General features: G+C 41.7%; 1 pseudogene across 1 annotated transcript; it reads right to left on the bottom strand.

Moving 5' to 3' along the window:
• Positions 1-4,149: 4,149 nt before the first annotated feature.
• LOC147885774 (signal peptidase complex subunit 2-like) lies at positions 4,150-35,311 on the bottom strand (annotated as a pseudogene). Its single transcript, XR_015543449.1, has 5 exons — positions 35,003-35,311; positions 34,452-34,603; positions 34,187-34,296; positions 33,940-34,082; positions 4,150-4,575 (listed from the first exon to the last, which is right to left on the bottom strand). The product of XR_015543449.1 is annotated as a signal peptidase complex subunit 2-like (transcript).
• Positions 35,312-72,089: the final 36,778 nt, after the last annotated feature.

The raw sequence follows: 72,089 nt of genomic DNA on the forward strand, positions 1-72,089 counted from the left end.
CAAGAAGTTATGAAGATGTTTATGTAGACCACCTTTGTAAGAGATTTGGTTATGCATTGATGTTCTTAGAACTTAATCATCAAATCTTTTGTTTTGAGTTGTCAAATCTAGTTCCAAAAACAACATTACTAGTATATTCAAAATTTTTGGACTGTTTTTTAGTCCATTTCTCAAATTGGACTTTACACAAGTCCAAAAATTTTGAATAGTGTGTTATATGTGGGTCTCAAATCAAACTCAGCTAACTAAGGTGGCATACTAACTGAGCAACGAGCTAGAGTACATAAGAATAGCTGTCATCCAGCTATTATTCATGGGCGGTGTACCAACCGCATCTGCAGCTAACAAGTCGTGACATAAATGCACAACGGTCACCCTGGCATATCACGAGTGGAGCTCGATATCTCAACACTCCCCCTCGAGCTCAATCCCAATTCTTGCACTCTCTGAACTTGCGCAGCTGGTCTTCGAGTGTAGAAACGATTAAGGAGACCAACGAGCCCAAGGGCTTGGATATAAGTGAGTTGACCTCCAATCTGCTAGATCAACTAGGCCAGCAGTGGAGGATAGGAACCTCCAAGGAGGCTCCGAGCAACCCCTACTTGTTTCCATGAAGAGACAACGTATGGTGTGGGGTATGCAATGGCAACCACCCCTCCAATGAGTGTCCGTGCCTAAGGGCGAGACCGGCACTCTACTGCGCACACTGCCATAGGTAGGGAAACCATGATACCTCCCAATGTCGATTTCTGAGGTCCCTTCCCCAACCCATTTATCAAATGAGACCCCGATTAGCCCTAACGGCCCCGCCTAACCCCCTAAACACAAAGGGTGGTCCTATTACTAGTTCAACCCAATATAGAGCTCAACCAGCTCCGTTACCACCACCCATATTGGGCTCGCAACCACCGCTACCTCGTATAACGCCAGTTAATCAAGTGTTGGTAGAGGAAGTGCCCAATGACTGGGAGGAGACAGATCCAAATCACGGACCTCACGGTTACTAGCCCTTTGAGGAGGGGAAGTGGCACCCTAATCCACTACCTACCGTCAGAGGATCAGTAGGTCCTAGTGTTCCAGACCGCTCCCGTGAACTCAAGGGCTAGGGACCTAAACTCAATCGCTCGAAGGCCCCCGCTCCAATGTTACACCTACCAAGGTGAGTGTGGACTGACCACCACCATGACTGGTAATGAAGTGTAAGGAGATGCATTTTCCCATCAATCAATGGACCGTTCCTAATGGGCACTAGGCCACTTTCTTCTCCATCCCCAAGTACCAATCTTTCACACTCTCCTTACAATCCACCCAGGCTTTTTCACTACTCAGCTGTAATCCAAGAGTAATGCGAGTAGATATCCTTAGGGAACTTCCATAAGTGCTCCATAGTGACCCTTCATAATTCTTGTACTTGGTCCATTCTCTCATCAAGTGGTATCTTAGTCTTCCCACAAGGTCATTACTGCAATCCAAGGGGACCTGTGTCCACATCCTTTTTATATTTAACACCATTACCCTTTCTTTTCACAATGATTGAACCATTGGCAAGACTAAAATCCGTCTTCCCTGGTTATGTTGTCTTCTGAATCATCCAAGCAAAAAGTATCCCAAAAGATAGAAAACTATTAATGTCTCCAATAATCATCACCAAACTAGCAGAAGAGTCCAAATTAGAGACGGGGTCCAAATACACATAATCACATCATGACCAAGGTATGTCCAAGTTCTCTTATCCAAGAGGATCCTTGGTCCCAACTTTGTAACTAAGTATGAGGATATACCAGTTGTAAGCACATCCAAAGGCTTTCAATGGTCCCCAAGGGGATGTGTGTGTGTGTGTGTGTGTGTGTAGATTTAATAATCCCATCAATAAATGAACCATACAATTAATTCTATCATTTAAAATTTTATAAAAATTAGATTTAAATTTTTTAAAAAACTAAATTAAAGTAACTATTGAAAATATTGCAATATGAAACTTTGGCAAGGAAAGCAAGAGGAGAATTTTTATTTATATTGAGTTTGCAAACTTAAGCAAAGAATTAGTACAAAAGTATCAAATCCGTTTAGTCCAAACTCCAAGGTCAGGGTCAACTTACTTGCCACCATCCAAACAAACTAGATGTTAGAACATTATAGTTACATTTAGGTAGACAAGTAATGCATGTTTTCCCTGGCTTGTCATCGCTTTACCTAACAATATAGACAACCATATGGATTAGTAGATAATTTTTCAAAAAAAATAGCCACAAGTGAAGTTTAAGTCCCAAGTGAAGTAAGAAGTGAATGAGTGCATGAATTGAGAAGGGATTAGAGGTATGGGACGATTAGTGAGCTTGGTATGTGGGGTGGTTAAAAAGAAAGTGTAAAGAGAAGATTTCATGGAAATACATAAAAGAATAATTCGTAGTTAGGGAAGTATTCATGTGTGTGTGTGTGTGTGTGTGTGTGTGTGTTTGTGTGTGTGTGTGTGTGTGTGTGTGTGTGTGTGTGTTAAGGCCATCCGCCCTGGGAACGAGTAGTGGTTCTGGACTTGGTATTGTGAGTGAAAAAACTTCTTGCAATTCTTAATATTACATTTAGAATGAAACATGAGATATACAATAAGGTAGAAACCCTTTAGAAGTTAGAATGCCCACCATGAGCAAGCAAAGCAATGAAGATTTGAAGATTTGATCTCATTGACAGCTACATTGAGATGTATTCCAATGTCGGGGACTATTATCTCAAAAGAGACTAAATATGAATATGCAAAGAGGTAAAGTTTGAGGTTGACCTGGGGATCATATGGTGCTCTTAGCAATCTAGGACATTCTTCTCTCGTTACAAGCATTGATACATTCTATCACAACCCAAAAAAGAACAGAATCCACTCAAGTGTACTCTGATCATGCCCTTGATGCAATATACATGAGTCACCTATCACGTGAGCTACCATACTCCCTCAAGGATTATGCAAACCTCGTATGCCTCAGGTACTCAAGTATCAGTGGTTCAGGACGCCGCAATCAGAGCCTTCCCCACAACTTGATCTACATCATGCTCTCCAGTCGAAAAGATGCCCTAGAACCCATGGTTCAATGATTGGGTGTCGAGATATGGGATTCGACCTCATATAGGAGTAGACCCTCGGGCACCTTATGAGAATCGAGGCATATCAAATATCACGCTGCATGATTCGCTGGAAGAGACGAGCTTTCCTCTCACATCGGATGGATGAGGTGATCAAATCTTTTCGAGGGGAAGATCCCATCATTGCATGGGGGCTCCTTTTCGAGGGTAAGTTACCCATCCCCATCATTGGTCCAAGGGTCTGGCACACACATGCGAATTCACTGTACAATGTCCAGTACAAGCACCGCTAGATTTGTCCTTGCCCAGCTAGGCCCACCACGTCCACTTTGTTCATTGCACAGAACGTGCGGGCTGCGCTACACTGGCTCCACAACCGGAAAGCCATGGATCATGAGGGGTTGAGGACGGAATACTTTGCACATGGGTAGGAGATCTTGACTCCACCCATCCTAGCAAATATGTTTAATCATGCTAGCCCTTCGTCGATGGATCCTAGAAATGTGCTTGGAAGCCTTGCCTCTCTGGTTGGGCCAAGGCACCCTGCCCTTGCATGAGTCATGCTGGGTCGTCCTGAAAATTGGCCCTGTGAATATTGCCCCCAGGTATGTGTAGGACTGCACTATCACCTGACAAAACATGAAGATGTGCTTCCTTTGTCAACAGGCTAGAAATCAAAGATAGACCGTCTCAAGCAAAAATTCTCTGTTGCAGATCAATTCAAAGAAATATGGTATTTAGTAGTATTGACTACAAAGCGCAGGCCATCCCAGGATTCACAGTTGCCTTGATCCATTAGACTATTAAGGGTAAGTAACCACCCCCAAGACTAAGATATCTCCAAGATTAAAATATAATACCGCTAGATAACTCGCTAACTACAACATGTAAGCACCTTGTTTAAAATCACTGACCTTGCAGCAAAAAAATCATTTTTATTAAGGAAGAGAATCTCTTGAAAAATATATAGCCCCCAATTCAAATCCTGGCTTCAGTAAATCTATTAAGATTAAGAGAGGATAATGTGAAAACAATCGTCATAAGGATAGATCGTAACATGGAAAAACTAACATAATAAAGCAATCAAAATAGAATTTAATCGCACATAGAATATTAAGCTTGCTTTCTAAAAATTTCAAGTGTTAAAACAACAGGTGAAACGAACTCAAAAGACCCCTTCACAATGTTGGAAATCCAGGTTCTATTAGTCTGCTTTTGCTCACTACCCATTGGCCTGTCCACGTCCAAAACTGAAGGCAGGACCAAGAAATATCCCTTTTCTCTTTACGATGCAAATAATAAGTATCCTGTATGACTCAACTGCTGTAAAAACTCGCTGTGAAAAGGTCATTTCTCAAATGTAAATGCATAAATACATTTCTGTTGCAGTGATGACCTCACAATGGCTACTTTGCCTTACGAGACTCCTCTGTGTAGCTTTCTAGTAATGACTCCACATCCTCACGGAAGGCTTTTTCTACAAGATAACCATCCTTTGTAAACCTATCCAAAAAAGAAAAAAAACAAATTAGTGGATTGACAAGCCAATCAGCATTCCCTTACTTCAACTTCAACATGTGTTCCAACAGATAAGCAACAGGATCCTTTATTATGATCACCAATTTCTTCCCACATTCACATCGAAAAAATGCACTCAGTTTATGACCACATCCAACGATTCGATGGTCTGTAAAATAACCAAGGCAGGCGGGCACACATGCGTGCCTGCATGTGTGTGTGTGTGTGTGTGTGTGTGTGTGTGTGTGTGTGTGTGTGTGAGAGAGAGAGAGAGAGAGAGAGACGATCATTGCAAAAAGAAAGGCAATCCTACATCCTGTGACACAAGAAACTGTAGCACATTAATCCAAAAAAACCCTTACCCACCATAAAGCTGGATATCAAAACTATTGACATTTAAAGCTGTTTAAAAAATAATCTTGCTGTAAGGACAAGGAAGTAGGCTCAAGAGGGGCCATTTCCACTATTGAGTCAACAAACATTGAAAAGGCATGAACAGCCATATATTGCAGAATTGCATATAATACCGACACAAGATGCTTGTGGTGTAACGCACATACAGTTATCTACAGTACATGGCATGAACAGCCATACTGCAGAATTGCATATAATACTGACACAAGACGTTGTGGCATAACGCACACACTATTATTCATAAAACCTTCGAAAAGCACTCTTCATGAAAAATATGGATTCAAAAAAACTTACAAAATTAATCTTATAACAAATCTCCAAACTGTTTAAAACAAACATATTCTAAAATATGTCGCAACAATTTGAAAAGCCACCTTCATAGGATGCATACCACTCCCAAGCATATACTAGAACATGCCCAAACTCACCATATCAAAGCATAACAAAAAATGCAGTTTGTAACCAAAAGGTTGGAAACCATTAACTCCATTACTATCAGCCCCCCAAATGGTAGCTGCAGACACCTGTCAATCATCTGCTGCATGCATGCAGAAATGTCCACTCTCCACCAACAATTGCCCTAACTAAACCTTCACTTTTGTCAGTCTCAAGATATCAGACAAAATAGAGACAAACGTGTTGAATAAGATAATAAAAGTATGGCTCTGTGCACATAATGTCAATGCAACATCAAGAATGCATTGCACCAAAAAATACATGATTAAGATGGACTACAAGAGCAGAGGCGCCTGACACACAGTAGGATTAGCTCTAAGAACTCTCACATCCAAAGTGGAGTGATTGTGGAGTCCCCTCTTACTAGATCAGGACATCCATAGCCCTTACAGTAAATTAGACATCAATGCAGATCATAGTTAGGGGAAACGGAAACGGGGAAACGGGGAACAGAAACGAAAACGTTTCGGGATTTCTTGGAGGGCTGAAGCAGGCTGCAGGAGAGAAAGGAGAGGAAAGGAGTGAATGGGGCTGAAGGACGGCTGGAAAACCTTGAGGATGGAGAGAGTATGAGGCTGAAGGAGTGGAAGGAGGCCAAAATCGAAAGCAAAAAGACAAAAAACGGGGCTGGCGGCGGATTTCACGTGATTTTGGAGACCTAGCAGCCTGTGTTGTCTGAAACAGCACGTTTCAGGGCTCTGCAACGCGTTTCAGACTGGCTGAAACGTTTCAGACCCTGAAACGCGTTTCAGGAAATGGGGCTTCTCTGAAACGGCGTTTCAGGCCTGGCTGGGCTCTGAAACACGTTTCAGCGTAACTGTGATGCAGATAGACATTGTAACCAAACCTTAAGATACTTGAAAATACTTTAGCAATAAAATCACTGCTATTATAACACTTTCAAGCAGTTTGCAACACACAAAACAGCTTCTGGAACAAGTCACAATATGGGCACTTGTATGCGTCAGAGAGTCGAAGATATGATGCTGGAATGAATCGCAACTCAGCCTCGGAGGAGTAGAAGTGAATCGCAGCAATAGAAGAGGGATCTGGGAGAGAGAAAGAATACAAGACACCACACTAGAGCCCAAAAATAAGGGCTCGACCCCCCCGAAGGTCTTTATTGCAATAGAATAATCTTTGTACAACTAGCTCATGAAAGAGCATAAGTCTAAGTACAATCTTGAATCAATCTGGGAGGCCAGGGGCCTTTCTTCTATAGACTAGGCCTAGCTAAAAGCTATGGCCTCCTTTCTAAAAGCTACCTTTACAAAAAGCCAAGCCTTTAGTCTTTTTCCTTCTAAATCTAGTGATCTGGAGCTTTTAGGCACCCTTTAATCTTGTGGGCCCTCCTTTTAATGAGGCGCAGGAGGGCCCCCTTGTCATTACTTTTAGAGCCGTGTGGGACCTGCTTTTTACAATTTTCTCTGCAATCTTGGGTCCTTTATGCATGGCACAAACAAATTCCAACACTTTAATCCATTAAAGGTTAGCGAAATGCATGCATTTCTAGTTCTTGGACTAATCCTAGTCCCTTGTGGGAGTCCCCACAGTTCTCTTTTACAATGCAAAGCAAAAGTGGTAAAACCTATTCTAGTGAACCAAAGTCAGTTTTCTTTGGCCACAGTCAATCTAACAAAGACTCTTCTTTATTTCTTGGGAGAAATACCAATTGGTGACATGCCCTTGGCTTCTGATCAATTGTCCTCAACTAAAAAGCTTCTTGATATAGCTGTAAAACTTGGGGATACCTCCTCTCTTGGCATCAATTGCCTAATAGTTCTGGTACTTGGCAAGATACCCGTAGATAAACTTGCCTCTGGGTGCTTTTCTTATTTGTGAGGTACATAGTCTGTTCTTGTTGGAGGGTCTCCTCCATCTCTTCCATCTAATGTGGATCTTGAAATCTAGTAACTTCTTATCATTGACTTAGATCACTCTTGTAGCATTCTGTGTTTCTTTTGGCCGATTGGCCTTCTAGGGCACTAGGTAGCCACACCCCCCTCTTTCTGCATCTAAAACACTTACTTTCCGCATGGAGATTCTTGCTTTTCTTTGGCATTTCCTGCTCTTTAAGAGCACTGGGTAGCCATAGGCCCTTCTTTTTATTGGTGTTTCTTATTCTTTAAGAGCACTGGTCAGCCATAGGCCCTTCTTTTTCTTGTCATTTCCTGCTCTTTAAGAGCACTTGGCAACCATAGGCTCTTCTTTCTGATTCCGGGATTGATTATTCCATCCACGCATTTTCCTTGCCACTGCTATAGAATAATCCTCTTGCTCTACGATCAACCCACTTGAGTCCTTTTGATCTGGTGCCATTCTCGATCATATCAGTATTCTTGGTCCAAATTCCTTGGAATGACAAAGCTCTTGACATATATGTTTCTAAGAAGTAACATTATATATATACCTTTGTAAGACTAGAATAAGTCCAATCATACAAATTTAGAATTTTTGTTGTTCTAAAGATCAAAAATCTACAAAGAAAATAAAAGAGAAAATGAAAGAGAAGAAAAAACAGGTAAACAAAAACTTTTATGAAAAACAAAAGGAAGACATACTTAGCAAGCAAAGCAACACTTATGTCGTCATCAGTGCCCAAGCATAAGCAGCTATACTGGGTTTCTAAAGACCCGCGGAGTCTCTTGGGCAAACCCAGTGCTTACTAAAAATACGTCAAATAAACAAAAGAGAATGAAAACAAGAAATAAAGAAGAAACGAAGCAGGTGACTTAAGCAAAAATAAACAAGCAAGTCAAGAAACAAAAACTTCCAAAAAACTAGAAACTCTCTCTCTCTCTGTCTCTCTCTGTCTCTCTCTCTCTTATTTAAAACATAAAAAGCTAAATGGCCCTTTACACTTATGTCTCATTTCTACAAAGAGGCAAAAATACATTTCTAACTTAGAAAGCACAAGTATACTCAAACAAACTCTCTTTTGAAACTAAAAGAAAACGGGCTATTCAGCTCCCTGCTTTTTGTTCAGCTTATGTTCAATCATTCTAAACAAACCTAAGGCCGAAACACCATAGATAAAAGACTTCATATCTAAGAATGTGCGAACTTTTTTCATTATTTTCCTTGGATTATACCTCTTGTATAATAGTAACGTGATCAAATTACTACATTGAGTGATAAAAGACTCCTTAGTTGTACAAAGGCGAGAAAATCTAGGGAATTGGGAAGAAATGACTCCATATTTTGCCAAATCAGAAATGTTTGAGTCAATGTGAGGCATTTTTATAATGTGTAAACCACTATATTCAGGTTGTTCACGTTTATTGTATATATCAACCTCTAATCCTATGGTAGATTGAGAAAGTCTAAGATCTAAGAAAACACAAGAATCCCCTCTTGAAGTGCAGTTCAATTCACAAGAGTCACGAGGATAGATTCCTTCTCCAAAAGCTCTAGATACACTCAGAGAAGTTTCCCATCTGGTACTTATTCTTGACAAATCCATGCCCATTTCACTTGGAGTTGACTGGTTCTTCGACTTTCACAAGGACTGGAGATAGTTCTAAAAGGATTACTTATTCTAAGGGCCCTCAGCTTCTTTGGCTGCAACTCTAGCTTTAAATCTGAATAAAAAGGAAGCAATAAATCACATGGCCAATATTTGGACATATCACTCTCATAAACTTCTCATTCATGAGAGGTGTCTTCCCGAAACAAATTCAAGAAAACAGTCCACTTTTCTCCTACACGGGTTAGATATTCATAAGGCAAACTTTATCAACATCAGTGTCACCAAAAAACGCGTTTCAGGGCACCGAAACGCGAAGAAACGTTTCTAGACGAAACGTTTATTAGGAACGTCCGAAGCGGGCAGTTAGGGCAAAACGTCTGGCTATCAAAAAATCCGCCTTTCTGAATTTGGCCGCCGTTTTCGTTTTTTCGCTCCTCTCAAGCGCCACTCCATTGCTTGCCTTGCTCCTAGTGCCTACCATCTACTCTACCTTCTACTCTACCCTCTACTCTCTACTCTACCCTCTACTCTACTCTACCCTCTACTCTAGTCTCTACGGTCTACCCTCTACTTTCCTCTACTTTCCTCTACGGTCTACCCTACCCTACCCTACCCTACCCTACCCTACTCTACTCTACTCTACTCTACTCTACTCTACTCTACTCTACTCTACTCTCTACTCTCTACTCTCTACTCTACCCTCTACTCTAGAGTATACTGTGTACACTGTAGTTGTTAGCAGCTGGCTTGCAGGCGACGGGCTTTGATTATGTATACAGTTTACACCATACAGTTACCAGTATATCATTATGGCATGTTACATATATGATGTAAACTGTAATACATAATACATTTTGTTATATTTTGAATCTTGAATCTTGAATCTTGAATCTTGAAATTTGATTCTGAAATTTGAATTATAAAGTTAAAAGTTTATTGTTTGAACTATGGGCCATGGCATATGCTAGCGCCATATGCACTTGCAACTAATTAGTTGATAGTAATTTGTAAACTGGAAGATCTATGTCTTTGTAAACCTCAATCTATAGGCTGCGTGACGCATCTTTTTACTCTTTTAACCGTGTAATATGTGTGTGCATTGTGTGCACAATATGGATATCTGAGAGCTCTTTTGAGAGAGAGAGAGAGAGAGAATCTGAAGACAATTATTTATGAAGTATATATAACTTCTATAAAATATAGTATTTTTAGGCGTTTCTAGACGAAACGCCTGTAAAAATCTAGAAACGTTTCTTTTGTGACACTGATTAACATAAAAGAGATACTTAGCCTTAATAAAAATGTTTCTTGGAATCTTTCCATATCCTCTTTCTTTAAGAATCCACTCAAATCTTTTTGAATGAAGTCATAAACTCCATACCGATACTCTTCCTAGTATTGTAAAGCTCAACTTGGAAGTTAAGAACTGTGCATTGGAGAATATTTGCAATTTTGTTCATTGATCTGGTGCTTCCTTATACATAAAATATCTTCCTACCAAACACTTACCATGTTGGTCAGATAAACTTGGAAGATTCTTAAACTTTCCAAAAGGATATATAACTTACAAATGAACTGTAAAATTGTGTCATTTTGGACCTAATAAGCCATGAGAAACCATAAGAGTTCTTGTATAAAACAAATCCCAATTGAAACTATTATATGATAAAATCGGGAAGAAAATACTGGGTCAATAATGTCCATAAAATACCGCCATATTGAGGGCTGGTACTCGAGCATGTCATGCTCCATAACAAGAAAACAACAAACTGAATATCATAACTGAAACTCCTCTAGAACTGAGATAATATAACTTGAAACTGAAATACTTGGTCAATAATGACCACATGGAAATCCGCCATAAAGGATCGGATAATCATCTCATCATCCATAAGAACATAACTGGTGATCATGACTAGTTATCATAACTCAATTCTCTAATTGAAGATCATAAAATCAGGCGCATGACTATGAACTTGCCAACTTTGACCATACTACTCTCAAATAGGGTATGATCTTGAATTTGTCATGAATCTAATTCTTCAATTCATAAAAGATATACAAGTAGTCTCTGACACTTTTCCTCTTTGGCATAAGCTGCTCAAAACCATAAACTAGGTGTAATAACTATGAGATTCTTTTATCCTGGTAATATGTATACAAAAGTTTGATGAGACCAAACAAATAGTCCATAGCCTTGACCACAAGCCATAGAAAACTGGTTCCATAATAGAGACTAAATCACTCGTATACAATAACTTGAAATCCTCCAAAAATGAAATATAACTCGGAATAACTAGCTTGTTCCATCAAGGAATACTTTAAAACCACATATGTATGTATAAGCAATCTTGTGTGCTTGGCTTTTGATTCCTGAAACAATCAAGTAAACAACACAGTTCTTTCCTCGTAATAAGATACAAGGGTTAGATCTTTAAATCAGAATAAGGCAAGCTTAATAAACATGAAAGAAATACTTATCTTTAGATGTCTCATAACATCTCTGAAGCCACTTTCTCCAAGGACAAGCTTCAACTAAGAAGTGGTTCTCTCTTGCTTTTGCCAATTCAGCCATTACTTCTCTATAGGAATCCTCATCCTGGGACCTTCTCCCCTTCATCTCGCAATCTTGCTTAGGCGCTTGTACTTATGAGCGCTGAGAGGCCACGTCCATGATGAGAAAAACAAAATAGCAACTACTACTTTTTGCTTCTTTTATGCCACTTTGGAGAAAAGAAGGCGCGTATGCACAAAAAGCAGTTGCTTTTTGTGAAAAGCGGGTACTTTTTTTAAGAGAAGCACATGCTTTTCGTGAAAATCAAGTGCTTCTTACTGTGATAATTTTGAGCAAGAGATTGGAAGCACATAACCAAGGATGACAACAGGATGAACAACTTTCCCACTTGATAGATCACAGAGGAGAGAAGAAAATAGCCCCAAGAGATAGGGCGATAGAGAGAGAACAGACGTCTGGCCGAGACAAATTCGTGAATCCTGAAAGATGTACCTCAACCCCTAGTGCCGAGCCTCCAAACAGGAGTGTCCCACCTCCTTGGGTGTGTATTAGTTCACAAACAGGAGCGCCCCGCCCCACCTTCTCGAGCAAGAATCATGTCACTGTCGGTGCGCCTCACCCTCCAACACTCGAACTGATACAAAAACAAGTGTGCCTCACCTTTATTCACAACTACGTGCTAGCCTTGGACCGATGCTACCAAGGAAAGTGGAAATCATATGCTCTGATACCACTATAACCAAACCTTAAGATACTTGAAAATACTATAGCAATAAACTCACTGCTATTATAACACGTCTGAGCAATTTGCAACACATAAAACAACTTCTGGAACAAATCGTAATATGGCTCTACTCCCTAAAATAGCTTGTAGAGGATGCTGGGCACCCTTAGACCAAATCGCAGCAGTGCTAGGCTCCTTGGAATCAATTCGCAGTAGGTCTCGGTGCTTTGTAGTCAAATCGCAGCATCTCTACAAATCATAATATGGCTCTACTCCCTAGAATAGCTTGTAGAGGATGCTGGTCACCCTTAGACCAAACAGCAGTGCTAGGCTCCTTGGAATCAATTCGCAGTAGGTCTGGGTGCTTTGTAGTCAAATCGCAGCATCTCTGGGCACCAGGTAGGGCTGGAAACCCTAATCGCAACATGATCTTCCAGAAGGGCTGGGAATTGGATCGCTGCAGCTGCACTCTTTCCGAGCACTAGTAGCGTCAGAGAGTCGAAGATATGATGCTGGAATGAATCGCAACTCAGCCTGGGAGGAGTAGAAGTGGATCGCAGCAATAGAAAGAGGGGTCTCGGAGAGAGAGAGAATACAAAACACCACACTAGAGCCCAAAAATAAGGGTTGGACCCCCCCCCCGAAGGTCTTTACTGCAATAGAATAATATTTGTACAACTGGCTCTGTTGGGGATAAAGGCATAATGTGCTATCCCTTGTATAAGTGGTACTTATAATGCCACGTCATCACCTTATCTACTCTTTGTTAAGGGAAGTCACATCTTAGACTCTTGCTTCCGCTCCTTGCTCCCATCAATTGGTATCAAAGCCTCCCAACCCGCTTGCTCCCTAGCCTCCCCTCGCACTGTGTGACCTTTCCATCACGGGAAGCCACTTGTCCTTGCTGCCCACGCAGTCCAGCCACTCTCCCTCGCTGCCCCCAACTGTTTCGTGGAGTTTCATCGCGGGAATCACTTCTATTCTCATGCTCGTCAGTGTACTTGCTCTTTTTCAGCAGTTTCGACTGGTTTTTTGGGCTGTAGCAAGCCAATACAGCAAGAAAGGGGTCAAGGACACTTTCCAGTTGGAGCTTTTGGTATCGCTACACCTCCTACAGCAGGGCGACTTCATTTGGATCACATTTGGTCAGATCTGGTGCTGTTTATGCTGGGTGACAGTTTTCAGCCACACAGGAGCTGAATTTCGTCTGTCATTTTGGGGTTTTTCCTCCAGTTTTTTGCACTAAATCTGGTCGCCTACACCTATAGATGAATCCTGCCAAGTTTGGTTGGATTTTGACTGCCCGTTGCGAAGTTCTTGCTGATTTTCAGTTTCCAGCCACAGGGCAAGTTGCAGATCTGTGGATTTCGCACATTCTACCGCTGATTTGACATCATAAAAGTGGTCGCCTACTTTTAGGGACACTGTCTGCCAAGTTTGGTTGAATTTCGCCTTCGTGGTGCTGAGTTATCATCACTTTTAGGGTTCAGCCTGTCAGAAAGTGACACATGGCAGTGGATAAGGCACAGAAATTTGGGGCTTTTGCAATTTTATGCACTGGAAGGCTTGCTCTTGCACATTGAAGCAATAAATTTTCAGTTTGGGACACATTGGAAGAGGGAATCTCAAAGAATTCAGAATATTCCTTGAGCTTGATGGCAAAGGTTATGCATTTGTGAAATAGTGCTTGGAGCACTTGGATGCATTGACATTGTTGCAAAAGTGGTACTGATTTCCTTTATGCTTGGATTGTGCACATTTGTGGTGGTCAAAGTTTGACTTTTCATCTCAGAAATTGGGGCTTTTGGTGCACAAGTGCTCAGCAATTTTTGTGACACTGGAATAGTGTCTTGGATGCCAATTTTGGATGCCTTTGCGTTGAGAAAAACAAGAATATTGTTTGCTGCAGATTTATGACTGTTTTTACTGTCATTTTGGGACAGTTTCTCTGAGTTTTGGATGCCTCTATCTCTGTCACAAGTTGGGATAGAATTTTGAGTGAGTTACACTCAGTTTTGTAGGCATATTTCACTCAGTTTTGGAGTCATATTGGTGCAGGAAATTAATTACAGTTTTGGTACTGTTTATGCATTCAAGGTTGGAATATATATTGGCTGCAAGTTCTCTTCAGTAGAGGACAGATTTTATAAGCTCTTTTAATTTCCTTTGCTGTTTTTATTTGCTGAGATATGGCTTCAAGTGGGAGTGAAGGTGGTTCACCTCTTAACATCAAGAAGTTGGAAGGAGCACACAATTTTGCCATTTGGCAAAAGCAGTGCTATAATGTGCTTCTTCAAAAGCATCAAGCCCGTCCTATCAAGGAAAAGGGAGTGAAGCCGGCAAATATATCAAATGATGATTGGGAAAGTGTAGATGAATTGGCACGTTCTACAATCATGCTTACTATTTCAGATGTGCTTATATTTAATGTTGAAAATGAGAACACTGCATGGGATATGTGGAAAAGGTTGGAAGATTTGTATGCTCAACAAAGTGCAGCTAGCAAGGTTTTATTGGCTCAAGAAGCTCATGGATCTTAGGATGAAGGAGGGCACAATTATGAGTGTGCACCTCAATGAGTTCAACTCTATCATCATGAAGTTGGCAAATCAGAAATTCAACATTGATGATGAGTTTAAAGCAACATAATTGCTTTGCACTCTTCCTGAGAGTTGGGATATTTTCAGAACAGCTTTGAGCAATTCAAATCCTACTCTTATTTATGTAGATGTTGAGAGTCAACTTCTCATGGAGGAGATGAACAAGAAGAACAATTCTTCAAGTAAGTCTTCCACTTCTCTTAACACAAGAGGAAGACCTCAGAATAGAGGCAATGACAGCCAAAGGAACAGATCCCGCAGTAAGTCACGTCCTAAGAAGGATATTGAATGTTTTCACTCTGGCAAAAAGGGGCACATGAAGAAAGATTGCTTTAAGCTGAAAAGGAAGCAGAAAAAGAGCAACAACAACAATCAGGATGCCAAATATGATAAAGGCAAGCAACAAGTAGAGAGTAGTAATAGTGGTGTGAAGAATGAAGAGGTAAATGCAGTCACTCATGAGAGTGAGGATGACATTTAGTTTGTTTCATCACATGATGCACATGCTTTGGTCACAGAAGAAGACGGTGACAGGACCACTTGGATCATTAATTCACGTGCTTCCTTTCATGTGACACCACACAGGGAGTGGTTTTGCTCATATAATGGTGGTTTACATGGTGTTGTGCATCTTGGAAACAATTATGCATGCTCTATTGCAGGGATTGGAGATGTGAAACTTGCATTTTCTGATGGCACACATTTTATACTTCATGATGTTAGGCATGTGCCAAAGCTGAAAAAGAACTTGGTTAGTACTGGTCAATTGGATGATCAAGGCTACTATACTGTGTTTGGTAATAGTAGGTGGAAGATAACCAAGGGAGCCAGAGTCATTGCAAAGGGGTACAAGTGTGATACTTTGTATACTTTGAATGTTTCTGATGTAAAGAATCATGTGGTTGCCGTAATTGAGCTGCCAAAGGTTTCATTGTGGCATGGCCGGTTAGGACACATGAGTGTTAAAGGAATGCAACTACTATCTCAATTGGGTTATTTACCGTCTCTGAAATTTTCAGAATTTAAGCATTGTGCGCATTGCATTTTTTGTAAGCATTCACAGTCACCACATAAAGTGACATTGCAACAAAGATTGACACCCTTAGATTTGGTACATAGTGATGTATGTCAAATGCCTCAGTCGTCTATGGGTGGTCATGAATACTTTGTTACATTTATAGATGATGCCACAAGGAAAGTGTGGGTCTATTTCATCAAGAGGAAGGATGAAGTTTTTGGTGCATTTCAAAAGTTTGTTGCCTTGGTTGAAAATCAGACAGGTAAGAAGTTGAAATGCTTACGCTCTAGTAATGGAGGAGAATATGTCTCCAAAATATTTCAAGAATTTTGTGACATGAAAGGGATAAAAAGGGAACTCACAAGCCCTTATAATCCTCCACAGAATGGAGTTGCAAAGCGAACAAATCGGACTATTCAAGATAGAGTCCGTAGAATGCTGTCTCATGCTGCCTTACCCCATGGTTTTTGAGCAGAGGCTGTTCAAACAGCCATTCATGTCATCAATGAAGGAAATGGAGAGAGTGAGAGCTAGAGAGAGTGAGAGAGTCGAAAGCTTAGAAGCTGTAGTTGCAAAATAGAGTGTAAAAGAGTACAACACAAAGTAGAGTTGATAAGGTTTTGTCATAGTGACAAAACCTTAGTAGTCACTAACCATAGTTAGTGAACTAACTGCAGTTAGGGGGAAAAACCTCTAAATGAGGGAAAAGTGCCCCTAACTAACTTATTATATTGCATTGGTCACTGCTGAATTATATCTATAATTCCAACACCCCCCTGCAGTGCCAATGTCATGTACAAGGCTGATCAATCACCAAACGGATATAAGTTCAGGGCACTGCGAAATGCCTCGAACTTCTCACGTGGTAGTGCTTTGGTGAAAATATCTGCAACGTTGTCATGTGTGGACACAAAGATCATACTGATCTCTCCTGCATGCAACTTCTCTCTGACGTAGTGATAGTGAACCTCAATGTGCTTCGTGCGAGCATGAAACACTGGATTCTTTGCCACTGCAATGGCACTCTGACTATCAGTGAGAATTGGAAAAGGACCCTCCAAAGACAGATGAAGATCAGCAAATAAACGTCTCAGCCAGACACATTCAACTGTTGCTGTGAAAGCTGCCCTGTACTCAGCTTCACATGATGAGGTAGCCACTGTAGATTGTTTCTTGCTCAGCCATGAAATGCAAGATTTTCCCAAAAAGAAACAATTGCCACTAGTGGACTGCCTAGTGTCATAATCACCAGCCCAATCTGAATCACTGTAGGCATGCATCTGCAAGTCACCCCCCCTGGGAAATAGTAAGCCAAAAGACTTGGTGCCTTGCAAATAACGGAAGATGCGCTTAACTGCCTGCCAATGCATAGTTTTGGGGCTGTGCATGTACCTGCTCACCTGAGATACTGCAAACTGAATATCAGGCCTAGTATTGCAGAGATATATGAGGCATCCAACAGCTTGACTGTAAAGTGTGGCATCAACTGATTCTCCTGCATCATGCATTGTGAGTTTCAGCCCCGGTTCCATAGGAGTAGATATGGGCTTACACTCTTGCATGTTAAATCTGTCCAAAAGTTTCTGAACATACTTGGACTGAGACATAACAGTGCCACGTCTCTCATGAGAGAACTGGATCCCCAAATAAAAGTGAAGCAGCCCCAAATCTGACATATCAAAGTGGGTCTGCAAATCAGTTTTGAAATCTGCAATTTTGTCGTCATTGGACCCTGTGAGCAGTAAGTCATCAACATAAAGAAGGATGACTAATATTTCCCCCCCATCCATCTTGATGTAGAGGGTGGTCTCAGTAGGACTATTGTGCAGCCCCTTGCTGGTCAAAAAGGCATGTATCTTGGCATACCATGCACGAGGGGCCTGTTTCAGCCCATATAAAGCTTTATTAAGCTTGCAGACTTGAAGTGCATTTGCTGTAATTCCAAAACCCGGAGGTGGTTTGACATACACCTCTTCAAAAAGTCCCCATTTAAGAAGGCTGTTTTGATGTCCAACTGATGAACATTCCACTCAAAATGTGCAGCCATTGCAATTACTGATCGGATGGTAGTCATCCGGGATGTAGGAGCAAAAGTCTCCTCATAATCTATGCCCTTTTTCTGAGCATAGCCTTTAGCAACCAGCCTGGCTTTATATCTGTCAATGGAGCCATCTGGCTTCCGTTTGACTTTAAATACCCATCGTGTGCCAATAGCATGTTTACCCTGTGGCAAGTCCACAACATCCCAAGTCTGATTTTTTGCAATGGACTGCAACTCATCGTGCATGGCATTCATCCAATGCACATTACCTTGTGCCTCTTCAAATGTGGCAGGCTCATCTTCATCAAGGAGAGTACCTGCATATGCTGATTCCACTGAATTAGCACCTTCCATGTGCCTTGCTGCACTGCGAGTCCTGCCAGGTAACGGAGCATCAAGTTTACTCTCCCGGAGAGTCTGTAACAGCCAGTTTGGGACTGTTTTTGCTGCATGTATGTCTGCAATTTCTTGCTGTACCACTTGTTCCACTTCCTGTGGAGGAGGCATGACATCCCGTGGCGGAACTGAAGCATTTGAAGGTTGCTGTAAATTCTGATTTGGATCAGAAAAATCAGCAGGGGAACCCAAAGCAATGGGTAGCAACCCTTGAAAGACATCTTCTGAAGGTGAAGGCATTTGAAAATCAGCTTGAGTGTGAGCTGAATTTTCAGAAAATATCACATCTCTACTTACAATGATTTTGCGTGTAGCAGGATTGTAGAGACGATACCCCTTGCTTTCTGCACTATATCCAACAAATATGCATTTGATGGCTTTATCTGACAATTTGTGCCTAAATTCAACTGGCACATGTGCATAGGCAAGGCATCCAAAGACTCGGAAGTGATCTACTGAAGGCTTCCTGTCATTCCAGACCTCAAAAGGAGTTTTTGTTTTTAAAGCCTTAGTGGGAGCCCTGTTCAAAATGTAATTGGCACACATCAAACCCTCTAACCAGAATTTATGAGGCATGTGTTTGCTTTTCAGCATACATCTGTCCATCTCCATGAGGGTTCTATTTTTCCTCTCAGCTTTGCCATTTTGCTGAGGGGTCAGCCTGACTGTGAGCTGATGCACAATACCCTTTTGTTTGAGGAAAGCATCAAATTCTGCAGATAGGTATTCCCCACCTCTATCCGTGCGTAATGTCTGTATCTTGAGCCCGGTTTCATTTTCAACCATGGCTGAAAAGTGTTTAAACACTGTGAACACTTCAGATTTCTTTTTCAGCCCATAAACCCAAGTAAAATTGGAGTAGTCATCAATAAATGTGACAAAGTAGAGATGACCACCCAATGACGGAGTCCTCATGGGACCACAGACATCACTGTGTATAAGCTGTAATTTGCGAACAGCTTTAACTGAACCATCCTTTTTGAAGGGAGATCTATGCATTTTACCTAAAATGCACCCTTCACAGGCATGTGGAGGAGGTATCTCAAGAGGTGGCAATGCATCAACCATTGAAAATTTCTGAAGTGTCATTAGGCTGTTGTAATGCATGTGGCCATATCTGGCATGCCATAATTCTGCATTTTGCATGGCAACTGTAGGGGTAGAAATTGCCAAAGCATGAGCTGCTCTTTTCTGAAAAATATCAAGCTGAAAAAGCCCACGCAGCAGAGTACCAGATAACATTAAGGCATAGTTAGCTTCCCTGTCCCGGACAGCACATTTGTCATCCTCAAAGATGACCTGAAATCTTTCTCTGTTAAGAGTGGACACTGAAAGGAGATTTTTGGTTATGCCAGGCACATATAAGACATCAGAAAGTCTGAAAATTGAGCCATCAATTGCAGTGTACTGAATATGAGGAGTTGTTGGCACAAGTGACTTTCTTACCAACAGGAGGTGGATGCAAGGAAGTAAAGAGACACTTCCTCGAAGTGATGTGCTTGGATGCACCGCTGTCAAAATACCATGTGTTCAGTGTTTCATCAACACTGAAAGCAGATGCATCTGAAGGAGAGTCAAAACTGCAAGTCAAAAATGCATATGTATCATCACTGCAAGAAGCTGTACTATCCCGAGCATCTGGAACAGCCAACCTAGAATCAGAAATGCAAGATAAAAAGGCATAATCTTGACCAACAAAGTTGGCTGCAGCATCCCCGCTGTCAGATGCACAAGGGGCTGAATCTGAAACAGCCATTCCTGAGCTGTTTTTCTTTTCCTTTGCTATCCTTTTCCTGCATTCTGCTATGTGATGACCTGGCTTTTTGCAGTAGTGACAAAAACCCTTCTTTTTGGGCTTGCTTGCATCACTTTTAGCCTTTTGTGAAGGCTGTCCTGACCCACTGGAAGGCTGATTTGCTGCTGTTTTTGCCTGTCCCTTTGTTTTTGATTTGAATTTTGAGAGCATGGCTTGTTCACCTGCACGTGAAGCCAAATTTTTCCTGGTCTGCTCTTCCTGAAGCAGAAGTCCTATCAGCTCATGAAAAGAAAGAGGATTTGCACCCCCCCTCAATGATAAATTCAGCGAAGTGTGAAAGCTGAGATAAGACTCAGGAAGAGAGTTCAGAGTGGTTGTAATCATCTCTGAATCAGGAATAATTTCATCTATATTTAACAACTGCTCTCTGAGATCCTGTAGCTTAGTGAGGTGGGCTGACATGGAGTCACCCTCCTCCATATGTGTATTGCTCAACTCTCTTTTTAAAAAAGATACCCTGGCATCATTCCGTGCTGCATACATGCTTTCCAAAATATCCCACGCTGCCCTGGAGGTCTTACACGACCGGATATGCGGAATGATTGATCTTTTCACTGAAAGAGAGATGCAAGACAAGGCTAAGGCATCCCGTGAATCCCATCTCTTTTGCTCAGGAGTATTGACTGTAGCTGCACCAACAACTTGTCCTGCAGCTGCAACTTGTGCACGACCTCTTCCACCTCCTTGCTGAGGAGGGGTAGCAGGTGCAATATCTGCTGGTCGGATTTCATCCCCATTGACATAATCCCATAAATTGCGAGAAATCAGAATATTACGTACCATGAAACTCCAGAGGGAGTAGTTGGTACCATCCAATTTGTCTTCCTGTGAAAGACCACCGAACTGGAACTCATTCTGATTTTGATGGGCCATATCTGAAAAAGAGATTGAAGCAGATACAAAGCTGAATTCCCTTACTGGGAATAAAATGCACAACTCCCAAAAACACAGCCAAGCACGGGCTGTATATGCAACTTAGATTTCTGCACTTGAGCTGTCAGAAATCTGTCCAAGCATAAAACACTCTCCAAAATCTGCCAAAAGTGTTCCAAACACTCCAAGAAAGGCAGTATGTACTGAATACTCCAAAAAATGCTCTCCAAACACAAAAGCCCCAATTTGTGGCTAGAAATTGCAGCCAGAAAAGGGGTAAAAATGCTAAAAGCCCCAAATCTGCAATTTTAATACAAAAGCCCCAAATTTCAGACTATATCTCCAATTTTTCTCCAGATGTAGCTCCAAAATTGCACAATGATTGCAATGTCTGCAATATGCAAAATGCCCCAAATATACTCGCAGGATACTTAGCCAAACAATGGCTGTCTGCAAAATTAGCCTGCCAAAGATCACCTGCTAGTTCTCTTGTACAAAACCAAGGAGGTACCTGCTGCTGTACTGAAGCAGATTCAGTATAGATTTACTGTACTGAATACAGTACGGAAATGCCGTACAGTTTGTACGGCACTGTACGGCTAGTACGGCGACAGGTACGGAGACTATACGAAAATGATAACCTGTACGAAAAACAGGTACAAATACGGTACGGCGTCGATGTACGGGAGTGGTACGGCGACGGTGTACGGTACTTCACGGAACTGTACGGCCTTCACGATGTACGGCGACGATGTACGGTGAACAAGTATGTACGACGGCGTACGGTGTACGGCACTTCACGGACGACGGTACGGATGTGGTACGTCGATGTACGGAAGCTCGGAGCTGTACGGCAGGCGAAATTGTACGGCGTCAGAATTCCGTACAGTCGTACGGACTGTACGGACAGATTGGCGCAGGCTGAAAGTCGAGGCTGAGGTTGGAACTGAAGGGAGCAAGGAGCACCAGGCTCTTGGACCTGCTCTGATACCAAATGAAGGAAATGGAGAGAGTGAGAGCTAGAGAGAGTGAGAGAGTCGAAAGCTTAGAAGCTGTAGTTGCAAAATAGAGTGTAAAAGAGTACAACACAAAGTAGAGTTGATAAGGTTTTGTCATAGTGACAAAACCTTAGTAGTCACTAACCATAGTTAGTGAACTAACTGCAGTTAGGGGAAAAAACCTCTAAATGAGGGAAAAGTGCCCCTAACTAACTTATTATATTACATTGGTCACTGCTGAATTATATCTATAATTCCAACAATCAATAGGTCACCGAATAATCGGTTGGATGGTAAAGTACCCGATGAACAGTGGTATGGCAAGCCACCTTCATATAAACACTTGAGAGTGTTTGGCTGTGATGCGTATGTGCACGTACGAAAAGAGCAGTGCAACAAACTCCAACCAAAGTCAAATAGATGCATCTTTATTGGATATGGAAAGCATGCACAGGCAGCCCACTCAAAAATCAGAAAATGGGAAGGTTGTCTTTGAAGAAATCATTGTGAATAGACAGCAAAATATGCCCAATAATATGCAGCAAGGTGCTGCTTCAAATGTCCCTAATGCGCAAGGAATAGAGGCTGAGAATCAGCCCAATCAAATTGCCTTTGATATGCCACAGATAGAGCCACATCTGGGTGATGTAGGACAGCCAGAGGAGGTGGTACAGCCACAAAATATGGCTGATATGCAGGCTGAACAGCCAGCCAATCAAGATGATTGGGTAAGAAGATCCACCAAAGTCTCCAAACCTCCTAATAGGTTTGTTCCAGGACAGAACTACGTGGCTGATTTTGTCATGCTGACAAATTGTGGTGAGCCTTCATGCTATTAGGAAGCAATGAGAAGGCATGATAAGAGAAAGTGGGAGAAGGCCATGCATTCAGAAATGGATTCTCTTATCAAAAATAAAACATGGGATTTGGTGAAACTACCAACTGGAAAGAATGCCTTACCATGCAAATGGGTTTATAAGATCAAGGTCACTCCTAATGCTGAGAACAAATACAAGGCAAGATTGGTTGCCAAGGGGTTCAAGCAACAGAAGGGCATTGACTTTGATGAAATTTTTTCTCCTGTGGTGAAAATGACAACACTGAGGGCTGTTTTAGCATTGGTTGCACATGAGGATATGGACTTGTGTCACATGGATGTCAAGACTGCATTTCTCCATGGTGATCTTCATGAGGAGATTTATATGGTACAACCAGAAGGGTTTGTCAGTGAAGGCAAAGAAAAGTTGGTATGCAAGCTGATAAAGAGCTTATATGGATTGAAGCAGGCTCCAAGGGAGTGGTACTTCGAATTCCATACTTTCATGCAATCTCAGGGGTTTAGGAGAAGTGATGTTGATCACTGTCTCTATACCAAGAAAGCAAAGGATGGTAGTCTTATTTTGCTCATCATTTATGTTGATGACATGCTTATTGCAGGCAAATCTTGGTATGAGATCTATGCATTGAAGATGGGACTGCATAAGACATTTGATATGAAGGATCTTAATGATGCAAATCACATTTTAGGGATGCGCATCATACGGGACAGAAATCGAAAATTGCTCTATTTGTCTCGAAAGGAATACTTTGGCAAGGTTTTGCAACGTTTCAATATGGAGGGAGGAAAGATTCTTGGTACTCCATTGCCTCCATATGTGAAACTCAGTCAAAACGATAGCCCACAGTCAAATGATGAGAGGGCTGAAATGAACAAGATTCCTTATGCATCCGCGGTTGGTAGTCTCATGTATGCAATGGTGGCTACACGTCCAGATATTGCCTTTGCATTGAGAGTTGTCAGTAGACACATGGCAACACCTGGCAAGAAGCATTGGGAAGCCGTGAAAGGTATGATGAGATATCTAAAGGGCACAATGCATGTGTGTATTTGCTTTGGGAAGAAAGACTTCGTTCTTCATGGGTTCACGGACTCAGATTTTGCAGGACGTGTAGACCAAAGAAAGTCTACTACAGGATATGTTTTCACCTTAAGTGGTGGTGCTATTTCATGGATCTCTCGGTTGCAGAAATGCATTGCTTTATCTACCACAAAGGCAGAATATGTTGCAGCCACAGAGGCGTGCAAAGAAGCCATATGGTTATCTCATCTAGTGGGAGATATTGGTTTATTAGCTTTAATATATTCACCCTCCGAAACGATAAGTTCGGGACCGGGAGGTACAGTATCAACTACTTCACGACCCCCCGATGTCTCTTGGGTAGTGATTTCGTATCCAACCCCCCTCTCCCTACGTGTTATTCTAGTTATCCTTCCCGTCGCCGAAGCGTTGTAAACCGTATTATTGCTTTTACTTCCATCGGGATAGATCTGTCCCCTTCCCCTATTCCCTCCCACATATAGGGGGTATTTTGCGTTGTGATAGTCAGAGTGCTATTTAGCTAGCACGTAATCCTGTGTTTCATGCTAAAACGAAACACATCGAGGTGAAATATCATTTTATCAAAGAGGTGCTTGAGGATAAGCGTATTCAGCTTGTCAAAGTGCACACTGATGACAATCCTGCAGATCTTTTAACCAAGAGTCTTAACCCACAACGCTTTGCACATTGCAGAGTACAGATGGGTGTTGGCTGAGTTTCTCATGATTGAGATTCTCTTGTATTTAATGTATATGTTTTCTATGTGCACTTCTTCCTCTTTTTGGGCACATTGCCTTTAAGTGGGAGATTGTTGGGGATAAAGGCATAATGTGCTATCCCTTGTATAAGTGGTACTTATAATGCCACGTCATCACCTTATCTATTCTTTGTATAAAAGGCAATAAGGGAAGTCACATCTTAGACTCTTGCTTCCGCTCCTTGCTCCCATCAGGCTCATGAAAGAGCATAAGCCTGAATACAATCTCGAATCAATCTAGGAGATCAGGGGCTTTTCTTTTATAGACTAGGCCTAGCAAAAAGCTATGGCTTGCTTTCTAAAAGCTACTTTTACAAAAAGCCAAGCTTTTAGTCTTTTTCCTTCTAAATCTAGTGCTCTGGAGCTTTTAGGCACCTTTTAATCTTGTGGGGCCTCTTTTTAATGAGGCGCCCCTTGTCTTTACTTGTGGTACCTGCTTTTTGCACTTTTCTCCCGACTCTTGGGTCCTTTTACTCTCTTAGGTCCTCCACACAGCACAAACAAATTCAAATACTTTAACCCATTAAAGGTTAGCGAAATGCATGCATTCCTAGTTCTTGGACTAATCCTAGTCCCTTGTGGGCATCCCCACACTTCTCTTTTACCAATGCAAAGAAAAAGTAGTAAAACTTATTCTAGTGAACCAAAGTTAGTTTTCTTTGACCATAGTTAATCTGATAAAGACTCTTCTTTATTTCTTGGGAGAAATACCAATTGGTGATACACATTCTTCATCCACAAAAAGCAATACTCCTTGATGTGTTTTGGAAAGTTGCACTGACTTTTTTTCCCAAAGGATGGCTAAACACAAGCCACAGAGATATTGAGATTGATGATTGTGAACCCACGAATACTCATACACATGGAGGATCCAATATTTTTTTACTCTCCTTGCTAACAGTTTACATAGGCATAGAGGTCATGATGCTGCCCATGTTGCTTGCACTTGTGCCACATGTCTACCCACATGGCATGTAAGAAATCCTAGATTTACTATATTTAGAAATGTGCTAAGGAACAGAAAGGAGACTGAAACTAGCAGAGAACAAGAAATATTTGTATTGCTCGCGAGTGTCTGTAGTATGTCATCCACACAGTTGGGCCTCTCTTATATAGAGAGTGAAGAGTCACACATGAAAAGGTGTGTACTCCAAAGTGTATTTGCATGAAGAGGTGTGTACCCCTTGTGAAGGATGTGACCCTTGATGAGAGGGTACATTACAATAGGAGTGTCTCTTCCATAGAATGTCTCTTGTGAAAGGTCGTGCCTCTTAAGAAGTGTCCCGTCGAAAGGGCATACCCTTCCACAAGTGTCCATTCATCAAACCATCCATAAGTCTAAGATATAGAGAAAGGAATACGTCACAGATCGTTACATCCCCTCCCACTCAAAATAAGACCTTGGTGGAGATAATGAACTAATGTAGAAAATATCAAGGTAAATTCTGAAAATACTGCTGTAAAATGTCATGGTACTGCTGTAAGTCTTCATCAGATTGCCAAGTAGCGTCGGAGTCATCCAGATCTCGCCAAAGAACAAAAAAATCCGTGATAAGTCGATGTCGAGTCTCTCGCTGTCGATGGTCCAAAATACGCTCAAGAATAAGGAGAACATAATCCTCTTCGATTTCTGGGACATAATCACCTGCAGGAGGAACTGCTTCATCGCCTGGAATGTACGTCTTTAGCCAAGAAATATGAAATGTCGGATGGATTTTACCCCATGATGGTGGTAATTCCAATTTGTAACTTAAAGGTGAATTTTTCTTGACGATCAGAAAGGTCCATAGTATCTTAGTCGCAACTTAGGAAACACAGACTTAACCGTCTTATAGCGATGTGGGTCTACAAATAATAGCACCATGTCACCAGTGTCAAATTCCAGGTGATGTCTATGTTTGTTGGTAGACCGTTGATACCGCTCTTGCGCTTTTGGACAGTCGATCAATAATTACCATAATCTGAGTGTTACCTCGCGAGGATCGTGGTAGTGTTGTAATGAAATCCACAGAAATACTTTCCCACCTTTCAGTTGGAACTGAAAGAGACTAAAGAAGTCCTGCTGGAAGTCATCGGCTTCCTTTCATTTGTTGACAAGATAAGCAAGATGTAACCATTTTGATGATGTCGCGTTTCATCTGAGGCCAGTAGTATGTTGCACTGAGTAACCTATAAGTCTTGTTGATGCCTGGATGGGCAGCATAAGGAACTACATGATGCTCTTTTAACAAAAGACGTCGAACATCCTTGTCATGTGGTACACAGACGCAATCTTGATAATACAGAAGCTCCGTATAAGAATAGGATGAGAAAATCTTATGTTCGAAAGTCGAAGGTTGATCTTTTGAAAGAACTTGTACTGCTGTGCCGAAGTCTTTATCATTGAAATACTTCCCTTTGAATAAATTCAAAACATCCACAGATAATGTAGAGATTACCATAGCTGATGCTAGAGTTAACCTGCTGAGAGCATCTGCAACTACATTGCGTAGTCCTGGAATGTACTCAATGGTCATGTGAAAGTTGGCCAGAAACTCAACCCAGCATGCTTGTCGAGCGTCCATGATTGGCTGAGTAAAGATATACTTTAGAGAGTGATGGTATGTCTTGACCACCGAGTCGGCTCCCATGAGATAATGTTTCCAAGAGCAATAAGCATGTACAATAGCAAGAAACTCCTTATCATAAACCGGGTATCGGGTTTGGATATTGGAATGTTTATGGCTGTCAAAAGCAGTAACTCTGCCTTCTTGCATCAAGACTGCTCCTATAGCGATATCGGAAGCGTCGGTCATGACCTCAAATGGAAGGTTTGGGTCAGCAATAGCCATAACTGGTGTGGTAGTGAGTGCTTGCTTGAGTTGTTGGAAACTATACTCTATTTCGGAAAGCCATTGAAAAACTGCTGCTTTTCAATAATTCGGACATAGGAGCTGCGATTTCGGAAAACTGATAGACCTTTGTATGGTAGAAGTTTGCCAATCCAAAAGAGCGGACATCATGAACATTCTTAGAAGTAGGCCAATTTTGGATTACCTCGACCTTCTTGGGATCCACAGAGATGCCTTGAGCTGAAATAACATGTCCCAAATATTCAAGTTGGGTCTTGAAGAACTCACTCTTCTCAATGTTGATGTAGAGAGAATTTGCGCGGGGAACTTCAAAAACTTAGTGAAGATGTTGTTTGTGCTCATGTAGGGATCTGCTGAAAACGAGAATGTCATCGAGGTAAACGATGACAAACTTATCGAGGAAAGGCCTGAAGATGTCGTTCATTAGTGTCATGAATGTGGCCGGGGCATTGTTTAACCCAAAAGGCATGACCAAACATTCATAGTGTCCATACTTTATTCGAGAAGCTATCTTGTACTCATCGCCTTCTCGTATGCAAATTTGATGATAACCTAAACGAAGATCAATCTTTGAGAATTGTGTTGCGTGTAGAAGTTGATCGAAGAGGTCATCGATGCGAGGCAATGGATACTTGTGTTTTATAGTGAGCTTGTTGAGGGCTCGGTAGTCGATGCAGAGGCGCATTGACTTATTCTTTTTTTTCACAAGTAGTACAGGAGATCCGAAAGGATTGCGACTGGGCCGAATGTGATCTTTGTCGAGTAGTTCGGTCACCTGTCGTTGGATTTCTTCATTTTGAGTGTAAGAAACCCGATGAGGAGGTTTTGACGGTGGATAAGTTCGATTGGGTGATCCGCTGGTCGTCGAGGTGGTAACTGCTTTGGCAATTCCTGTGGAAAAATATCTAGGTAGGGCTGGAAAAAAGGTTGGTTCAGGTATTCAGGAGGATCCTTTGTTGGTGACTCCTCTACTGCCGTAACCAACAGAAGTAAAGTCTTTACTTGATGTTTACGAACCCACTTCTTTACTTGTAGGGTAGAGGCAACTGGGATTGAAGGAGAGTCCCTAGAGCCAGTTAGCTCAATGAGTTTTCCCTGGTGGACAAACTGGATAGTATGGCTGCGAAAACTGATTAATGGATCATAGTTGTAGAGCCACTGTTGTCCAAGTATGACATCGTACCAAGAAAGAGGCATGATGTCGAAGTTCAACTTGTCCGTATAATGTTGGATGCGAAAAGACAAGTTTTTGATCCTAGTGTTGCACAAGAAGGTAGTTCCATTTGCAAGTTTAATCGATAGTCTATGGGACTAGGACTAGTGGTCAACCAAAGTTTGTCGACCATAGAACTAGCTAGGAAGTTATGAGAGCAACCACTGTCGATGAGGATAGTGACCGTTGTTCCACGAATCGATCCTTGAACACAAAGTACTTGAGTGGCCAGGGAAGGTTCGGGGTTGCTGGCAAGGCTCATGTGGATGGTATTTGCCATTCGAACAGCTTTGTCTTTCTTGTCTTGTGCTGGGTAGCATCTTCTGTTTAGGAAGTGCTAGGTTCCATATTGGAATTTTGCTTTGGTCGCTTGGGACAATCAAACCATCTATGGTCGCTTGTACAGATCGTACAAAGTCCTTTTGTGCTGGAGTTATTCTTCTTGTCAGTGGCCGCACCTTTATGTTGGGGATAACGGTGATGACTTTGTGAAGAAGAAGAGGCGCGATCCTTGGAGGAATACTTTGTTGAAATCCAGCATACGATTTCTGAGACTTGTGGGGATCTTGAGACCGCGCTGAGCTTGATTACCTGAGTTTTTTCTAAACTTGGGGTTATCTTGAGGGCGAGCATCTTTGGCCATAGTAGAGTTCCGTGTTCTATTAGCACTCTGCTTCCCTGTGTTTTGGAAATCAGTAATGCGCTCTGCGTAAGCAATAGCACCAGCTGTGGTGGTGATGTTTGCTTTTAGGACATCAATGCGTAACGAGGGATTTAGGCCTGAGACGAAAGCATGAAGGCGATCATCATCAGTTAAACCATCAATCTCCAGCACCAATGTGGTGAACTGAGAGATGTAGGAAGACAGGGAGCCTGTTTGCTCCAACTGTCGGAGTTTTGAACGTGCTTGGAAGTCCGCATTGGCAGGTATGAACTGCTTACGGAGCACGTGTTCAAGGATACAGCCACCATAGGAAAGTTATATCCTTGAGGAGGGAGGCTGCCAAGGCAATCTTTTTGCCTTCAGTGAGGTCAACAATATCAAAGTACATGCGCAGTTTTGCGAGCCATTGGTCAACTGTTCGGCGATTTCGTTGACCAGTGTAGGCTTCCGGAAGTTTAATGTCAAGTCTTTTAGTTTTGGAAGCTTGGAGTAAATGGTAGAGGGCACGAGTTCAGTGTTTTCTACCTCTGGTGGAAATGAGTCCACATAGTCGTTTGGTTGCGTCACGTCATCCTCTGTATGTGCGGTATTGTGAGAATCTTGGAGTTATTGGACTTTCTGGACCAAGTTGGAGATGATGTCTTGAAGCTGGGAAATTTGAAGTTGAAGTAGTGCTTCGCATTGTAAGTTGACTTCAGGGGTCTCTTTTGGACTTGAGTCACTTATCTTCGGAGAGGCTGCACGCGAGCGTTGCAACATATTTGAGATCCCTGTGAGAAAAGCACGAACCTACGCTCTAGTTTGTACCATTCCTGGAAGAAGATTCAGGCTACTCCCTGAGGTTGCTCATGTTGGAGGGGGCAGGAGAAGTAGGATGGAACCAACCGTGGAAGTCTGGTAAAGGAGGTCCTGTCTGAGGTAACACTTGTGATGCCGAAATGGGTGTTACTGCTCGTGAGAGTACAAGGGTAGGTTGCAGAGTCCACGGATCTGAGAAGGGATAAGGAGCTGCTGTCGGGAGTGGAGGATATCCAGAAGGAGGAGTGCCTTCAAAGTGTAAATACTGTCTTCGGGAAGGTACAACCTATGCAGGAGGATATCTGGGAGCTGAAGCAGGTGGAGAGTACCCTGGAGATGCTGAAGCTGAGGGGTAAAAGTCTCTCCAAAGATGGACAGCAAACTCGTGAGGAATATCGGGTTCTGGGTATCTACGTCTCTCGTGGAACACAACCTGGACTGTGCTGAGGAAGTAATGTAATTGAGGTGCCTCACGCAAAAGGTATAGGATGTGGTCCAAGTCACTGGAAGGGCACGTGACACAGAAGACCCACGATGCAAAAGCTCCGAAATGGGCTGGTTGTGCAATCTGAACACGATATTGTGTGGTAGATGATGCCTGAGGTGTCCTTAAAGGACGAGGGAATTACCAAGGGTTTCCATGCTTTAAGGAGGAGGCTTTCATTTGCTGTAATTTGATAATGAGCGTCAAATAACAATATGAAAGAGAATCCTTAGAAATAGAATGGAAAGAATCCACCTGGCATAGATTAGATCTGCCAATTAGTTGCATAGCAAGGCTTGAAAATCTCTTGTCCAAAGGTCCATCGATTAAGAGACGCCTGGAGAGACTTTCAAGGCTGATTGAGGCATGGCAGAGGCGATTAACAGAAGAGGGCAGATTGTGTGGAACCTGGCGCTGTCTTCTGCGTTGAAACTATGCTATTTGCTGCGTACTATGGGAGAGCAGGGCTTGGCCTATTTGAGTGTGACTGGAAAGGCAGCAAAAAGGCCGTAGTTCAATGGTGAGGGTGGCGAGATGAGCAGCAAGAGGCAGGCTGGTCTGAGTCATGAGAGATGGGCAGCAAGGGCTGCTGGTCACAGGTAGGTATGGTGGCGATGCTCTAGCGAGGGCTGGCTGCCAAAAACGATCCAGTAGATTGTAGGATGGAAGCCTGACAAAGGGCGCAGCTTGCTTGCATCTGGCGCTGCTTGTTGCTTGCTTCCAAGGCTGATTTGCAGTAGAAGATGGCAAATTTCTGGCACCTTGGCGAATTTCTAGCACCTTCGCTGTTGCAGAAATCGAAGCAGCAAGATGACGATAGAGGCTGCAAAGGGGGTCTGTTCGATCACTAGGTCTTGTAGGCAGGTATGCAATAGAGCCGGCTGATGCAGGCCATCGAGAACGAAGCAAGATGGAGGCCTGACGAGGGGCACAGCTTGCTGCAGGGATATGACGCAATCACGTACGGCAGAAAAGGCGAAACGTATTGCAAGAATTCGCGTTTTGATTTGTGCACCTATTGCTGGGTGGTGGTTACCAAAAATTAAAACGTGGGTTTGGAGAACCCTTGGGTAGTCTAGGGTTAGGTCTTGGGTATAGGGCTGGTTTTCCTTTTTAGCCCTTTTAGGTACCCTTTTGTAGGGTGCTTGGTGCCAAAAGGTGTGCCTATTCTAAGGGGTGGAACCCTTGGAATAGGTGTACCTTTTCATGAAGGGGTGTGACCCTGTTTTAAAAAGGGTGTCCCCACACGAAAAGGTGTCCCCTTTTTTCCACGATGGGGTGTGTCCCTTGGGTGAGGAGTCAAAACTCTTCATCAAAAGGTGTGTCCAATGGTGGAAAAGGTGCGTCCTTGGTTTTGGGACAGCCCAAGCACATCAAAAGACACGATTTTTGTCGTGTCTCACATCAACTCGTGACGTGGGGGAGATGGAGAGGCCACTGATGACTTGAGGTGGGGTTGGCGCTAAAAATTTTTACGCTCATTCTCTCCATCTCTTCCATGCACAATGTGCGCAGATATCCTTCTAGCGGAAAGAGAGGTATCAGATAGGCGCTAGAAGGTGGGGGGGCATTTCCTACAAGTAGGAGCGAAATTTGCTCTGATACCACTGTAAGAAATCCTAGATTTACTATATTTAGAAATGTGCTAAGGAACAGAGTGGAGACTGAAAATAGCAGAAAACAAGGAATATTTGTATTGCTTGAGTGTCTGTAGTATGTCATCCATACAGTTGGGCCTCTCTTATATAGAGAGTGAAGAGTCACACATGAAAAGATGTGTACTCCAAAGTGTGCATGAAGAGGTGTGTACCCCTTGTGAAGGGTGTGACCCTTGATGAAAGGGTACATTACAATAGGAGTGTCTCTTCCATAGAATGTCTCTTGTGAAAGGTTGTGCCTCTTAGGAAGTGTCCCGTCGAAAGGGCATACCCTTCCACAAGTGTCCATTCATCAAACCATCCATAAGTCTAAGATATAGAGAAAGGAATACGTCACAGATCGTGACATGGCATCATTACTCCTTGCCCATGTGGCAGTCATTTCTATCCCATAACCTAAGCAAGTGTCACCTCCTCATGCACTCTTCATTTGCGGCTCACAGGTGGGAAGTTGACCAATCTATTCCAACAAGGAGGGCAGTAGCGTAGGCAGATCTGTGGCTGCCTGGACTGCCACATGAGCAGCATCCTGGCTGCCACATGGGAGCAGCACTATAGCCTCACATATGGGCAGCACAACTGTCTTCCACATGAGCTGAAGAGGGAATGTCCTTGGGTTTGGTTGGAGGCAATGGTTAGGGCTGGAACAGTCCATCTCATGGAGTACACCTCTATATATGCCTGCACAGAAACTGGTGGAAGAAAAGCCTTCTGGTTGGGCCATGAATGGGGCCAGGTCGTTCGGTAATAGGGCCTCATTTGCTTTTAAGAGGGGGCAGACTGGATGGCACTCATCCTTCCTGCAGATGGTACAGATGGTGCCGATTTGGACCTCATAATAGTCACCCACAAGGTTGAAACTCCATCATGCAAAGCACAGACTCCATATTGTGACATCCCCACCCAAAAGCATGGAGATACCCAATGACCCTGCAATTCTCAAGCTTTCGACAAGTGTACATGTGTATCTCATCTCCAATTGGTGCTAGGTTTGGTGCAGTTCTGGAATCCCCCAAGACAACAGCATCAATCTTGTTGGATGATGGAATGCCAAGGGGTCTTAGATCCCTCTTCTTTGCCACCATGAATTACCTTGTTCTTGGCAGGTTAGTGCTACAGCCAATAGAGGTGGCAGGTCTTCCAAGACAGTTGTCAAGAGCTTATCTCATCTGGCCAATGCTCACCGAAGTTTGTCGAACACACTAGGAAGAAACAAGGTGGAGAAGCACCAAGATCGCAACAAGAGCCCTTTCAGCCTCCTGCTTCACAGCCCCAAATGCGTAGAGCAAGCCTTCACTTGTCCCAACTGGTATGGCTTGGGTACTAGTCTAGAACTGGAGAAAGAGACAATATGCAAGAAGATGCCTAAGGAGAGCCAACATGGAAACAGATACCCCCAAGACCAAGGTTTGGAGCAGGCTGTTGAGTCTTCCGCGGAGAGATAGTTCTTTTTTACCACGGGACCAAGCTCAGCTGGGACATAGCTCCAAAGGTGAGAGGTCAAATGGCTCCATTTTGACCTGCAGGAGCGACCACCTGCTTCTACGAATCGTGTAAAGTCAATCATGACGTGCACAATCACAAAGTCACAAACCAACAACCCATCATCCATGGTAGCAAATATAAGCTAGATATCCACGAGAAGAAAGACAATGGTGCCAAGAGCTGAAAAAGAAAGACTCTGAAAGAGTAAAAGAACATAGGAATAGTGTGAAGCATTTACCATTGAGTAACACTCTTTGTAAACTCCACGGGAGGATTTGCAGAGATAGATTTAGGGTCTGCACTGGCTATTTCCAAAGTATACAGACCAGAATATCGTGGGAACTTAGAAGAGACTGCCAACCCTGTACTGCTAAAAGAACCCTGCATCCACAAGCAATACAAGATGCAAGAACATCTCACCAGCAGATCCATGGAATTCTTTCAAAAGTCGGGAAATAGTAAGTCGAATTATGCAGACTACTTACTTGAAGAGGATGGGTGAACAAGATGTGCTATCTCCACCTTGGGCATCAGATAGGGGTTCTTTTCTTTGACAAACATAACAAACTGTAACAGAATATTCAAAACAAAATACTTGCCCACGTCAAGGAAAAATGATTTTGTTGCTTTGGATAAATCACGATGCACTTCGAGTGATTTAAAAGAAGAAACTAGGCCCTTTTTACACAAAGCTATAACTCTATGTTCCAACACGTGGAGCCGGTGAGTTCCAACGACGTATAAGGATATAAGATGATACACAAGATGAGCACGTCCTTGTTTGACGGAAACTTCTTGGGATAAAACTGTGCCACAAGAGCAAGTGCACAAGTGCACAGTCCAATAGCCATTTTTACATTGCTGATCGTGACGTTCTCTGTATATCCCTTTGACATTATCACCTGCAAACATTTAAAACTAATTTCATTGTAGTAGTTGCAGCACAAATTGTATCGAATCGTACGGCCGTCCTTTTCCACTTCTTCACTATTTTATAGTGGGCAGCAGTTGACGAACTTATGAGCACATCTAACCCTTCCATTGAATCTTCCCAACGTTGACTTTCAGCCGACACGCACACGAGAGATTGCTCTACGAATCAAACAGACTCATCGCATCTATAACCTAGAAAGTGCGATCTCATAAATCTGGATGATGGGTTTGGCCGTAACAGTAAAAAAAAGAAGAGGCTGGGATTCGCAATTGAGAGCGCCCAAGAGCAGAATTCAGGCTGAAATTGCGATAAGTACCTAAAATTCGTACAAGGAAAGCTTAGGTGAAGGCAAAATGCAAGCTCTGACCTCAATAGTGGTGTCATCCAGGGTTCGTTTGAGGGAGTAGTGATCCAGGAGGTTGGCCTTCTTGGGCTTGTCGGGCTGCTGGGAAGCCATGGATGGAGAATACTCAAAAGATTATGCAGCTCCACGCTCAGCTATTTCTCTGCACATTACCTTGTTAGGGCTGAGAGAGACTCAACATATAGCATCATTATTCTGTCGTTTTTCCCTTATTTCATTCTCTCTCTTTTTGGCCTGCCTCTAGGTAGGCCTTAGTGAAGGTTCCTCTTGGACATGGGCCAAATTCCCAATTTTTTGGCCTGGCCTTTAGGGAAGGTCTTAATGAAGGTTCGAATTCTTTCAAAAGGTAAAATAGGGGTTTTTGGATTTCAAAAAATTCTTCAATTTCATTGCTGCTGAAGGGGGCTTTCAATGCATGCATCAAATGTTGTAGGGGGCTTTCAATGCATGCATTTGATGCAGGTGGGAGCTGCGCCGGTTTGTTCCTAGAGTCTTTAGGCGAGTTCATTGATTGTAGATTAATAACTTGCAAATTTGCACGTCCCATGCCACCAATCCTCTCCTTCCCCTTCCAATTCAAGGCTTCCTTCCCATCTTCGCCAACATCATCCTCCCCATCCCCAACCTCCTGCTTTTTGTTTTCTCCCCCTTTCTCTCTCTCTTCTTCTTCTTCTTCTTCTTCTTCTTCTTCTTCTTCTAGTTCTCTCTCTCAGCTTCCAGGCAGGCCTTTTGAATGTATTCAACTTGTTATTAGTGAATTGTTGATTGGTCCACTTGCCCTATTTTTGTTTTTTATGATTGATTAAGGGCATGTGATCTCCACCTATTCCTCCCTCTTTCTCTATCTTTCTATTTCAAGCCAAGGCTCCCCTCCCCCCCCCCCTCTCTCTCCCTCTCTCTCTCTCTCTCTCTCTCTCTCCACCTCTCCCCCTCTTGAAGGACAAATTGATGTAATGGGATCATACCTAGAGTCCTAAGGTGTAAAGTTGTGAGTGTGTGAACACATGGTGTGCCTAGATAGGTGTCAATAGGTGTGATTGAGTGAATCTAGGTGTTTGGTGTGTGATTGAGAGAATCATGGAACTGATTGAGAGATTTGTGGATCTAGATGCTCTACTGAGCCCACATATGTTGTCACTACTCTATGTAACTTGTGCCTATATATTGGACTTGTCTCTCACGAATAAACTCTCCCTTTTTCTTCACTTGTTGAATCCTTCTTGCTACTCCAACATGTGGTATCAGAGCATTGGTTCACCCTCCTTGAGTGCCATGTCATCATCTTCTTCACAATGAAGGATTTTGAAGCTTTTCTCCCCTTTCTTCCCATGAAATTTCCTTGAGCTTGTTCTCCTCCATCTCTGAACCATTCCCCGCGCCCTTTCAGCTCAAGTATCTCCTTGATGAGGCGAACCTCTGGTTAGGAGGAATTAGAAGATAGAAGTCTCTACAGCCCGTGCCGCCTCCTTCTTCATCCTGCGCCATTTTTGGAAATTGAACCTGCTAGGGCCACCATTCCTCAAATACTCTGAGCTGCTGCTGGGCGACCTTATTAGGCATCTACTAATGAATTTTGAAGACCAATGGTCCATTATTTGAGGCGTACTGACAGAAAAACCAAAATTGAAGCTCCTAGCTATGGCGACCTGACGCATTTCTTTGCCCAAGCTTGGTTGTAGGTCTTCCCTATCAGTAGACCTTTTATTGCGCACCAAATGCCCTCAAAGAGCTGCTCTCCATCACCTCAATTTTGGCCTCCAAGATCACTATATGAAGCTTGACCATTTTTTGCATATTTGACTAAGTTTGACTATATATGTTGATTGAATCTCAATCAAACTGATCTTTGACTATCAGCATTGGAAGGTTGAATGCAATTTTCATCTTTTATATTGAGGATTGAAGTTATGGTACTTTGAAGTGGATTTCAAGTCATACTATCCTGTTGACTAGTTGACTAGTGTGGGTTGACTATGACAAGAGCCTACATGAAGAAAGAGTATATCATGACTTGCATGATGGTTTCCAATCATGATCTCCTCTTGTACAAGAGTAGACACTACCCTTGCATGACAAGTGGTAAGACCCTCTTCAGTCCATATGATTCACAAAATGTTTTTAAGGCTTGGACACTCAAAGAAGGTGAAGGACTACAAGGATCTTGTATTGCAGAATATGGACAAGATACATTAAAGAGTGTGGAGAAGGACAAAGAGCAAAGGAGTTACAAAAAGAGCTACACCAAGAACCTCTCCAATGACAATGTACCTCACACTATGGTAGCTTGGAAGAGAAGGAGAAAAAGGACAAGACATGGGGGAAATTTCCCCACATCTTTGAGAGTGCTCTCAACGGAAGCAAGAACAGAACAGGGAGAGAGAGAAACAGAGACCCACACAAGTTTTGGTGGGTGCAGAACACCCTAATCTTCTTTCTCATTCATTTATATATGTGTTTGAGTATTGTACATAACTAGGGTAAAGGCACAGTGACCTTTAACCCCCACAACCTCCCACTTAAAGGACAATGTGCCTTTAAGGGAGAACAACCAGTAAGCATACTATCCAATGCCCATCAATACATGACAATACTCAAACCGCTGACTAGGTAGACTCTTCGTCAACATATCTGCAGGGTTATCATCTGTATGAACCTTGACAAGCTCTATGCGCCTGTCCTCAAGTACCTCCCTGATGAAATGGTACCTGACCTCAATGTGTTTGGTCTTTGCATGAAAGACCGGATTCTGTGCTAGCTGAATAGCACTCATGGAATCACTATGCAATGTCGGTACACCTGTATGAATCCCCAAATCTCCCACTAGCCGATCAAGCCATATAGCCTCCTTGCAACCCTCTGTGGCTGCAACATACTCAGCCTCTGTGGTAGACAAAGCAATGCACTTCTGTGCACGAGACATCCACGACACTGCACCACCTGCAAAGGTGAACACATAACCAGAAGTGGATCTCCTACTATCCACATGCCCTGCATAGTCTGAATCTGTGTACCCAAGTACACGTATGTCTCCTCTACCAAAGTAGATGCACATCTCCTTGGTACCCTTCATGTACCTCATGATGCACTTAACTGCCTCCCAATGCCTCTTTCCTGGATTAGCCATATACCGGCTAACCACTCCCACTACAAAAGCAATGTCTGGTCTAGTAGCTATCATAGCATACATAAGACTCCCAATTGCTGATGCATAAGGAACCTTGGCCATCATGGCCCTCTCCTCATCTGATTTGGGACTATTTGTGTGACTCAGTTTACATATGGAGGCAATGGAGTACTCACTGCCTTCCCCCCCTTCATATTGAAACGCTGCAATAGTTTTGTAACATACTCTTTTTGTGAAAGCCAAAGGAGTTTCCTACTCCGATCACGCATGATGCGCATACCAAGAATATGACCTGCAAGTCCCAAATCCTTCATATCAAAGGCCTCATGCAACTTGGGCTTTAATGCATCTAGCTCATAAGTATTCTTGCTAGCCAATAGCATATCATCCACATATAGTGCCAGGATTATCAGGCTATTATCCTTAGCCCTTTTAGTGTAGAGGTAGTGATCAATTTCACTCCTTCTAAAACCCTGGGACCGAATGAAAGCATCAAACTTCTGATACCATTCTCTAGGCGCTTGCTTAAGACCATAGAGACTCTTCTTCAGCTTGCAAACTAAATGCTCTTTGCCCTTTTCCTCAAAGCCTTCCGGCTGCACCATGTAAATTTCCTCATGCAAATCCCCATGCAAGAAAGCTGTCTTGACATCCATCTGCATAAGCTCCATATCCTCTGCTACCACTAGTCCAAGCATGCATCTAAGTGTGGTCATCTTCACAACCGGAGAGAATATCTCATCAAAGTCCACACCCTTCTCTTGCTTGAACCCTTTAGCGACAAAACGGGCCTTGTACCTAGACACATCATCACTAGTGACCTTCATCTTGTAGACCCATTTACATGGCAATGCTTTCTTTCCATGTGGCAAAGAAACCAAGTCCCAAGTCTTATTCTTCATAAGTGAACTCATCTTTGATTGCATAGCATACTCCCACTTGCATTGATCCTCGCACATCATAGCCTCTCTGTAGCAAGAAGGCTCCCCGCAATCAGTAAGCATCACATAGTCTACCCTTTGAACAAACCTATCAAGCGATCTTCTCAAGGGCATTTCAGCTTGCTGTCCTACCTGCATATCAGCCACATTTGGCTCATCATTTCCACCAATAGATGATCCATCATCTACCCTTGATTGTATACCTGTGGGAGTATTTGGTGGTACCATTTCTTGCACATTTGGTGCATGGACAGCTTGCTGTCTATCAACATATGCAGGTGGATTCACATCCTGGAAAGTGATTCTCCTCATTTCCACATCCCTCATGGGTGCCTTATGCATCTTCTTCTCATTGAAGACTACAACATGGCTACGTATGATCTTCTTTGCTTCTGGATCCCAGAGACGATAGCCCATCTCTCCACTTTCACTATAACCCAGAAAGATGCATTTCCTAGACTTAGGATCTAGCTTCTTTCGAAGCTCTTTTGGCACATGTGCATATGCCTCACACCCAAATATACGCAAATGAGAGTAAGAGGGCTTCTTGCCACTCCATGCCTCTTCAGGAATACCACCATCCAAACTCTTACTAGGTGATCTATTGATCACATGCACTGCAGTCTTCATTGCCTCAGCCCAAAAACCACCAGAAAGACTTGCATTGGAAAGCATGCATTGCAACCTTTCTTGAATGGTACAGTTCATCTTTTCTGCAACTAGATTTTGCTCTAGAGTACGAGGGGATGTGAGCTCCCTCTTAATCCCACATGTATCACAGAAATGCTGAAAGTCATGAGAGAGATACTCTCCACCATTGTCACAGTCCGTAGGCATTTAAGCGTTCTACCTGACTGATTCTCAACCAAGGCTAGCCATTTTTAAAATACCTGGAACACATCACTCTTCCGAGCTATAGCATAAGCCCACAATTTCCTAGTTGCATCATCAATGAATGTCACATAGTATTCAGCCCCGCCTAAAGACCATGTAGGCATGGGACCACATACGTTTGAATGCACCAAATCAAGCTTTTCAAACTCTTCCTTTCCCCTTCTTTTATGGGCTGATTTAGTCTGCTTCCCATAGAGACAGTGCTCACAAAATGCAAAATCAGAGAAACTCAAATGCGGTACATAACCCAAACAGCATAAGAGTTTCATTCCATTCTGGCTCATGTGCCCCAACCTGCAATGCCACAAAGAAGTGCTTGGTTGCTCGGTTATTGCAACAACATGATCAAATACCCCTGATACATGTAAGGGATACAAAGTCCCACACTTGGTACCCCTGGCTAAAAGCATAGAGCCCTTTTGAATTTTCCAACTCTGAAAGCCAAAAGTGGTGTGAAAACCAGCATCATCTAGCTGACCCACTGAAATAAGACTCTTGGTCAACTTAGGCACATGTCTCACATGTTTTAAAATAAATGCAGACCCATTTGCAAAAGAAAACTTTATGTCACGTGCATAGTCATTTCCAAGATGCACACAACCTGTCTTTCCACTGTCATAAGTGGAGAACCATTCCCTATGGGGAGTAACATGGAATGAAGCACCAGAATCCAAAATCCAATCCTGGGAATATGCATCATCTGAAGTGGTAAGCAACTCTGTAGATAAATTAGACATGAAGAGAACGTCATTGTCACTATCATGTGTGACTGCATTGATCTCCTCAATCTTCAGTTTTCCTTTGTCCTCCCTTGGACTCTCTTCCTTTTGATTTGCACCCCAATTTGCATTCTTTTTCTTATCCTTTTGCTCTCTTTTCAGCTTGTAGCAATCCTTTTTCATATGGCCCTTCTTGCCACAGTGGTAACACTCAATGTTCTGTGCCCTGGATTTGCTACAAGACTTCCCTCTTTCTTGGGACTTCCCCCTGAACTATGATCTGCCCCTTTGCACATTTAAGGCTGCATCCTGCTTGTTGCCATCCATAGACTTCCGTCTAACCTCCTCGGCCAACAAGCTACCCACAACATCATCAAATTTCAGTACTCCACCAGGTGCAGAGTTACTGACAGCTGTACGGAAGGTATCCCATGAGGATGGCAACTGACTTCAGAACATCATCAGAAAGGTCCTTAAGGACATTGCTCAAAAGAAGGATGCCAAACTGCACACCCCTTGAAGAAAGAGCATGGCGACTACAAGAACTAGAAGAAGCTGAAGGTGATGTACAAGCTCTCCAACTATTTGACATTTGTCATGGCATTCTTGTTTGCCTTGATGAACAACCTCATGCAACACCATGTCTCTAACCCTCGCCTGTAAAGATGGATGCGATATCATACCTCGACCAATAAGGTTTGGTTCTTTTAAGATTGTCTATGAGCTATTCTATGCTGAAGATTCTTCCTATATAGTGTTTCACAATACACCAATCACACCTACACTGCTATGTGTGCTTTGTGGATGTATCTTCACTTGATTTTCAGTTCAAGCTACCTCTTTCCATTGTTTGCCAATAGATAAGCCTCATTTCGCCTCTCTTTTCCATTTTCCAAGCATGGCTAACATTCCTATGTTCTGTGGTCGAGTTGAAGAAAATCCAAATGAGTATCTTGTGGCCTTCAAGCACCATTGTGTTTCTCTCAACTTTCTTACTGAAGATAGATGGTTGTTAGTTCTTCTCACATTTCTAGAGGGTTTGGCTCAAGTGTGGTATGAGAAGCAGGCCGAGGATGTTCGTAAAGTTGGCCGAGGTTGACAGTAGCTATGATTGAGTATTTTGGCAAAGAAGAGGAGCCAAAGAATGTGTACCTGCAAATGGCAAACTTGAAGCAGTTAGAAGGTGAGCGGCATGTCGATATGTGGATTGAGCAACCGTGCTCTTGGACCGTTTAATTGCCACGCAGGAGGACAACATCGGATTTTGAGCTAGAATGACTCAGCATGTGTTGGGCTACCTTGTAACAGGAGCAAGTGATGAATTCTGCCTCAAGCTTAAATGGGAGAATCCAGAGACCATGGTGCGAGCACAAGAGATTGCTCAAAAGTTTGACAAAGTTCAATCTGACCCTGCTTCAAAGAAAACGGTTGTCCCTCCGCAACCCCCTCAATTCTTGCAACAACAACCTGGGGGGTCCAACTCAGAGGCATACCCTCACCCCCCATCAGGGATGTATCCACCGCCTCCACCTGAAATGTATGGTCCTCTCTTAGATTCTTACCCTCAGCAAGGTGTATATCCTCACCCTCCGCCTGGAAGATTTCTCTAGCCTTGCCCATGAGCCCCCCTCCTTCCTACTCCCCTGACCCCTCCTACTAAAGAACCCGGAGTCAATGACCTTGCCAAGGCTTTGAATGATCTTCCGCTTGAGATGGTGGGCATAAAAAATAAAGCCAATCGCCCTCCAAGAGAACGTGCTAATGTTGTGTGCTACGAGTGCCACCAGAAGGGTCATTATTGCACTGAATGTCCCAATATTCCAAGGGTGAATCTTCTAGGTGAATCAGGGTGAATCAGGCACTGAGGATTCTAACATAGAGGTCCTTGACCTTGGGAAGAGAAGTCGTACCACCACTGACCCCTCTCCAAACTGTGGACTAGGCCACCCCAAGAAGAAGGTGTCCTTCTTAGAGCCCTCAGATGTTGAGATGGTAGACCCACCAACAGAGAAGACTAAAAGATCTCGTAGGAGTAAGTGGTCGCCCTCAAATTTTCCTATCGGCTCAGGGCAAGAAGACTATTTAGCCATTCAGGACCTTGCTCATTGGTCTCTAAGCATCACGCTTCCTCAACTAATAGCATTAAGCCCTAAGGTGAGACGTGAGCTACAGCAAGGGCTCTCAACAAGGAGGAGCAAGAAAAAGGGAAAGGTAAGAGAGATTTCTTCTATCTCTGAAGATGTTGATCGGCACCCGCATACAGTAGATGTTATCATAGATAATTGCTGTATCAAAAGTGTGTGTGTTGATGGGGGAGCTGCATGTAATATCATGGTGCCCTGTATTATGAAGAAGTTGAATTTGAAATGCACAAGGCGTTCCTCCACTCAAATCAAGGTATCAGATGGTCAACAACTCACCACCCTAGGAATCATTGAGGATTTGCCCATCAATGTCAATGGGTTGACCACCACCATTAATTTCTATATAGTGGACATTGAAGATACAGGCAAGAGTTACCCAGCCATACTCGGGAGATCGTGGTTGAGAAATAGTGATGCCGTCAACTATTGAAAGATAGGGCACATGTCTTTTGGGGCTTCAAAGGAGAAGATCTCAGTGCAACCAGGTGCCACTGAACCAGAAGAAGAAGAGGAGCAAGATAGTGATACTCTCTCATCCTCGATGACTGAGTCAATGGAAAATTCAGACGAGGGGGAGGACCTCTCAGAGGAAGAAGTTTACATGATGGGGGTGTCTCTGACCCCGCCACCCATGGAAAAGGTAATAGTTTTGTCCTCAATATCTTGAATCTACGCTTTCCCCAAACCTCACTCTGAGTGAGAAAGATGAGGTCCTAGAAATGTCCAAAGGTTTCCTTGAACTCTTTGCAACTAGCTACCCCCACCTTTGCCATGTGACTGCCATAGAACACAAGATAGAGCTAAAGCCTGATGCTAAGCCAGTGGCTTAGAAGTATTAAAGATTAGGGCCCCTATAGACTGACGCTTTGCGCTCAGAGTTGTAGAAGCTTGTAGAAGCTAGGTTTATTGTTTCGGTTCACAATATTGAATGGGTTTCACCAGTGGTAGTCATCCCAAAGGAAAACAACAAGTGGCGGGTCTGCAAGAAACTCAATGCGGCCACCAAGAGGGACCATCATCCTCTACCCTTTCAAGACCTCATTCTTGAGAAGGTAAGTGGTCATGAGATGTATACTTTCTGTGATGGTTACTCTGAGTTTTATCAAGTCAGAATAGGATGTGCTTAAAACCACATTTGCCACACCCTGGGGGACATTTGCATTCAAAGTAATGCCAATTGGCCTCACCAATGCTCCTGCTACCTTTTAAAGATTGCAGATGGTGTTTGCTTCTTATTTGGGGGTTTTCTTGGAGGTGTTTTTAGATGATTTTTGTATATTCTCAGCACATAAGGAGCACATCATGAAGGTTAAATTTTCCTTCCAAAGGGTCAATGATGTGAATGGTAACCTCAACCCTGATAAATGCACCATTGGAGCCACTCAAGGGAGGTTACCGGGACATACTGTCTCATCCGAGGGCATTAATCCTGACCCCAAGAATGTAGAAGCTATCCTCAAGCTCTCCTCGCTGCCAACAACCAAACATCAGGTACGCTCATTTGTCAATCTAGCAGGATACTATCACCACTTCATTGATCAATATGCTACTTTGACGTGACCCATGACTACGCTATTAAAAAATGGGGTTGATTTCTCTTGGGATGAGGATTGTGATCATGGGTTTGTACAAATCAAGGGTGCTATGGCTTTAGAACCAATTCTACGCAATCCTGATTGGTCAAAGACTTTCTATATCAATCCTGGGTTTGGTGAGCACACTTTGGCGGGTATTCTTCTCCAGTAAGGGGAGGATCGATTCATGTATCCCATTCGATTTGCTTCTTGACAATTGCTCAAAACTTAACGATGCTACTCTGAGGCTGACAAGCATGCCTTGTCTTTGGTGTTCTGCATTGAGAAATTTAAGCATTATGTGGCTGGGAAGTCCTTCATTATAATCTCTAGCAATGGTCTTGCAAAGCAGGTTCTTCAATGACCAAATCCCATGGGCCAGTTGGCCAAATGGTTGGCAGTTCTACAAGAATATGATTTTTCTTTCAAAATTGTAAAAGGGGGTTGTTCTAACTTGAAGAATACTTTGATTGATTTAGAGGAGAGCCTCGATGTAACCCTTGTAGCAGCCATAGAAGTTGGGGATCCATGGTATGGTGTTATCTACAGGTTTTTGATCGCTTTCTCCTTTCCTCTAGAAAGTAGTAGCTATAAGAGAAAGAAGATCCGTAGAGATAGAAGGTGCTACACTCTCTTTGATGGGGTGTTGTACCGTCAAGGCATGGATGGGGTGCTAAGACGGGCCATTGATGCAGATAAAGTACCTAAGGTATTGAAGCATTATCATGATGGATTTTGTGGAGGCCACTATGCTGGTGACTATACAGCTAAGAAGATTTTACATGTTTGGTACCATTGGCCGACCTTGTTCAAGGATGTCACTATGTATTGCAAAACTTGTGAACCATGCCAATTCTTTGGTAGGAAGGATTTGCATCCTGGGAAACATCATCCAGTGATGTCCATCCATCCATTTTAGAAGTGGGGAATAGATTTTGCCGAGCCCTTGCCCATGACTGCCTGCAAAAAGAAGTATCTTTTGGTAGCCACTCAATATGTCACTAAGTGGGCTGAAGCTATCGCCCTCCCCACTGCAAATGGTAAGGCAGTTTCAAATTTCATATTTGAACATATCTGCACAATGTTTGGGACACCCATGGAAATAGTATTTGACCATGGGAGTCCATTCTTAAATGAAGCAGTGGAGTTGCTTATGGATCGCATGGGTATTGATCATCGCACTTCTAGCATCTATTATCTAGCATCCATGGGACAAATAGAGCGAACCAATGGCCTCCTTTGTAGATCCATGGGAAAAATGGCCACAAGTTACAGGAGCCAGTGGGATCAGAAGGTCACTGAAGCCAGGTGGGCTTACAACATCACCCATAAAACGTCTACAGGTCACACTCCTTTTAGTTGGTGTATAGTACTAAGGCAATTTTACCACTAGACATAGAGATTCCGGGGCACAATAATAGAGGATGACAGAAGATGAACATGTAGAGGCCAGGTTGGTACAACTTGAGAAGTTAGATGAAACCCAACGCCTTGCACTACATCAAACAGAGATCCAAAAGAATCGACAAAAGGCCTACTTGGATGCTAAGATTCGCAAGGGATGGGAAAGACACTTTGCTAAAGGAGATGTTGCGCTATGCTTTGACAATAGATTAGACCACCAAATGGATAAAAAGTTCCTTCCACTGTGGACTGGTCCATACAAAGTCATCAAGGAACATAGCAATGGGTTTGTACAAGTTCAAGACCTGCATGAGCCATATGGCAAGAAGGTGATCAACAAGCGTTATCTCAAGCCCTTCTTTGTGTATCACGGTCCCAGGCATGGAAATGCTGTGCATTCCCTGCTTGGGGGGGGGGGGGGGAACTATTATGGATAAATTTGACCAAGGTAAAAGGCATAAATATGTGTGTGTGCTTGTATGTGTGGCAATAGTATGATAAAATATGGTGTGCATAGGGCCCAGGGTTGAGGTGGCAGGGCATGACCATTGCCACCCTTCTACGTAAGAGGACCCATAAGGTGTGTTGTAATGATCCATGGTAGTAATATTATAAAATGTTAAGGTGGCATGGTTTCTCCATGTGCCGCCCCTCCACCTAGGCGGTCCCATGCCTGCATTTAGTGAGACATGGCCCAAGGACCATGGGAGAAGTAATATAAAATAGGTGGAGATGGATATTATATTGGATTATTCCCTCCATGTAGGATAGGCCCATGTGGGGGGGTGTATATAGTCTAAGAATGCAAGTTAAATAATGGGGAAAGTAGGATGAGGTGGCAAGATTCCTTGTGCCAACCCTCCACTTGTCCTCCTAGATGTTTGAACGTATGATAAAATTGGGAAGAGACCAAGGGAGTATCTTAGACTTGGGATATGGGGTTTGATTTATGTGGGAAAATGAGGCAAAGGGTTGTCCCACACAATTGAGAGTGCATACCCATCTAACCCACATGGGAGATTCCTCCGCACACACCATGCATGTGGTAGGATGCATTTATTGGGAGAGACCCCCTCTCTTGTCTATAAAAGGACGGGCTATTCCTTGATGTGACACACTCATTCTTGTAAAGCCAGCATGCTAGTATCTTGATTTCCCCCATCCTTCCTTTCAAATAAAGCATGAATCTCTTCCCTTGATGTCTCCATCTCTACATTCCACCTCCCATCATGTACATGCTCCTCTTTCCCCTCTCCCCTCCCCCTTGTGCCATAGTCTCCCTCTTCATTCCCACCCCTATTAATTCCTTTTCCCGACCCATGTTAACGCTTCTCCCCTCACGTTCCCTCTCCCCCATGGCCCCCGAGTGCATTTCTCTTTGTTAATTTCATGAAATTCCATGTCTTCTCTAGAAGCCCTATTGGGCTAAAAAGTTTGCCCAAAAGACAAATCATCAAGGTAAGAGAGAGAGAGAGAGAGAGAGAGAGAGAGAGAGAAGGATTTGAAGTAAAAATTTTAAGCCCAAATTGGAATCCAGAGGAGGGCGCCGGTGCCCTCCTCTTGATGCCAAATTTGGCATTAAAATTTTTATGAATTTTGCTAGGAATATCCAAATATACTCATGTTTGGTATCAAAATGATCAAAATATGTCAAATGAGCTCATTTCTCTTGTTAGTTTCATGAAATTTCATCTTGAGGGTGATTTTGTGCATGCCAGCTCTCCTTTGGAAGCCCTTTTGGGCTAAAAACTTTTGCACAAATTGGTGGGACAAAAAGACATAGACCCCTAGGGATAGAGGATCTACACATAGAACGAAGATAGAAATGAGAGAGAGAGAGAGAGAGAGAGAGAGAGAGAGAGATGCCATAGAGAGAGAGAATAGAGAGAGATGTCCTAAGTGGAATAGGTGGAATAAAATATGCTAGTTGCCAAAAAAAACTTGATCAAAAAACTCGCTTCCTGGCCTTCCCCGAACAATGGACATTTGACATAATGGCTAGAGTGGATCCATGTTTTGATCAAAGATCCAACTCTTAGAGCAACAACATGCTGGGTGTGCACCAATTAAGTGCCACCTCATGGCATGTTCTTGGTCGACCCCTCCAAACTCCCCCTAGATACTTTTAGGTTTGAATGAGACACTTTGATGCATGATTTTTGACCTTCTGCATGATGGGTGGTGAGAAATAAGGAAAAATGCATCACCGCTCATAAAAATGATATCCGATGGAGATGATAATTTGTACAATACTTAAAATGGGTGACATTGAGGCTCATGCAAAGTATGGGCATGCTACTTTGCCTTAAAGAGGGTGAGATTAAGGCCAATTAAAAGTATCATGTCCATCAAAGTCTTGCAAGTATGAATGAGACACCCTTATGCATAATCTTTTACCCTTATACATGACAGGTGGTGAAAAACAAAGAAAAATGTGTCCCCAAATATGCAAATGACATTTTATGGACATAAGACTTTGTGCAAACCTTAAATTTGGTTATATTGAGGCTTGTACAAAGTATGATTTCCATCAGAGACTCGCTCGCACGTTTTAATAAGACACGTCAATGTGTGTTCTTTTACCCTTGTGCATGATGGATGGTGTAATATAAGAAGGAATATGTCCTTGACCATGAAAATAATATATGATGGCCACAAATCTTTGCACAAGAATTACAGTCACTGATATTGAGGCAAATGCTAAGTATCATGCCCATTGGAAACTCACATTTTCGAATAAGACACCCCAATGTGCAAGTTTTCTGACCCTTATGCATGACGCGTGATGTGATATGTTTCACTTAGTTTAAGGTGGGTAATTTTGAGGCCTATACAAAGTATCATTCCATTGGATACTTACATATTCAATCAGTTACCTTGATACCCATTTGTGACCCTTGCTACATGATAGGTGGTGAAAAAACAAGGAGATTGCACCCCCGACCATGGAAATGACATCTATAGGGCATCATACTTTGCATAGACCTTAATGTCATGAGATTAAGGCTCTAAAAGGTATCATGCCCATCTAAGAGGTTGAGAGAAATAGGAAGAGACATGATATGCTCCCAAATTACTAAGTATTGCATTGCTACATAGACTTATATAGTTGAGGCCTTAGTCTAGTGGAGACAAGCTATGCATAGCTCTAACAACCTTGATCAAACCAAGGCGTCTAGCTATGGATGAAAAAACCCTTGGGGAGTAGTAATGAAAAAACTCAAGCTCTATATAAGTCTATGATAAAATTTACAATGAGTATAATGACCATCAAAATATGTGTAATATATATAGTGCAGTGCTTGTGATATAGCAATATACTAAGTTACAATGATTTGTGGTAATGGTGTAAATCCAAGATCATTTCTCAAAGAATAAAATTGAGCTTCTCCAAGCCCCTTATGGGTAATTTAAAACATCAAGCGATTGTGTTCCATTGTAAGCAGCGTTTGAGCGGCACATTCTATAAATTTGGGATATCGTGTCCTTTCTTATATGATTATGACAAAGTGAGTTTAGCCAATATATGGCTAATCCAAGAAAGAGGCATTAGGAGGTAGTTAAGTGCATCATGAGGTACATGAAGGCTACCGAGGAGATGTGCTTCTACTTTGGCAGAGGAGAGATGCATGTACTTGGGTACATAGATTTAGACTATGCAGGGCATGTGGATAGCAAGAGATCCACTTCTCGTTATGTGTTCACCTTTGTCTACCACAGAGGTCAAGTATGTTGCAACCATAGAGGGTAGCAAGGAGGCTATATGGCTTCATCGGCTACTTCTGGGAGATTTGGGGATTCATACATGTGTAACTACCTATAAATGTTGGAACAGTGATGTTGCATATGTCATCTCTCTCACCCATCTGCACAGGGATATCTTCGATGTCTTCGATAGGTGGAGAGGAATTTGTGAGTAACTCCCATTGCAAATGCAATGTCCAGTCTAGTAGCTATCCTAGCATACATTAGACTCCCAACTGTTGATGCATAAGGAACCTTGGCCATCATGGACCTCTCCTCATATGATTTGGGACTATTTTACTGACTCAATTTTAGATATGGAGGCAATGGAGTACTTACAGCCTTCCCCCCCTCCATATCGAAACGATACAATAATTTTGTAACATACTCCTTCTGTGAAAGTCAAAGGAGTTTTCTACTCCGGTCATGCGTGATGCGCATACCAAGAATATGACCTATAGATCCCAAATCCTTCATGTCTCATGCAACTTGCCCTTCAATGCATCTAGCTCATAAGTGTTCTTGTTAGTGAATAGCATATCATATGTCAGGAGTATCAGGGTATTAGCATTAGCCCTTTTTAATGTAGAGGCACGGATCAATCACACTTCTTCTGAAACCTTGGGACCACCAAATGAGAGTATTAAACTTCTGATACCATTCTCTAGGATCTCCACTTCGTGTATAATCGGGATCATGGAAAATGTCATCTTGATCGTTTGCCTATGTGCTTGCTTCCACTCTAGCACAATTTCTGGTGAAGTAAGCATAGCTAATTCATCGAGGAAACCTGAGAGTTATCTGACATGGACCAAGGTGCTCACCATGTACGAGAAAAATACAGCACCTTAATCACTGGGGACTATAGAGTTGCATCTACCACTCTGTCATGAGTAGTTTGCTGGTACTTTTTTGATCTTTTGGTGTTCAATAGTTAATTGTGCTTTAGGCACAGTAGGATTCTTTTATGTAGAAGGAAAAGTATGGCAATGATTAAAATGGTGTCAAATTTTTGTGTCTTTAAATTATCCTATGATTTCTTTAAACAATCGACCCACAACTAGTTACAGAGAGTAGATCCAAATAACTTAAATGCAATACATTTACCAAGGATCAAAGTCTTCATGATGGGTTGTCTCAATCTCATTGTAGTGATAGTTCCAACAAACATATATGGGATTCCACGATTGGAACTCTTCTTCTTGTATAGGATTCACTTTATGAAAAGGCTAGCATCTTTTACTCACCTTTATCCTATGACTACTCTTTTTACAATTTTGCATTCTCTCTCACTATGAATTATCCCTCTCTTTTCTTACAGTTCCATCTTCCTCAATAACCTCTTACCTATCTTTTTTACCACTCTTGCTATAAAGTAACCTATGTTTTTTCCCACTCTTGTTATAAAGTTACCTCACTATATAGTAGATCATTCTCGCTAGTATTAAAGACATCCTTGCTACAATCTCACTCATCACTCATATTTAGAATTTTGCATCACATTTTTGAATGTTTTTTCCTTCAAGAAATCTTCATAATGCTAAATTATATCTAGAATATAAAATCATTCGTGTCATATCACCCTGCATAAATTTTGGAAAGGATACATTTTTTGACTATTGTCAAAATTATAGAAATTTACTATACACCAAAGGATTTTCACTGATAGTGTTATTGTTTGCTTGGGTGTAGCCATTTTTGCAGAGGTTCAAAGATTTTTCTATATATAGGTATCTTGCATGACCCATAACTTATGCATTGCTCAATAGAATTCGACAAACTTTGTCTTCAAGTTATAGTACACATTCCAAAATTGAAAATGAAAACAAAAAATTATGGAATAAGGATTTGGAATGAGACCGTTAAAGCATTACAAGTGCTATGTTGCATGTGAAGCATGCATCTTGAAGACTATAGGATAGAGCAATTTATTTAAAAAACATCAAAATTTTGTTCTATACATATATGCAACCAAGTAATCATTCAAAAGTGCACTATGTGAGCTTATTCTCAACCCAAGGACACACCTACATGAGAACATTAGGCATGGGTTAATGGGCCTCCAATGCTATGCTAAATTGATGCATACCCATTTGAGGGCTCACTCCATAACTTTTTTTTGATTTGTTGAAAACCAAAATGGATTGAAAATTTGGAATCCAAACTAGTGGGACTACTGTATGGTAGTCTTAAAACATTGATGGTTGTTGGTATTGGTATCTAGATAGGTTTTATGGTATCCGAGCAAAAAACCACGAGCGGAGAAGTCCGAGCGAGCCTTTTTGCAACATGTTCCTATGTATATTCATTCAAGGAATCATATTGGAACACTATCACAGTGGCATATATTAAATACCAACTATATTTATTCAATTCTAATAGTACAAACTTTCCATGTATAGTGTTTAAAGAAAATGTTAAAACAGATCAAGGTCATTTGCAACCCCCCTAGAATGATACATTATCTTTCAGAACATTCATATGTTTAAATTCATTATTTTTTTCCTCTATTCTCCTGACACCCAAAGTAGACTATTCAACTAAGTTGGCCACTCATGTATGTGATTCCATCCATGAACAAGGTTTGAACATATTGCACAAAACTTTTACCAGATGTGGAAGTTTTGCCCAGTATATTCCTAACCTAAAAAACATTAAATCCAGATTATGAATCCATGATTCCACACTAAAAATTATAACCCACAAGCGTAATTTAAATTCTAAATTTCAATGAACCAATCCAACCAATAAATCTACGTGTGCACTTTAGCAAGTCATCTATATGTAAGCTGCCAAGTGATATTTTACAAACCACATGCAACAAGTTTACCAGATGTAGGTAACATAACAAGCAAGAGTGACAATGTATGAAGGAAAAGGAATGCATATCATAGAATTTTACATTAAATAATGCCAACCAACAAAATAGAAGCTCAATATTGTTTCCAAAAGCCAAAACAGTCTGTACCTCCAATGTAGATTTTACTTGCGCATTAATAAACTCGAGTGCACCCAAAAAAAGTTTTCCAAACTATTGTCTCATATGCATAATGTCACAAAATTTCAGAATCAAAACGATAGCCAAAAATAAATATCATGTATGTGAGATAGCACCAATGTCTAGTAGACCATAAAGTATAACCATAAACTAATTCTCATCGGCAGAGTCATCCACAAATAAAGTCCGTCATCTCCTCTTCTCCTTCAACTCATAGTTATATGATTTGTTGTTCCTTTCCATGTGCATGGCCATACTCTCAATGTAAATTGGCAATTCACTTCAAAATGAAACTCTAGAAGTCCCTTACATGCATAAATGAAAGGTATTCATTCAAAATAAAGAACAACATTTTTTACTCACTAGTCCAATGGCATAGCAACATTGATTTCTTCCTCCTCAACATCGTCATCCATGAGCATATGCTGCTGTGTAGATGATCCCACACCTGCATAAATAGCATCCACCACTCCTGGAAGTAGTCCAGTACATATCTCTAGGTCATTGTTTATTGCCAAGTAAGGGTGACTAGAGTGGAGTGTAGCCCTCAATCCTGGTCCTATCCCTACCCCCATCTCAAGAATGGAACCATTTGGAGGACACAACATCTCCAAAAACATAAGTATGAATGCAGGACTCTTCTCAAGAGATCCATGCCATGCACCTCCCTTGCCAACTCTTTTGGAACGATGGACTGAAGGCAAGTAATGTGGAAGCAAGTTGCCATCTAAACTCATCCTCATCATGGAGGCCACACCCTTTGCTGATTGCATATTAAATGTGGGTCTTTGTCCTATCCTCCTCATAGCCATAGCATGGAAAACATAAGACTATTAAAAAAAGCATGAGTCAATTTCTATGTGATTTATGATACAGAAGTAGAAGCAAACATACATCTGAAGACTCACCTTCACACCAATCCCAAGTGTGTCTAAAATGCCTTGAGGTTCCATGCTTTGTACTATCCATCTGCTTGAAACAAAACAATATGTACCCTATCCTATAACCCACAAGACTTCCTGAAGTGTTCAACACAAATAAATTTACCTACAAGCCACCTTCATTTTTAATCTTACTGCATAGCCCTCCACAGTAGGCAGAGTAGATGGAGAACAAAAAACCAAAGTCCATTCATTATCATCCATCACAGCTATAGCAATGGCCAAGGAAGAGGAGATATGATCTTTTGTGATAACATTCCAAGGTGGAACCTCTACACCACCTGTAGCATACCCTGTGGGAAGATCCACAATGCAACAATCCACACTCCATGTGCATTGATTAGAGTTTCGTTTCTTCCCTTGTTGGTGTAGAAGTGCAAAAAAATCATGTAATTCTTGATATCCATCTGCAAGCTATGATTGCACTATCTCTTTGCCCAATTTGATATAGTCAAACTCCCATACCTTTACCCAACTCCTAGCTATGAGGGGATATTTCCAACATGGCAAAAAAGACAGTGGAACCCAAATAAATTCAATGGAAAAAGGCTTTCTCACTATCCCAGAGTCATCAACTTTCGGAGTATCTACAAACATAACGCATATCAAATGACAATACTAGACTAAACGGAATTAGAAAACTTCAACAAAGATGTTTCAGCTTACCATCTCCATCCAAGTCAGTATTCTTCCTTCTCCCTAGTTTTGCAGGATCAGGATTCCCTATATTTTCCTTTTGTTTCTCCACCAACATCTTTTGTTGCTCCTCTAGATTTTTACGCTACTCCTCGGTCATGTCTCTAGAGGATCAGATTTACATTGACCTTTCGAATGCCTTATCAAGAAACCCATGGAGCAAGTCAATCATAAAAAACTAGTTAAGAACAAGAGGCACATAAATAACCAACATGAAAAGTATACCTCTCTAGCATTAATGCCTCCTCCTCCACACACTTTCCACTACTCATCTCTATCCACCATGGACAATGCTTTCTCTCCCACTTTGAAAGCCTTATAGTTCTTTTGTAGTCATCTCCTCACGAAAGACTTTATGTGTGTACATGCAATATTTAGGAGGATTGAGCACTGTCCATGCCTTGCAAATAGATGGAATAGTCTATATCTTTTTTGTTTCCAGCAAATGAAGAATAAACCTATTCAAAACCCAAGTAGTTGAAAGCATAAGAACACTATGAAATAGAAATTCAAGAATTAGGCAATGAAAGATGTATGCTTACCTAAAAACAACTCTTCTGCTTGCATTCACAAGGTCAACCTGTTTTGCAGGCACGGTAGCTACAAACATGAAGGATGCAAAAGGCTCATACAAATCACTCCGATGTCTTGCCACAATATCCTCAAAATATTCGCATAGTGTAGGATGCTCTGGTAACTCCATAGGAGAAACACCAACAAAGGAAGCCTGAACCTATGACAACAACCTATGACACTCTTCAAGAACCTGGTCCATAAAAACTTCCTTTACAAGCCACCCAATGAAGGCATGGTCATTTGTTGGCATCCATAACTATTCTTTAAATTCAAATCAGACCCAAGTAAAGATAATAATGAAAGCTGCCTAGCCTTACTGCAAGAAGCAATGGCCACTTGATATAACTTGTCTAGTGTAATTTTAGCAGTTGTGTCTTCATATGGCAAGGACCATAATTTGTAAAACCAATCTTTGCCATGTGCAAGATTTATTATTGACAAAATCTGTGAAAACCACACAAAAGAAATTTAGCGTGACATTTGAAAGCAATGCATAGTAATACTAGACAAAGGGAAATGCACAAACTCACCCTGTGCACCTTTCTCCTGTATGTTTGAGTGACTGTTCTTTTAATCCCAGCTATTTTAACAACTCTTTCATCTTTATCCATTCCAGGAGGCAGCTTCTTACAAGCTGCTTCAAAATCAGATTTCCACTTGCCCTACAAAAGCAAGTATGCAGCAAAGCTATAATTTAAACTATATAGAAGAAGTGATGAAGCAAAAGTAGAAGGAAAGAAAGCATGAGGTAGAAAGTATAAGAACTCATAGCATAAACCATGTGACCAAGAATAGCCTGTGTGAGGGGATACCAAACCCTTCTTCCTTGACCAATCTCCTTTTGCCGTACAACCTCAATATTTTTATTTTCTTCTTCCGTGAAATCCTCTAGAAATACTTGTGCATCAAAACTAACAAGTGTACTTGTATGATGCAAGTAATCTTTAAGATTTGTTGTGAAAATTGCCTCCTCATTCAATCTGGACAATGGAATCTATTTTAGCATTAAAGTTGAAAATAGAAATATGTTCTTGAAACAACTAGTGGAAGAAAGAGAGATGATACTTACAAGTTAAACCTTTGTAAAGTTGCAATCAACCTCAACTCATTGTCAGGCTCTGGAGCTATAATATGTGCATGAATCCTGATATGCCTTACCTTGTTATTAACAAAGACCTCCCCAATGCTCTCCATCCATGAGGCAGTTCGATGGTTTCCCTTCCACACATATAACATCTTGTAGGACAGGAATTCCCATGCAGGAGTTTGTTGAAGCTCATGCTCAAACTCATCATTCACAGCATGCCAATGCTTATCCCATGAAGCTCTTATCTCATCATCCACCTCTTTGGTTGTCCCATTAGACATCCCAAGTGAAATAATAAAGGACCCCTTTGTGGGGACATATTCCTCTATCTCAAATGCTCTCTTGAGAATGGAGAGGTCATTCCTAAGTTGTCTCACCTTAGGGTTGATAAGTAATCTGCACAAAGGGATATGGGGAGGTACCATTCCTCTATTGACAGTTATGGACTCAAGAAAATCACTTCCAACATTACTATCCATTGATTCAGGGACAAATTCATCACCTTCCGTATCACCCTTAGCCTTTCCACTGTCCTTCTTGCTAGCAAACTCTTTCTCCACCGACATCTCTTCAACCTCCTCTGCATTTGGAGATTTGGCTTGTGTGTCAACAGATGTGGGGGATGGTGTTGTTGGTGCTTGCTCTTTTTTTTTGGCAGTCTTTTTCTTCTTACCACTAGCCTGTCCACCTATTGGAGATTTTCTCTTTCCTGATCTAGTCATAACTTCTAGCATACACAAAAGAAAATTGGATATTAGATCTCAGGCACCATTAATTTTTTATTGTACTTTGAGTAAAACCAAGCCATTGAATGAACAATGAATCAAAGAATGCAACTGACCAAAAGAGAAATACCTGGTGATCTTGGACCTTGGGCTAATACCACAAACAATTCAATTTCCAATATTCCAACCAATACTCTGCAAAGAGAGATTCAAGAAAGTCAAGAACATGTATTGACATAGGAGCATAAGAACATCAAAGAGCAACCATCGTGTGAGAAAAAACTAATGCACCATCCCCCTATTCCACCCAAATTGAAATTACAAAAGGAGAAATTTCTAAGGAGTTAGGACCTTGTCCCATTCCCCCCAAAAATTCAAATCATTAATATCCAAAATGAAACCTTGTATATATTGATTGAAGTAAAGTTAGGAAGAACTATTGACATAGCAACTAGATAATAATGAAAGTAAAGAGTTTACAGTTGTAGCATTTGAAGCAATGGGAAGTTACAAGAGTCTACATCTAGTTGCAAATATCTACAAAAGAATATACTTGCACATATCCATGTGGCTGATACACCCAGAATGAGACACCAAGAATGACCATCCAAGTGATCTTCAACATGCTTGGATGTTATTGATACAAGTCTCTCCCATATCATATCCGCCAGCAGAATAGGGTGGGAAGGGCATCAAGGATGCATAGTGTTTGCATAGTAGAGAGGGCACATTCATTACAAAGTGCTGTGCAGGAAGCAAGAATACTAAAACGGTGTTGCCTCTCCCCTCTTCTGCTGGCAGAATAGGGAAAGGAGGCCATCAACTTGAAGCCCGATTGGAAATTATTAGATGCACTAGCCAGATGTGATGTAGCCTCTAAGTGATATAGTGTTGCCTCTCCCCCTATTCCTCCGGCGGAATATGGTAGGGAGGCCATAAACTTGAAGCTTCCATGTGATCTTTAATATTCTTGGATGCTTGAGATGCAATGAGCTTGAAGTATTCTTCAATATTCTTGGATGATTGAGATGCAAGTGATCTTCAATATTCTTCAATATCATGGCAATTCCCTAATACATCAACTTGAAGCTTTGGCATAGCTTCCAAGTGATCTTCTAGCAAAAGGGGACCTAAGTCAAATTGAGTTCATCAAAAGATGTATTCCTTTCATTAAAAAGACGTTTTAATTTATCAAATGCATTCAATAAACTATACGATTCCTATCAAGTGCATTCCAAAAACTATACAATCCCCTATTCCGCTGGTGGAATAGGGGGAGAGTGACATTAAGAGGTAGACTCTCTATCTCCTCTCCAGTGTTGCATACCTTCAAGGCCAGAGACCCTATCAATAGCATGGTAGAGCTCCCAACTCTTCAAATGCGCAGTCGGCCATCTTCAAGAAAGGCACATCCATACAAGCCCAGACAACATCCAAGGCTCCAACTCTGTGAACAAATCACAACCAATGCTCGTAGCTCACTCTCCATGGCCAGATCCAAAACTGTGTGAAAGCTCCACCACAACCAGCCCGTCCATCAACGACTTCAATATCCGAGACTGTAGTGTTGCCTCCGACAAGCAACTGACTGAGTACCTCCATCGGTAACTATCCATTAACGATCCCTTGAAGCCGCTATCTATAACAAGCAAGACGTCCTCCACCATGGCTCTTCCAATGCAAATGCAACAACCGACCTTCAATGTCCTTGAAGGAGGCAAGTGGCCCTAATGCAAATCCCCTATTCCGTTGGCAGAGTAGGGGGAGAGAGAGACTCACAAGGTTAGCTTTCTTTTATTTTATGTCCAATAAAAGCAGAACCCCGCAGAGGCCATGTGATCTCTGTAGAGAAAGGTGGTGATTATACAAAGGGGAACAAAAGACAAAGAGAAGCAAACAAACAAAAGTAGCAGCTTCTTCACCTTTCTAAATTTTCTATGTAGCCTGCAAATGACAGCAAACGTTGGATATATATCGATGTCGGGCAGGACTCTAAGCTGTAGCGACAGCATAAACTATTGTGAGACAAAATGAAGAGTCCTCTTAATGTCTCTCTCCCCCTATTCTGCCAGCGGAATAGGGGAGATAGAAGCTATTTCTTCCTACCATTCTATGGACACATCGTCCATCTCTTTTTTGCTTATATAATCTGAAACTCTTTTAAACGTTTGCTCATATAGAAAACGGTGGACTAAGCTTGCACACATTGATCGACTGCAAAAAGAGAATGGACGATGCCGCATCGTCAGAACTTTCTCTCTTGCATCGTATAATATACTGCTCACATTGTGATCAAAAATCCGAAACCAATTTCTTTCGAACAGTATTGACCGTTAAAGCATTACAAAGTGCTTGTTGCATGTGAAGCATGCATCTTGAAGACTATAGGATAGAGCAATTTATTTAAAAAACATCAAAATTTTATTCTATACATATATGCAACCAAGTAATCATTCAAAAGTACACTATGTGAGCTTATCCTCAACCCAAGGACACACCTACATGAGAACATTAGGCATGGGTTAATGGGCCTCTAATGCTGTGCTAAATTGATGCATACCCATTTGAGGGCTCACTCCATATATCAAATTTTACTGACATGTATCGTCGGAGGGGGGAAAATCGACAGCTAAAATTTCACTACTCCTGCGAATTTTGAATTTTCACACCTCCCGCCTATCAAATCTTAGAAGATTAAGTACCTGCAACATGCGCCGCCCTACAAATTCCCTTCTACCTGCATGCACCTCGATGTAACCTTGCACAGACTTTGGTTTGCCATTGTCTTCTTTCGAGTGAGTTGTCTTCTATTCTTTGCTTGCCTCACCAACTAGGTTCTTTGCTTCTGGATTGATCATGGCCATGGTGTCAAAGGCAGAAGGAACAGATTGCGTGTCGAGGAAAGTGTTGGCACAATATCGAATTGACAATGGAAGACACTTTTGCAACATCTGCAAAGGGAGAAACAATGAGAAGAAAGAAGACTCCTTGTAGAGCAGCAGCAGCAAGAAGCAGTTGCATATTCACGCTTGCCATTGGAGCGAAGAAGATGAGTTGTGGTATCAATGTAACATCAGCCATTCAACCGATTACCAATCTTGAGTCTTCACAAGATTTAGCCTACACCCTAAAGTTCATAGAGTAACAACCCTACCAACACCTCGGGAGATGCATGCCCAAGAGGCGATGCTCTCTAACCTGAGAAATGGCCTACAGAAAGTGAAAGGGGTGCATAGCTTAGATCAACTAGCTGCAAAGAGGGTGACATTAGCTATGTTGGTGTCCCCTAAGACAAAGGAGAAATGGCTTGGGCACATAATGTCGAAGATGTTGTCAATCAGAAGGACAAATGTGGCTCCAACGGTTGAACATAGAGTAGAAGCAATGCACAATCATCTTGATTTGAGAAGTTTGTGGGCTTCAACAGAATGCAAGAAAAGGAGAGATAGCCTAAGTGCAAAAGTCACTGCTACAGTGATGACGTTTTGGCACAAAAATATGAGAGTCTCTCCAAATATAAAGGGCATCTGTAAGAAGCAGACAGGTTGCAAGATGTTTGAGGAGCACATCATACACATGCTAGATACAACGTAGGTCAGTAGTGCCTAAACCAGCCCAGTGGTTGTTTGTGTTTAAGCTTTAGGGTAGCTTACTTGTTTCATTTCTTAAACCAAGCCTAGACTAAATGTGATTGTCCCAAACCAGCCCAATAGTTGGAACATCATGCAACCGTAGGATGGTTTAGCTCAATCGCTAGTTATGTGATTATCCTAAATCAGCATGGTTGAACATACATTAGTTGTTGTCTAGCTTGGTGGCGTGGTTGAGCAAAAATTAACATCAATATATTTCACAATATATTGTTATTTTACTAAACCAACCCGGTGGTTGGAACATCATGCAACCGTAGCTACTTCAGCTTAATCACCAGTTATGTGATTGTCTTGAACCAGGGTGGTTGAACAGAGTTGTTATTGACCAACCCAGTGATTGAAATTATTGTGTTTCTTAGTACTTAAATTTGTTAAATTTAATTTCCTGCTATTTGGGTCATATACCACTATTTCTAGACCGGGATGGCTTGGACTTAATGTGATTGTCCTAAACCAGCCCAGTGCCAATTCACGAGACAAACAGCAAGCGATTACCAACATAAATTGTGAAATTCAGAAATGAAAAGAAATATATTGTTACTTTCTAATGGTGAAATTCCGAAATGAAAAGCAATATACTTGTTATTGTCTAATATGTGAAGTTGAGACTGTCAGGCTAAACCAACCCGATGGTTGAAATTGTGTTGTCCTAAACCATCAAGGTGGTTGAAATTATGACTATCCTAAATGTGCCCTAAACCAGTGTAGTGATTGAAATTGTGACTATCCTAAACCAGCACGGTGGTTCAAATTTTTTTTGCTTCATTATATACTTTAACTAGACTGTGTTTTGTCTTATTTTAGTAGTAGCAAAAAGGGGGCTCAATGTTCTGTTGTTCCCGCATGTTGGGTCAGCAGACGGAGTTGTATCTCAAGTTTATGGATCAGAATGCAAAATTTTTATTGGTGGGCAGAGGAGATTTGAGCATTGTTAGCCCTGGTATGTCATGATACTCAAAGATAGAAATGTTTGTTGTTAAAAATACACATAGACTTTGACCTGGCCCGAAAAGCAATGAATGACTTGAGATTTGATCATGTTGGAGAATTTCTCCATGGGGATCGATGCCCATGCCTCCTCGATGAATGCATAGTCTGTAGGCGACCTAGATCCTCATTGTGTGTTGCAAGGGAGGGCAAGTTTTGTAGCCTAAGGTCTTTGTGGGATCCAGTGGTCTATCTAAAGAGAGACCATGAGTGGCACAGGATTGAATGCATTCGCAGCACATGCAAGTATTGCAGTTTGAAGCTGAAGAAGAAGACATTCAATGTCTATCCAAATGAAATGAGATAAGACAACCATGTTGCTCTAAAATGGAGGAGATTTGAAAATGTCAATGTTGAAGGATTTGATAAAAAGAGATGGCTATTGTCATACAAGAGCACCCATCCAAGGGAGATTGTAGGTCATGTGGTTCAATTTATCCCAAAATATGTGCTTCACAATTTCATGGTCAGCTGCCAGGATAAGCAGTTCAAGACGTGCCTTGCCAATTTTCCCCGTGACACTATTGTATCTATCATAGATTTTGCTGAAAATTATTCATTTCAAGAACAAGATGAGATACAAAGTACTCACTAGTACAACAAGTAGATAGCAATGCTTGCGCATATCACATACAATCATTTGCTTGATTCTTTCACACTTGATGCCAATCTTGTTGCTGACTCATAGGAGTCCACGTCAATGCAATGCATGTACCATTTCTACATTTCAAATGATAGGGAACATGACACCTTATTTGTGTAACATGCTTTTCTATTGCATTGAAAATGGCTGAAAAAGGAAAATACCCACGCAAAAAATATAAAACAACATTGGGTGTGGTCAGATGGTGCTGCCTCTCAATTTAAATTAGCCTCTAGATTCTACTTCGTCTCAAGGTTCAAATCCTTGACCGGCGGTCTAGACATGATGTTGAATTTCTTTGGGTCTAGCCATGGCAAGGGTGAACATGATGGATGCGGTGCTGTTATTAGACAAGCCCTGTTTAAACACCAATTAGCATGCCCTCAATAAAAACTCAATGATTCCCATGATATTGTAACATGACTTATAGCCAACCTCTCCATAAGCGCGCATTCAACATACAGTAAGCAAAGTCCTAAGAATATTGTAGTATGTAGTCTAGTGTTTCGTGAAGTGAAAGTGGATGAAGTGCAAAGGAGAAGCTGGCACAATTGCAAGAAAATTAAAGGAGTTCGTGCTTTGCACAGCATATGGGGATTTTCAAACAATAAAACTTTCTTGTTTCTGCAGTGCGTGCATCATAGGGGATCATGACAATTGTGAGTGACAAACAATGGAGAGACAAACGACTCACCACACTTTGGGGAGAGTTTCTATGACCTCACTGACTATCTGGAAGAGGGGGATAACTTTGGGGTTGTCTCACAGCATTAGGGGAGAACGAGGAAGATGAGCCATACTTTCTATTGCAATGCACAAAACCTAAGCACAAGGTTGAGGAAAAATTTAAGAATAATTCGGGAACAACTATGAGAGTTTGGATGTAGTAGTTAGAGCTTTTTGATACAAAAAAACATCCAAGAGAGGCCACAATTACAAACTGCTACATAAGAGTCCACAAACGTGTGTACTCTCATCTAGTAAGAGCTATTAAGTCCCAAATGCGACTTGTGCCACAACGAAAGAAGGGCAAGAGTGTATTAAAATTGGATTTAGACACACATGAGCACATCTTGGGGTGTCTTGGAGCAGTGGACAAGGACGACTGAGATAGTACTAAGAAAATGTATGTAGTCTCATTGCAAGCAAACAATATGTCCACTTGGCCTAGAAGATGAAATTTGTATTTGAGACTATGCTTCTTTTAAGTATATCACAAACAACCACCGTGCTGGTTTTATTAAATTATATATGTAAATCCCAAACGGTAAATCTGATGCTTGTTTTTAGTATATCCCAACAGCCATCGTGTTGGTTTCCCATGAAAAATCCACACATCCTACAAATCCATTCCTCTCATAAAATAATAGAAGCAAACCACCGTGTTGGTGGTTGTTAATATCCTAGTGCAACCTACCACCATGCTAGTGATAACTTATCCTACACTACTACCATGCTATCTGTACACTACTGCCATGCTATCCTAAAATTTATTGCACAGTGCTATACTAAAATAGTCCCCTTAGACTATTTATAATTTCTTTAACCATCAAATTTCATCCCATGTGTTACATCAACCATAATCCCAATATTGTTTGATGTGGTTACGGTGAAGCGGGAAACCAAAGGGCTCAATAGTTTTGCATTAATATGGAGTGCAATATTAAGGCCTAAAGGGAAGTCAGGTTCTAAGGTCCATTATGGACATGTGCCACTCAATTGGGCTCCAAATGGCAAGCACTGGGTTCAAGGGAGACTCTAGCGAGAGGCTCCACAAAAGGAAGGAAGGACAGGGAACTCAGAAGAGAGTTTACAGATGAATGCAACAGGAGCACTCGACGAATCATGGCTGGGTGGCGAATCAGATTTGATCCCTCTTTATGGTGATGTTATATTGGTATCAAAGCTAGAAGCTTGGGTGGAAGATCTCGATAGTTTATTACACATAGTTAATTCAGAGGAAGGAAGTTCAAGGAATAATCGTCGTGGTGGTTTATGGAGGCCAAAAATTCGAGATGGATAGTGGGACTGTGAGAATTCTACCTTGCACACTCTGTGCAGTTCTAACAACCTCCTTGAGTCCTCACGTAGAGACAATAAATGGAATATAAAGGTGCAAGTTAGTACATTGTCATGAAGGAGTCGGCTACCATCATCTTTATCGTGTATTGTTAGGGAGGCAATGGGACTACGGGAATCAGGATTCACTATGACAGTTTTGGCTACCTGGCTGTCCTACATCTGTCTAGTAATACTTTAGAGTCCTAGAATCTCAGAGAGTTAGAGCTTCAGAGGAGTGAGACGAGTCAGATGACCATCATGCGCACATGCGTTTGCGGAGCTCTAAACGAGGTAATGTAGAGCACTGTGTAGCGAAAACTTTGGAGAAATGAAATAAGTCTTGGAGGAAGATGAAAGCCGCCGTTATCATTTCATAAAGTACATTGCAGATTCTGTCATCACGTGAGCTATGCACAGACAAGAAAGCTTGGATTGCCACATCATTCATAGTTCTAAAACTTTGGGAAAAAACCACATCATCCAAGCCTTTTAAGCCCTCTCATTTTCTAAAGTTCTTTTTCAAGCACCAAGGACTTTAAAGGCCATTTTCATCTTTCCTAAAAGCCCATAACTCTTCCAACCTTCTTAGCCTCTCCGAACTCAAAGAAGAGGAAACTAAAAGCAGGATTTCAAAGTTCAAGATCAAGGAAAGCAAAAGAGCGGGATCGGGAAGCGAGATCGTGAATTAAAAGTGTGCAATTTTTGGAAAATACATGTCTTTAAAATGACAACTCTAGAAAGGGATGATATGATTAGGGAGGCCGAGGAAAGGGCTAGAAAGGGAAAAACAATAGTTGGAGAGGAAACACATGAGGAGGTACAAATTGAAAATCAAGAGGATAACATGGAAATGGAGGACATAGAGAATGGTGATGATGGAAATCCGTATATGGAATTGTTAAACTCGAAACTCAAATGCAAAATATAGAAACACAGCTAGGAGTTATTAATGATACATTGAAAATCCAGCTGAAGCTATAACTAAGAAAGCCGATTCTCAATCGGTATCTATTACTGGAAAATCACGGATTCCTCCTAATCAAGTTGAGAGGTCCACCTCTCAACTTAGAGAAACCTCGAACATCCTTAAGGACTTGAAACCGCCAATTTTAAATGGGGAAGAAAAGGAGCGTAATAAAGATATTATTAATACGTTCTTGCAAAAGTGGCAAGACTTCCACCAACTCATGAATACATCTCTTGAAAATCAAGTCATGGAGGCAAGTCTTTCCCTTGGAAATAAAGCCTATAAATGGTGGATGAGCCTCAGGGAGAGTATAGAATTCCTAGGTATTGGAGTGAGTTTGAACAAGCCTTCCTAAAAGAGATTTTGCCAGAAAATGAATTAGAAAGAGCATGGGAGGCTTGGGACAAATGTACTATGGGTAAAAACACTCTAGTCTAGTACATAGCAAAGGATAGGGAGTCAGTCCTTAAGCTGAAGGGAATTGATGAATTCCAAAAGATAAGGGGTTTTGTGAGAGGTCTCAAAGACATAAGGCTGAGGTGAAAAGAAATTCTCCTAAAACCTTCAAGGAAGCCATTAAGTATGCCCAAATATACGATGATACGATGGGGAAATTCAGAGTTGGAACTTCAGAGCAAACAAGTTTTGTTCTAAAGTTGAATAAATTTCCCAATTCGAAAAGGAAGGGACACTTTAAGAAGGAGGTTCCTCAGGCACCACCTAAAAAACCTCAAACACAAAATTATCCTCTCTTGAAGAAAGAGGATTATGAAAGGGCCAAGCAAGAAAATCTTTGCTTCAAATGTTTGGGGAAAGACCATGCTGCTTGGAACTGCCCTAAAAATAAACCAGCAGGAGCTAAAGTCCCAAATAGACCTCCACAAAAACAAGTGCATGTGGTGCAAGTGTTTCCGCTTCATGGTATTGAAAACTGTATTGAGGTAGAGGTCTATCATGAGGATAGCACCCACATGTGATGTCTATCATCGTCAATGTGGTAGCCCACCTTTGGTCCTCATGATTTAATGAGGATGCATGGAAAAATTAAGGGCAAAGAGTAAGAGTGATGGTCAATGACAATGCAACACATACTTTCTTAAACTACTCATTAGTTAAGAAGTTAAAATTGCCTGAGAGTCCCAGTGCCCATAAATATGTGGTCTCTTTGGTGAAGGTAGTGATAAAAAAGTTTGGGACACCATGATACATGGTGTAGAGGTGGATATTCAAGGTTATCATAGGATGCCTTGGATTTCCAAATCATGCATCTCGACCGAACATATGTAGTGCTTGGTCGAGATTGGCTATATAGTCTTGGGCATAGCTTATAGTGGAGTTATCTTAATAACTCCATTATGTTCAAAAAAGAGGGTAGAGTCTTCCAGATTCAAGGAGAACATGATGTGCCTAACTCTCCTCTTATTTGTTCGATGGAATTGGAACAAGTACTACACTAAGAAGAATGTGAGGTATTCTCTGTGAACTTACTTTTATTGGTGATTTTATGTCTTCTGCATCGGAAAGAAGTAATGTTGTTTTTGATAATGTTAAAAGTATAAATCTTCTTTCAATGATTTAATGTTTGAATTTAACTTTAGATGTTTTTCAGTCTGATTTACCTGATGGTTTACCTTCTGAGAGAGAAGTAGATCATAAAATAGATTTAATTTCTGGATGTATCCTTGTTTGTAAACCCCCATATAGGCTTAGTCAAATGGAGGAATGTGAGGTTGAAAGATAGCTAACATAATATCTTAGGAAGGGCCAAATCCAACCAAGTAGCTCACCTTGCTCTGCACCAGTTTTACTGGTAAAGAAAAAGGATGGTACTTTGTGTTTATGCGTAGATTACTGAGCACTAAATAAAATCACCATAAAAAATAAGTATCCTATGCCTTGCATTGATGAGCTCTTTGATCAATTGCAAGGGGCAAAATACTTTATTAAAATTGATTTAAGATCAAGATATCACCAAGTACGAATTAGAGAAAAGGATGTTCGTAAGACATCATTTCGTACTCGGTATGGGCATTATCAATTTAAAGTAATGCCATTTGGATTACCAAATGCTCCAGCAACTTTCATGACACTTATGAATAGTGTCTTAAGACCATATCTAGGGAAATTTGCTGTAGTATTTCTATACAATATCCTTATTTATAGTAAAACTAGAAAAAAGCATTAATTGGAACATTTGTGAAGAGTGTTTCAGCTGCTTAGACATATCATTGCAAAAGAAGTGAAATACTTGGGACATCTAATATCCTAATAAGGGGTTCGTATGGACCCTGAAAAGGTAAGGGCCATATTGGAATGGCCACATCCTACAAATCTAGAAGAATTACAGATATTCTTAGGTTTTTCAGGATTCTATAGGAGATTCATCCAAGATTACGCTAGGATTGCTGTTCCGATGACGGACGCGAGCTTAAGGGGAAGGGAAGCACCTTCATATGGGATGAACCTCAAAAGAGAAGGTTTGAAAAATTAAAAGTAGCTATAGTGGCAGCTCTTGTCTTAAAAGTAGTGGATCCCAATGAACCATTCGTGGCTGAGATAGATGCCAGTGATTTTGCTGTTGGGGTGGTACTTATACAAAAAGGTCGACCAGTAGCTTTTGAAAGCAATTGAGCTACAACATCTACTTTCTCGTCATAGATAGCGGTAGCAGTCAGGCACATTTGCTCTGTCCATGACTTGGGCAATGGCAAATGGCATTCCCTACATAGCGATTTTGTATACACCCCAAAGAAAAAAATATGCACAGTGTGGTAGCATGTAGGCCATAGAATACAGCAGTCATCTATGATGGGGGTATGGCAGACCATGCATTTTCGACCTTGCAGCATAATAAGATAGGCATCCAATTTAACTACTGTGGCCATCAATACCACAGTCTTGCTCTATACATGACAAAGTTGCTTCTTGATTCCTTCGTTCCTCATCCTCGATGTTCTCCTTCACTTTTTGCTCACTCTATGTAACAGCTTCATCTGAATCCCTTAGCATCTATTGAAGCTACTTAAATTGCTCAAAAACATCTTCATTGGCCATTTCCAAGACTTCCACTCTAGTTTGGAAATCTCTCAAGATGACGGAATGCTTTCATAATTGTCGAAAGCCATGACAAGCTCATGCACTTATGTTGAGATATGGTGCCATGAGCACATAGATTAAAGGGAAAAGGTATGTGATAAGGAATGTATTAAAGTAGCCACCCTAAGATGTGGACTACATGATGTGGAGATGTGGATTGAGGATATCCACAAGGAGAGATGTGGATGAGAGGATCCCATATGGTTGACTATTCAAAGGGCACTCTCTTTATAAGAGGCCTATCATGTATTGTTGAACATACATTGCAAGAGATATAGATTGCTATTTCCCTCTCATGTCTTATTCAGTGTGCTTTGAGCCTCCATAGTTCTTATGCTCATCTAGTCACAATAGCTTAGTGGTGATCATCTGTTTTCTCTTTGTCATGGTATTAGAGCTTTGGGTCATCCACTAAGTCTACTTTGTAGATAAGTGTGTTTGTATATTGTTGTTTCTCATTTTTGGTATGGCTAGTTGAGAAACAGAAAAAGAAAAAATGGCACAATAGTATTATCTTTAGGGAGAAAGGATTGATTTGTGAGAGTGTGAGATTTATGTCCATTCTGTTTGAGTAAGTTTTGAATGGGAGAGATTCTCACTCTATGCAATAGAGAGAGATATCGGGAGAGATCATACATTTCATGAGTGACTTTGAGATGTTCGGGTGGCAATCATCTGTTTTCTCTTTGTCAAACAGTGTTTCTAAAAAACAACTCTCACCGTGGCTGCTACAACTTGCTCCACTGTGGCTACTACATCTTGCTCCACTGTGGCTACTCTCTGCATCCTTCCTGGCTTGGAGAGCTGCCTCATTGTCTTCTCCACCCGGCTGCTCTTTGTCCCATGCTTGGGTTGGCAATTAATTATGAGCCACCGCAGTGGCCGCCGGCAATTACTCAACTTCTAGTGACCACCATCAGGCTTGCATGCATGACTACTACGAGTGCAGTAAATTACCAGTCACTAGGCTTGCATGCTCAAGAGAGTACTCGAGTGCATGGTAATGAGGGATTAGAGGTGATTAGGCTTCATGATTTACTTTTGTGGGAATTACTGCCCGGTGGTGGTTGGCTGTCATCAGCCACATCTATCGTGTCTATGATTCCATCGAGCTAGCAATTAAAATTACTAGCCACTGGACCATCGGGCTTAAGCATGCATGATTACTACGAGTGCACTAAAAATTTCCAATCACCACCAAGCTTGCATGCTCAGTAGAGTACTAGTCTAGTGCATAGTAATGAGTGATTACAACCATGTCTGTCGTGGCTACGATTCCACCGAGCTAGCAGTTAAAATTACCAATCACCGCTCACCCACCATCGGTCTTTTTAAATCATGCATGATAGCTATGAGTGCTTTAAAAATTACTAGTCACCAAGATCACATGCTCATTAGAGAACTAGAGTGCATGATAATGAGTGATTAGAGCTTCATGATTTACCTTTGTGTGGTAATTACTGCCCGGTGGTGGTGGCTCTCCTCAGCCACCTGTATCGTGGCTAAGATTCCATTGGGCTAGCACTTAATTACCAACCACTGGAGTGGCCTACTCACCCACCACATGGCATTTGCTTCATGATTACCATCCCATATGGGGTGGGGCCTAAGATTCCACCGCGTTGGCCTGCAATTAATATGGATGGAACCCTAAGCTCCAGCCACCACAGTGGCTCAAACTTTATAATATATATAAGATCCTTGGCATTTGGCATTTTACTACGTTGCTCTCATCCGCCCTTTCTCTGCTACTTTGCTCCACACGCTCTGCTACTTTGTTTCACACCCCTCCAGGAGTTGTTTTTCGCTCATGCTCTACTTTGCTCCCCGCTCCCTCTCCAATTCTCGTTACTCATACGCTTCCTTACTCATCTGCTGCTCACCCACTCATCTTCACCATGCATACTACCACCCCCCTACTCGATGCTCTATGGTCCCAATGTTATCTGCCTTCTCATATAAGGTGATTGCGTTACACTCACCTGGAGTAGAAATACTAGCACTAGTGGAGACCCCTCGTTCCCACACTCGATTCCCCACACATCTGCATGTTACCACCTTAGATGACATGCTCACATAGGGGCTGTGCTGTATGTGTTCCCCCTAGATGTCGACAAAGGCCTCAGTATTTTTAGGGCAGAGTACTCTCGACTTGTTGGGGGGGCCGTAATCTGAGTCCTGGCAATGTGCATGGTCTTCAGCCTCTCCATCGTATCCTCCTTTGGCTCCCTAAAAATTTTTAATGCAACAAGCTAGATTGGCAGAAAACTAAGTTGTACGAATTCCCTCTTGTTTAGACGAGGCTCTCAGCAATGGCTGGATGTAATCTTTTAGTCTCTAAGGCTCTCAATGATCTTTTGGCTCCTAGATGTAATGTTTTTGTCTCTACGGCTCTCAGCAATTGCTGAGTTTTTATTACATTTATGTAATCTCTTTTTGTTCAATTTGAGGCTCTCATTATGCACTGCTGTAAACTTTTATATTTTGAATGGTTATGGTCGCTAGCTGTAATCTTTTGGCCTTTAAGGCTCGCAACAATTGCCGAGTTTTTATAAATGTAAGATTCTCTGTTCAATTTTTACTTAGTATAAGTTGTAAATTTTTATATAACCTGTTATTGGACGTAGATGTATTGTAATCTCTTTTCCTAAATTTTCACTCGATAAATTATACTTTTGCTCTCATTTATAATTACTGCAATGAGGACTAAAATGCTAGGAAAGAAGGACTACAATTTCCTTAGTGTATGACCAAAATAGCGCTAAAATAACTCCAATGACCCACCATTGTGGTTGCATGGAGATACATCTAAAAAAATACAATTAAGCTTTCAGAAAATGCAATTGACGATGTGGCCCTTGAGGGGTCCCCTCTAGGAGCAAGGGCCATATCGACATGTATTATACAATATCCAAGATGCCACTAGACAGATTGGCATGTCAATATGGACCTTGTCCCTAAAGGGGACCCCTCAAGGGCCATATCGTCAATTGCATTTTGCTTGGTTACACAACGGAATACATTTTTGTTGGTACACAAATATATAACTCCAAGAACCAGTGCAATGGCTATCATAGATCTCCTATTTGCCAACGTGTTGGTCGTCATAGACCTCCTCCTATAATACGTAAAAATAAGTAATGAAGCTATAACTCCAAGAACCAGCGTGGTGGTCTCTCTAAGACTCCTCTAAGATAACCTTGAATTCTGGGCGATCATAGGTCGTCAAGCCAGAGACTGCGTTGAGGTGATGCTCAGAATGATAGATTGCATCTCATTATTATGCCAAAAACCAATGTGGTGGTCACTCCAAGCCAACCTATGATTTGCATGGGCTGCAGGCAAAGATGCGACAAAAGGCTGCACAATGACAGGTGGTCAAGCCAGAGACTACACTGCGACGGTGTTCATAATGATAGATTGCATCTAATTATTACGCCAAGAACTAGTGCGGTAGTCTCTCCAAGCCAACTTCAATTTCAATGATCTGCATGGCCTTGCCTGGTGACAAATGGAAAAGCTGCGACAAAAGGCTGTGCGATGATAAGTAGTCAGGCGGCTTACTGCGCTGCGCGAAGCAATGCAGATATGCCACATGTGCGTCGAGCTAAACAAATAGATTGTGTCTCCTTATTACACTAGTGCGCCTTCATGACGTTGGAAAAATTTTCAGCGAAAGTGCAAGTCCGTGCAAAATTCAAATACACCTAGAAGCGCATCACGTTGCGGCTCCAAAATGGCCCCGAAAATAGTTTCATGATTGGATACACCTAAGCAAACGTTGACCCAATACATATATCATGACTAAAAATACATGAGAACTACTAATCCCATAACAAAGACTCTACAATTGTTTGATTGTACCCAAGGTGTAGGAGGCAAGGAGGTAGATGGGACTCGGGGTGGGCAAGAGCGGGGAGGGGGGCTAGGGTCACTACTTGAAAACTATATATCATTTGCATTCAAGGTTTTTTTTCAAATAAAAAGAATCTTAAATATAAATCATAAGGCTTTAAAATGACCCCTTTTTCTATACAAACTTATGATTGTTTTCAATACCCCAATCAAAAAAGCCCTTGAGTAAAACTACTACACAAGCGGCCATTTTTGAAGCTT

This window comes from Dipteris shenzhenensis, chromosome 25 (genome assembly GCF_047967505.1).
Source record: "Dipteris shenzhenensis isolate YYH24624 ecotype China chromosome 25, Dip_SZ_1.0, whole genome shotgun sequence".
NCBI lineage: Eukaryota > Viridiplantae > Streptophyta > Polypodiopsida > Gleicheniales > Dipteridaceae > Dipteris > Dipteris shenzhenensis.